At 56.1% G+C, this 62735-nt stretch overlaps 1 protein-coding gene across 3 annotated transcripts; it reads right to left on the bottom strand.

Annotated features, from left to right (window-relative positions):
- Nucleotides 1-14597: 14597 nt before the first annotated feature.
- On the bottom strand, nt 14598-44288 carry FAM167A (family with sequence similarity 167 member A). Of its 3 annotated transcripts, none has more exons than XM_008248925.4 (3): nt 43888-44288; nt 29074-29839; nt 14598-17112 (listed from the first exon to the last, which is right to left on the bottom strand). In XM_008248925.4, the coding sequence occupies exons 2-3, from the start codon at nt 29458-29460 to the stop codon at nt 16849-16851; spliced, it is 651 nt and encodes a 216-aa protein (XP_008247147.2). In that variant the 5' UTR covers nt 29461-29839; nt 43888-44288; the 3' UTR covers nt 14598-16848. The 3 variants fall into 3 exon arrangements, with proteins under 3 accessions (XP_008247147.2, XP_069925752.1, XP_069925751.1); XM_070069651.1 differs by lacking the exon at nt 43888-44288 and adding an exon at nt 40053-42541; XM_070069650.1 differs by lacking the exon at nt 43888-44288 and adding an exon at nt 33666-33970.
- Between the last annotated feature and the right edge of the window lie 18447 nt (nt 44289-62735).

The raw sequence follows: 62735 nt of genomic DNA, 5'->3' as shown, positions 1-62735 counted from the left end.
TCTCCCTCTCTGCTTCTCCATATATTGCATGTGAACAAATGGCTATGCGGTTTATTAATTTTATACAACCCACAAAAAAGTTCATTGGAGCTTAATTTGTCAGTTGAATGTGTGATGTGGTGTTAGAGGATTCACTACGAATAAGTCAAAAATCTCAAGAGCATTGAGATGCGCAAAAGCAAGGGTGTCCTTTCTGCCCTCGACATGTCTGAGTTTCTCATCCTGGAAAATGAGACCCACAGACTGCTGCTCCCCCACTCCCCAACAGCCTGGGGGTAAATCAAGGGAATGGTGCTTGTGGCTAACAAGCCTCCCTACGCTGCCTCCTTTCCCACAGAATGACGTGCCACCTGAGCTGACCTCTGCAAAAGAGGGTTTAAAATCTGCAGGAGGAGACCAAGGGAGCCCTGCCAATGGCGCTTAAGTGAAGCAGACCTGGCTTTGCTAAAAACCAACAATCCCACCAACTCTAGAGTAACGGAACTAATTCTCAGGTGGTTTAAGGCTGTCAGACTCCCCAGCTTACAACCCTTCCCAGCCCTGTGTCTTGGATTCTTTGAGCTAGGAATTTAAACTTGGTGTTTTTGACTGTGGCTCCTGCTGCCTTGGTAGGTAACAGATCCTGGGTCTCGGAATGACTGTTGTACTTCGGTTTGCAAAACAGAAAATCTGAATGTGATCCATTTCTCCCATTCTGATTCCCACCCCATGAGTGGCTGGGACGGGTCTGATAGACTTTTGGTAAGAAGCACCCTTGGTGTCAGAACCATGCACAGGAGAGAGCAGTCCTGAGCAGAAACAAAGTACTTCGTACCAACTTCTGAACTCCCAATAGGCGAGGCTCGTGCCTGTTTCCTCTGTATGCCCAGCTCCCAACACAGGGCGCTGCACAGGGACTAGTTGTTGAACTGAAACACCGGTAAGGAAAGAGTGAATACAACGGGCAGTTCTAGTCACCGCATTCATTCAGAATCACGTGTGACTGCACTGGGCAGGACAGTCAATGTCGCATCGCAGTTCATGCAGCTAAGGTGCACTTAGCTCTGTCACTGTTCTCACGGCCGTTCTAGGTAGTTACGTAAACCTCAGGGCACCTGTCCCAGGAGGGGAAAACAGGGCAGATAAGAGAATCAGGACAGCAAAGTGTTTTGGCCTGTGGAGTTGAGTGCAGGTGTTGTGTTGTGTTTCGTGTGTGATCTTGGAAAAGCCCCCATTCTCTAAGCCTCGTCTCCTGTGCCATCATGGAGATGACAATAGTACCCCAGGCAAGAGTGGATGTGAAGACGAACCGTGGACACTGGGGAGGATCTCAGCTCCAGTGCGGGTGGGAAAGGCCCCCTGAGACGGACTGTGTGCACACATGGCCAGCAATCGAGACAGAAAGGCAACTCAGCCCACGGATAAGGATAGACAGGACTCTGCCCACGGTGGGCCTGGCACCTTAACCCCACCCCACAACAGCGATACGGATTCTAAGCAGAGACATCTATAGGTGCACAAAGTGAGAACAGGATTGATTGAAAGGCAAGAGAATGAACACACATTCACGTGGGAGTGTGGGCTGCCCCATGTGGAGACACACCTGCCCCGAGTGGGCCAGAGGGTTGTCCAGAGAGAGAGAGAGAGAAAGGCAGAGAGCAGGTACCCCAACAGTGGTCTGGAGGAGAGTCGGGTGCATCCTGACTGACAGGGAAAGAGAGAACGGTACCTTTCAGGGTTGCAGGAATCCCAGCCCACGCAGGCCTCCCTTAGCCTCCTGCCTGTTCACTCCACGAAACAGCTGAGGCTGAGAGAGACAAAGGCATTTTTCAGGGTTCACTTGCCCACTCTCATGTTTCTGCCTCCTAAGACTTGATAACAGCTCTTATCTAGTGTTTTCTAAGCCTTATTTTTTGTTCACAGAAAGCCTAGTTTAAAAAACAATTTTATTGAGATCTAATTATATATAATACAATGTGCTCAAAACCCATTTTGATGAGTTTAGACAAACTGACACACTCGTGCAACCACATTTCTACCTCCCCCAAACTTCCCCATGATTTATCTCCAGTCAACCCATACCACTGCCCCCCAAAACCACTGACAAGTCGTCTATCACTATAAACCCAACCTGCCTTTTGTACAGCTTTATCCAGGCTATTGTTTGTAACCCATTCCTTTTTAGTGCTGACTAGCACTCCATCGTAGGACTAGACCACGGCGGGCCCACTCATTCACCAACTGAGGGCCATGCAGGTGAAGTTTTTGAGTATTTCGAGTAAAGCTTCTAGAAACATTCACCTGTGAATCTTTCTGTGGATATTTCTCTCACTTCTTCGGAGTGGATTTGCTGTATCACACGGTAACTGCGTGCACGACTATGGGAGAAACTCCGGAAGTGCTTTGGACAGCAATGGCACCGACTACAACTGCACCACCCACGTGTGAGAGTTCCAGCTGTTCACACAGTCAGCACTCGGTGCCGTAGGCTGTCGTGGTAGTGGTCCTCCTGTTTGCGAGTGGGCTACCACTGTGCTTTTAACCATACAGATGACAAATGTTGAACACCTTTTCATGGGCTACTTGGCCATCTGTATGTCTTCCCCTGTGAAGTGCATATTCAATGTGTTTGCACCTCATAAAAATTAGTCTTTTTATTATTGACTTGTAAAGTCCCTGTATTTAATGACTAGAAGTTATTTATCATATATATCATGTACATATATATAAATGTATCAATATCTATATATACATTTGGGGATTTAAAAATATTTTCTTCTAATACAAATTAAGTGATAACATTTTTCATCGTATTCCATAATTTCTCTGTATCTCTTTTCATGATCAGTCTAGCTAGAGACCTATCAATTTCATTGGAGTTTTCAATTAATTAACTTGTGGTATCATTGAATTTGTTTTTCTATTTCTACTTAGTGGATTTTTGGACTAATGTTTATTGTTTTCTTCCCTCTACTTATGTCAGGTTTAATTTTCTATTCTTTAAATTCTCTTTTTTTTTTTTTTTTTTGACAGGCAGAGTTAAACAGTGAGAGAGAGACAGAGACAGAGAGAAAGGTCTTCCTTCCATTGGTTCACCCCCCCAAATGGCCGTTATGGCCGACGTGCTGCGCCAGTCCGAAGCCAGGAGCCAGGTGCTTCCTCCTGGTCTCCCATGCAGGTGCAGGACCCAAGCACTTGGGCCATCCTCCACTGCCTTCCTGGGCCACAGCAGAGAGCTGGACTGGAAGAGGAGCAACTGGGACTAGAACCCGGGGTACTGGCGCCACAGGCAGAGGATTAGCCAAGTGAGCCGTGGTGCCAGCCTCTCTAAATTCTTATGGTAGAAATTTTATTTTAGACATTTCTTCCTAATGTAAATATTCACAAAATGTCCTCTTAATCATTATTTTATCTGTAATATCATACATTTTGATGTATCATGCACCCACTGGAAATATTTTCTAATTTCCCCTTTGGTTCTTCTTTGACTCAGGGTTCTTTAATCATAGGAGGTTTAGTTTCCAATCACTGGAGGACTTTTCAGAGACCTGGAGAAGGGACGCTTTCCACAGGGCTCACTGTTCGCTGCTCATGCTTTGGTCTCTCCGCAGGACCCAGGAAGGTCATCTGCTATCTCTAATGTTTCCTAAGATCCAAACGTGGTGTCCTCCTGCTAACGACACGCTGAGGTCACCCATACCTTAAGGGACCCAGCTGGTGACTTTTCTCACTTAAGGACAACTGCAAAGAGCACCAGCAGAGGGCGCCAGCGACTCAGGCCACAGGGAGTCGCTGTCCAGCTCGGGAATGTCCACTCGGGACTGAGCTCGTGCATAACCATCAGAGAGTACTATTCTCCCCCAAGGAGCCACAGAGCCACTTGTGGACACTGAGGGACATGAGGCTCGAAACAATTCTGAGACTACTCGCCTTCGTTTACCGAGGCTCGGCCGGTGCCAGGCACTGGGCTGTGTGTCTGCGGTTTAGAAAGGAAACTCACCATCTAACTGTGGAGGAAACTTACCATCTAACTGTGGAGGCGGACTACACGGGGGAAAAGAGAGCCAGTTGTTATTTAAAGGGGATTGGAGGGAGAAGGAGAGGGGGGGGGGGGAGAACTGAACCCACTGCCCAGGGCTTCTCACTGGCTTGTTCTCACTGCGGCTCTGGCGAGGATACAGAAGCTCCCATGGATTCTAATGTGCAGCTGGGATTCTCAGCCTGGACCTGCACGATCGGTCATGGAGATTCTGCTGGTCTGGGTTAGTGTACAATTTACGCACGAAGTCTAAACTAGGGCTTTTGGACTGTTTGTTTATTCAATCATTTATCCACAAAGGTTTTGAGAAAAATGATGGATCTAAGTTGTATTATTTCTTGAACTTAAATTAATACTAAGCTCAAGAAATCCTTTTAAATTTATGTGTACAAATGGCAGACACAGGGATGGATAGAGAGAAAAATCTCCCATCTGCTGGCTCATTCCCCAAACATCTACACCTGCTGGGCTGCGGCTGAGGCTGAAACCAGAAGCCAGGATCCAGGAGCCAGGAGCCAGGAGCCAGGAGCCAGGAGCCAGGAACCCAGATCCCCCTGTGAGTGGCAAAGACTCGACCACTGAGCCACCACGGCTGCCTCTCAGCCGCCTCATTAGCAAGAAGCTCAAGTCAGGAGCCTTAACCAGCAGCTTAATGGCCAGGCCGCACACTCCCCCAGAAACCTTTGTAAGTGCTTTGTGTTGAAGGGGTGTAGACTGTAACAGGGATCCCCCACGCGGACTTTGCTTGCTGGAGCCCTTCGTAGCTGGCTTGTAGCCAGGGAGAAGCCGGTGCAGATGCACTTGTCCTTTGCAGGGAAGGTGGCCCCCTGGAGGCAGGGGAGCAAGTCAGGGAGGCTGCTTGTACCGGGTGAAGAAAGCAGACAAGACCATGAATGCACCCTGAACTGAGCCCCTCCCACGGAATCTTGGTGTAAGGAACAGGGAGGCTTGGGTTGCGGTAATCTTGTTTCTGATCCAAGGGAAACAAGGCAGAGACGGGTGCCTGAAACACTGGAGTTACAACCTGAGAAGAGGAAGCCAGCCTCTTAGCTGCAGGCTGATAAAGACCAGATTAGAGCTTGGGAACTGGATGAAGCGCACACGGGCAACCTGGAGAAGCCTTGGGGATTTCACATGGGAGGAAGTGAAGAGAGCCGTGAGGGTTTCTGGCTTTTCAGTGGGAAAGTGGAAAATGGCTGTCTCAACTGGGCACTGTAGTTTGGGAAATTTAGAAGGAAAGCACCAAATTAAACCATAGATTTTGAAATCCATCACACCATTTTCAGGCTAATAATGGCCATTTTATTTTCTTTATAAAGGATTGGGTTCCAGAGCAGAGACGAAATACAAATTGCAGATGAACATGGCATAAATGGAACCCAGTGTTCTGGTATTTTCTGCTTCTAATCACCTTGTTTTCTGGAGTTGGCATGGTGATTGGCATGTACTAGACATTAAAAAGTGATGTCGCTGTTAAGACAGCACTTGGCCTGGACTTGAGTCCCAGCTCCGCTCTTAATTTCAGCTTCCTGCTAATGTACATCCTGGGAGGCAGCAGGTGAGGGTTCAAGTCCTTGGGCCCCTGCCACTCGTGTAGGAGACCTAGATGAGTTCCCGGCCCCTGGCTTCAACCTGGCACAGCCTTGGATATTGTAGGCATTTGGGGAGTGAACCAGGAGAGATCTCTGTCCGTCCCCCTCCTCTCTCTATTTACACATATATCTTTGCCTTTAAAATAAAACAAATATGGACCAGTGCTGTGGCATGGCAGGTTAAGCTGCAGTCTGTGGCACCAGCATCCCATATGGGCACCAGTTCAAGTCCTAGCTGCTCCACTTCTGATCCCAGCTCCCCACTAAAACGCCTGGGAAAGCAGTGGAGGATGGCCCAGGTCCTTGGGCCCCTGCACTCAACAAGGGAGACCTGGAAGAAGCTCTTGGTTCCTGGCTTCAGGCTGCCACAGCCCTGGCCATTGCAGCCATTTGGAGAGTGAACCAGCAGATGGAGGGCTTCTCTCTCTCTACCTCTCCCTCTCTGTAACTCTTTCAAATAAATCTTTTCAAAAGAATAAAAACAAATACATAAAAATAAGAAAAAATAAAAAGTGTGAGGATACTTTTAAAAAGTTCATGAAAAGGGAATGGAAGTATGGGGTGCGGTAGGTTAATCCACTGCCTGCAATATTCACCCCATATCTGGGTGCCTAGGCTTGAGTCTCACCCCAGTTCCCATCCAGCTCCCTGCTAAGGCACACCCTGGAGGCAGCAGATGATGGCCCAAGGACGTGGGTCCCTGCCCCCAACATGGGAGACTCGGATTTCGTCCTGGTCTCCTGGATGTAGCCTGGCTCAGTTCTGGCTGTTGTAGGTATTTGGAGAGTGAACCAATGGATGAAAGATCTGTGTCTCTCCATCTCTGTCACTCTGCTTTTCAAATAAGTAAAAATAACTTTAAATTTACTTTTGTTGCAAAAACATTTGAAATCCATACGAGTTTTTCATCACTTGCATTTTCCATGAACTTTTAGAAGATCCTTCTATTTGTAGAAGTTAATGGTGACAGTGTACTTCGGTTGGAGGTTTTAGTTTGGAGCAATGAAAAACTGCATGAGAACTTTGAACATCCCAGCAAAGGCAAAGAACACAAACAAGGATCGCCTTTGCTACAGGGACGTCGGTGTAAACAGAATCCTCAGTTCGCCCAGCAGGGGGCGCATGGGGCTACCCTCACCTACACCCCCCCCCCCCCCCTCAACACAACGCGGCGGCAAAAAGGTGTAGGCGTCCCTGGGGAAGACCAGCACAGATTTGTTTCCCCAGGGCTCTGCCGCGTGGTGCTGGCAAGGAGACAGTGGGGGTGAGGGCCGCAGAGCAGGCGGGCTGAGAAGTTAGGAGGCCCCCAGCGCGTTCCGGCTGAGCCCCTCGGAGCCTGTGGCCTCGGCCAGCAGTTGAGGGCCGGGACTCGCTTCTGGGTTTGTGCCCTCTGGGTGCGGCTGGAACCTGTGCATCCCACCCTGCCCGGGGCCAGGGTCAACAGACCTGGCCTCTTAGGGCCACGTGCCACCACAGCAAGCCTGTCTCCCCTATTCTGTAATCACTGGGAATCATTCATCCCCTGACTGCTCTCTGTGGCTCTGCCTCACCCCTGCACTGGCTGGCCTTTGGGTGACTGGTCCCAGGCATAGCTCATTTGCGTCCTGGGGTAGTGTGTGTTCATCCCGAGGGAGCCTGCCCTGGGCAGTGGGAGATGCTCCTAAGAGGCCTGGAGAACCTGCCGGGAGCTCAGGTCTCCTCCTGTCCCCTGCAATTCGTGGGCAAGGGCGGTCTCTCTCGCCCTGCCCTGAGGGCGCCCTGCCTGGCCTCCCAGCCACTTCCCTGGAGGCCACTGCCTGGAGGGTTTCTCAGGGACACTCTCTGTGGCGCCTGCTGGCGACCAAACCCGCCGGGATCTTTTAAACAGAGGCGTCCCTGAGACATTTTTATGATGGTTCCTTTCACTAGGTCTCTGCAGAGCAGCACAGGGGGTAGGAGGAAGGGGGCAGGCCACAGGAAGCTCCTCCCTCCCCACTTTGGGCCCCATGCTGAGCTGTGGGGGGAGGGGGCCTGCCAAAGACTGCAGAAGAGAGGAGAGAGGGGGACTGTAGGTGGCCGGGATGCCAGACCTGGGGTGTGGACGCAAGGGGGCTGGGCGGTCACTTGGCTGGGCTGCTCAGACTGGCGGAACGGGTCAGGGCTGTGGGACTCGCGCTGGGCTGCTGAGTCTGGGATCCGCTCCTGCCCCCAGCCTCAGACTCAGAAGCTGTCATTCCTGGGCCCTGTTCTTAGAATGGACCTGAACATTCTAGAAGGGAGGGAGGAGAGGCTGCTTTGTGGTCTCAGATTTGGTGCCATTTCCCCTTTTGCTTTCGCAGGTGCCGTCTCCTTTTCTGCCCACCCTCCCCGCCCCGTTTCCTGTCCCCACTCCCCACACTGGGTCAGGGCAGGAGGGCTGTGCCCTTCACCCGGAGACTGCCGTGTGGGTGCCTGCGGGGTGTGGGGGTGTCCCCTGCAGGGGGTGGGGGTGTCCTGAGGAAGAAGCCTCTTCCTCCTGCCCCGCTGGGCACAGCCACAGGCCGGCAGCAGGTGCAATCAGGGGCCTGGCTGTGCTCTGCCTCCCTGTGAGAGCCTGTGTCTCCCCGTACACGAAGACATCGCTGTATTACTGTGCATTTAGAGCATGGTCAAGGTAGTAAGGGCCAGCACTATGGCACAGTGGTTAAAGCCGCTGTCTGCAGTGCCAGCATCCCATACAGGCACTGGTTCAAGTCCCAGCTGCTCCACTTCTGATCCAGATCCCTGCTAACGCGCCTGGGAAAGCAGTAGAGATGGCCTGAGTGCTTGGGCCCCTGCCCCCATGTGGGAGACCGAGATGAAGCTCCAGGTTTGGCCTGGCCCAGCCCTTGCTGTTGTGGTCATTTGGGGGCGTGAACCAGTGCATGGAAGATCCCTCTCCTTCTCTCTCTAACTCTACCTTTCAAATAAATAAATAATCTTTAAAACAAATAAAGGTAGAAAGGAAGAAGTTGAAAATGTTAACAGCAGTTGTCATCTCTTTAAAATACTTATTTATAGATTTACTTATTTATTTGTGTGTGTGTGTGTGTGTGTGTGTGAGAGAGAGAGAGAGAGAGAGAGAAGAGATCTTCCATCTACTTGTTCACTCCCCAAATGCCCACAATAGCCAGGCAGAAGCCAGGAACCAGGAATTCCATCCTGGTCTCCCACGAGGGTGGCAGGGGGCCAAGTTCCTGTGCACATTAGCAGGAAACTGAATGGGAAACAGAGTAGCAGGGACTTGGGAGGGGACCCCAAGGGGCAGCTTAACTCACTGTGCCCAGTGCCAGCCCCTTTTCTTCTCACGCTCAATCGCGTCACTGTGTGTGTGCTGCCAGTTGCCAATAACGCAAGTAGCCCCTCCCAGCCCAAGTGTCCTTGGCTGTGTGGGCCCCTGGGGGGAGGGGGTGACTGATAACCTCACCAGTGATTACTGCCGCCCGCTGCTACCCCAGCCCAGGCTAAGCTGGCACCCCCACCCCCACCCCAGAGGCCTGGGGGAGTGGGGCGGGGAGGGGGCCACTTGTTTCAGCCAAAGGAACGTGAGCAGAAGAGGCTCCCGTCACTTCCGGGGAGACACCTGCAGAGCCAGGGAGGGAGAGGAAGGGACTGAGAGGAAAGGCAAGGCTACCTGTTGGCTCAGACTCCGCGTGACAAAGCAGCCGGGTGCACGGTTCTGAAGGCTGGGTGTCCTCCCTCGCAGGTGCAGCTGGGAGGTTTCTCCTTGCCCGCTGGGCCCCGTGTGGCCTTCCCTCTGTGTGTTTATGTCCCAATCTCCTGTAAGGATGCCAGTCACGTTGGTTTAGTGCCCACCCATTGTACTGTACTCACCTCGTCCAAATGCAGCCGGTTCTAAGGTCCCGGGGCCAGAGCTCTAACAGAGGAGCGGGCGGAGGGCGCGGTCCATCCCGCAGCAGCCAGGGGAGCCTTTATTTCCCAGGGGCCAGCAGCAGGCACAGGCAATGCACAGGAGGCTCTTTCCAGAGAACCTCCTGGGCTCCACAGACGCCTCCTGCGGAGCCGGCTGCCATCCCGCTGCCCCCGCAAGGAGCTGTGGGAGCCCCCCCTCGAGCAGCCCTCCCCGCACCCTCACTGCCTGCCCCTGCCTGTGCATCTCCGGCCATCAGCTCCTTCCCTTCATTGGAAGTGTCGCTCCCCCTCTTCATGGAGGAGCAACACAGGACCCTGCGCTGTTCTTTCGTCTGCTCGGCCCTCCCCGGGTTTGCTGCTGGTTCTTCCCGGGTTGGCTACTATCCCTTCCACCTCCGTGGAAGGGCAGTTCCCCCTGGCCGCATTCCCCACTTCCGCAGGGGAGCGGCACACCGCCGGCCGGCTTTCTCGGGGGCTGCACGGGTGTTCCTTCAGCTAGATGTTCCCCATAGATGTTCCTGGTGCATGCCGTCTCTCTCCTCCTTTATAGTCCTCCTCCGCCAATCCTAACTCGGCTGCCCACACGCCGAGCACGCTGCTCTCCTCCAATCAGGAGCAAGTCCTACAGTTTATTAGTTGAACTGGAGGCAGCTGTGCGGAAGCTATTTACTTCTCTCCCAGCGCCATATTGTGGGAGAGCAGATGCATAGAATAAGTCTTAATTCGAGTAACTTAGTCTAGTCCGGATTGCTCCCCACAGGAAGACTGACAGTGGCTCTGCTTTCCTACCCACACCCTGGCAGAGGGGGCAGGTGCTACCCCCAACCCTGTACCCCTTCCTGGCCAGGCTCCCAGCACAGTGGGTTAAGGGGCACAGAGGCCAGCTCCCCGAGGGCTGTCTTCAAGGTCTGCGCGGGCTCACCTGGGCAGGTGAGTCTACTGGAGGGAGGCACGTTGGTCCTTTCCCACTAAGATTTCCCGCGGCGCCTGAAGTGCCTTTAGCAAGTGTCCCTTCCTGCGTGGCCCTGCGAGGAGGAGGGGGTAAGAAGAGCAGCACCCTGGGCTGTCTGTGTAACAGAGTCTCAGAGACACTCCCAGCGGCGTGCTAAGCCGCACGGAACCTGCTGGACTCTCTCCCGCCGCCAGGCCCTGGCGCTGCGAGGTGTGCACACCACAGGCTTCTCTGCCCGCCCTGAGTGTGGGTGACCGTTTTCAGAGCTCTCACTTTTTTTTTTTTTTATTTGAAAGACAGAGTTACAGAGAGAGGTAGAGACAGAGAGGGAGAGGTCTTCCATTCCTCTGGTTCACTCCCCAAATGACCGCAATGGCCAGAGCTGAGCTGATTCTAAAGCCAGGAGCCAGGAGCCTCCTCCAGGTCTCCCATGTGGGTACAGGGGCCCAAGGACTTGGGCCATCTTCCACTGCTTTCCCAGGCCATAGCAGAGAGCTGGATCAGAAGTGGAGCAGCCGGGATTCAAACTGGTGCCCATATGGGATGCCGGCGCTGCAGGCTGGGGCTTTAACCCACTGCGCCATAGCACCAGTTCAGAGCTCTCACTTTTCAGATTCCTCCCGAGACCGCCTCGCTGCCTCCCCAGCTGCTTGCTTTCAAATACGCAAAGAGCGTATTTAAAAATAGCCACGTCGGCAACGCTGGCCTTCGGCAGTTCCCATCAGATAGGGCCTCGGCTGGGCAGCCTGTGTGCGTGGCCAGGGCCCGCTTGGCTACAAGCCCCTTGTCGCCCCAGCAGCCCACGGCAGCCGCCTCTCCAAGCCGCGAGACCACAGGCTCCAGGGCTCGCCTCTGACGTGGAGAACGAGCAAAGGGGACTGCTTCTGCCCTCCCGGGGAGCCACAGGGGACGTGCACGGGAATAGCTCAAATCCCCTGCTCCCAGTAAGACAGATAAGGTCTTCAGGAAGTTCTGGGAGCTGCAGGTTTAAAAAATGTATTTATTTGTATTTGAAAGGCAACCAGACAGAGTTGAAAGGCAAAGAGACAGAGACACACAGAGAGAGAGAGAGAGCGAGATTGTCCATCTGCTGGTTCATTCCCAAAGGCTGGCAACGTGGCACCAGCCACACCAAAACCAGGAGACTGGAACTCGACCTGGCTCTCCCATGTGTGTGACAGGGACCCACATACTTGAGCCATCCCTCGTGGCCTCCTGGGGTGTGCATTAGCAGGAAGCCGGAACTGGGGGTGGACCTAGGACTGGAACCCAGGCACTCTGCTGTGCATGTGGGGACCCCAAGCAGTATCTTAACAGCTGTGCCAACGCCTACCCCAAGCCAGTTTTGTCTACTGTCCCGACTAACAAAGCTGCAGGCTGGGGCTGTGTGTCACTTCCACTCCCCACCACCTGCTGTTCCTTCTGGAATTCTCTAGCAACTTCCAGATGGCCTTGAGGCCTCCCTCAACCCTGCCCGTCCAGCGCTACGCCCCTGTGCCCTGCGCTCCGTCGTCCCCGCCCCACTCAGCCCTATACGACAGGCACCTTGGAAAACACTTGCATCTTCCCCGGCCAATCCTCTCTCCCACGGTGTGCCTGGTCTGGGTACTGGAACGGCTGTGGCTCTTTGGGAAAGCAAACCTCCCAGTGAGGCCGTGGGGGTGCCCCTCACAGTCAGGGCCATGTGTGTCAGATGGGAGCCAACGCCCAGATGACCCAGTGACCCCTCCCTCACACATTAACTTACCCACTCTGATAGTTATTCTGAAAACTTCTTTCTCCTCAAACCTCCACTCCGCTCTCTTCATAGAGAAAACAGGAGCTCCCCGCCCAGGGTTCCCTCCTCGTTCTGGCCCTGGTTTCCCTCACCTGCACCCCTGCCTCCCTTCTCTACAATGGAGGGAGTGTCCCTGTTCCTCCCCCTATACCTGGTCCCAGGCCCCCACCTCCTGAGACGCCCTCTTCCCACTCAGGCACCACCCGTCGTTCCCCTCCTGCTGCTGTGGGCACGTCACAGTTTGTCGTGAGAAGACCCCAAGCCATTCCTTTCCCTAGCTGTGCTCACCCACCTCCCAATTGTCTGCTCCCTTTACAGCAAAGCCGCTTGACACAGCAGAGCCTGCACTCGGCCCCCTCCCGGCTCACACAGCGGCCGTCTGTCCTCCCCTCTGCCCAGGTCTGTCTGTTGCCAGCCTCATCAATGGGCAACCTGTGAAGCCAGCCTCCGTCTCTCTCCGTCCTCTTCCCACTCAAGTCCTTAGCAGCATTTCACAAACGGCTCTCCCCCTCCAATGGGTCCTTCCGGAAGGCGCTTGGTCAGGCAGCCCGTGGCTGCTCAAGGCCGCCATCAGCCCGCGACTTTGGCGCTCCATGCGTGTGCTGGTTTTCTGTTGCCTGTGCCCCTGGTCCTCCTTCAACCTTCCTGGCTCCTCCTTCCAGGTCTCCTCTCCTATGCCTCTCTCTCCAGCAGGCCTCTCAGTGTTGGAGTCCCCAGAATGCATGTTCCCACTTATTTCAAAGATCTGAAATCCCAGAAGCAGAGAGCAGAAAGGTGGCTGCTGGGAGTGGGGGGAGGTGTCGGGGGAGGGAGGGGAGTGGGGAGATGGAAGTCAAAGGTACAGTGTGTGCGTGAGACAGAAGGACATGTGGCAGATATCTGAGGAGATCTTAATTAGCTTGATTCAAGCATCTCACAAGGTCTACATAAGCCTAGCACTGCTTTGTACCCCACAAATACATGCAATCTGCCAACACTAATAAAATCAATCACTCAGTAGGTGTTGGGGTCCCTAGGATGCTGTTTGTAACCCCTTTTTCCACTACATGCACACACCCCCTTCCTGGATGGGTTTACCCAGGTCTAGTGTTTTAGATGGTGTCCAAGCATTGGAATCCATACTCCTAAATATATGGCTCCAATGTTGGCCTTTTCTCTGAGGTCCAGGCCCCGTGACCAGCCCACTCCCTACGTGAATGTATAATTGGCATTTATATATAATGCGAAACAGAACCGTTGGGGTCACCCCGCCCGCTGTCCATCCATCCGCTGACTGCACAGCAGCCTGAATCTGTTTTCTGCACTCCACATCCAAGTTATCAGCGCTCCCCAATGGCTTCACTTCAAAAGTGCAACTCCAAGTAAATGCCCAGGGACGCAGTTCATTCTCCTCCCCCTCCACGGCTGCTCCTGGCCAAGTCACGCCCGTGTTGGCCTCCACCACCTGCTCCTGCCCTGCTGGGCTCCGCCTCGGCTCCATGCTACCCCCCACCCTCCCATCCCACTCCACACAGCGGCAGGCCTTTCTACGTGGATCTTGCTGGAGCTTCAAACAGATCATATATCCCTGGAGAACCTCCAGTGACTTCCTGGGAAGCCAGACACAACCCCCAACCCCTCACTCCGACCTGGCGGCTCTGCGGCCCACCCCTGCCCCCCAGGCCATGCTCCAGCCTGGGCCTGCAACCAAGCTTGTCTGTGTGTCCATCTGAAACAGCACCTTCTGGGACAAGCCCTCCCTGGTCACCTGGAAAAGCAGCCCCTCCGTACGAGGCTGCAGCCTCCCGTCTCACCTTCTCAGTGCAGCTTACAATTACCCTCCATGCTTGGAGGCCACCAGTCTCCCTTATGTGTGGCCCTGCAGCTTCACAAAGATCCTTTGAACCACGTGCCGCTGTGGACGGTGGATTTCTACGTCCCAAGAGCCAAGTGGCCACTTTCTCCTGTGAGCTCCTGGTGGATGGACAGAGACCGTGCTCACTCCTCCGCCTGGCAGTGCGAGGGCTGCTCCCACCGGCGTGGAAGCGCTCACACCATCTCTGAGAACACGCAGACGGGACCCATTCAGAGCAATGCCGTTCCTGGCCTGCTTTGTCAAGTGTGCTGGGCCGCCTGCGTCTGTTAGCTGGCAAGTTTGTGCAGAGCAGAGACCCAGGCTGCACTCCTGAGCCACAGCTTGGTGCCAACCCCCAGGAAGCCTCCGAGGGGAGGCTCACCAAAGGAAGGAGGAGGATTTTGGCGAATCTTCCCTTCCTCCCATACCTTCCTCTGATTGCTAAAGTCATTCACCCCTCCATCCATCCGTCCGTCCATCCATCCATCCATCCTTTCTTTCGCAGTGCTTAGCCCTGTGTGTGCTGTAACAGAGACAAGCCAAAAGGAGATCAATTTCTCTTCTTTGTATGCGTGTCTTGTCAAATATTTTTATTTCACTTTCTCTAACAGCAATGTAGAAACAAATAATCATAAAAATAACACTATAAATTGTCAGTTGATTATGTAATAGCACTTGGTATTGCTACAGGGGGTAGGTCGTGGCCCAGGCCAGGCTCCCCAGGTCTCTGTGATTGCTACGGAGAATGCGGAGGCAGGAGACCACACACGGCAGGGTTAGGGGAGACTCCGAGTTCTATACTCGGGGATCCTTGGGCAGCAGAGAGATGATGAGTAACAAGGACAATGGCAAACAGGACTGTATACACCGGGAGGCCAGACCGCTGGCCATGGAGGAGACGTCTCTCGGCCCACACAAAGCTGGCTAATGGGTGAGCTGTGTCACTGCGGAAAGGAGACTACTGACGGGCCCTGCACCAAGTACAGGAAAGCAGTTACCATCTTTCCCTGCCATTTCTCTTCTCTGAGCCCTCCTCCTCTTCCAAAGACAAACGTTCTCCTGGGAGGGACTGAGTGCATAGCTGAGACCGCCAGCCCACCTGGAGAAGTGCGGTCTCAGTTCCCTGTGGCAGGGCAGGTACACAGGCAGGCGGCCAGCCCCGGGTGAGCCGGGTGCCCACCCTGCTGGGCCGCCTCCACATCAGTCAGACTGAGCCCATTCACGGCCAGTGCTCAACTTCAGGTGAATCCAATTTTTTTTGTTACCGTAATGACTGATTTTTAACAAGAAAAAAAAAAAAAAACACATGGCATTTGTTCAAAATATGGGCTGGCTTTTCCTGCACGGATGCGGGAATGTTTCTGTGCGTTCGCTGTACTGTGAGTGGATGAGTGTGTGTCGCCCAGAGGGTGGCTAAGACTGGCAGCACGTGGTTATGGCACAGACTCAGACACGGCAGGATGGGCGCCATGGGGCTGCCGGATCCGAGCGACACTGCGTTACCCCCTTCAAGGAAAACCTCAGCTCTCGGGCTCTTTGTCATCCCGAGGGGGAGACCAAGTTCTTTTCTGTCTACTACAGAGCCACTCACTGGGCTCCCTGCACTCCAAGTCCTCGCAGGAGAGGCAGCCTCTCCCTTAGGCGGGTCACGGACTGGACCCTGCTGTGGTGATGCAGGGATGAGAAACACAGGCTGTGGTGCATTTTAGCCCAAGGCACGTGACCAGCCACGTGCCCTGGGGCCCAGCGCCCAGGCACTGTGCTCCTGGTACCCTGATATTCCCAAGTGCACACAGTGGGAGGTGTGGGTGGGAGTGGGTGCCGAGGAGAGGGATTGGCAGTCTGTGGGTTTGGCAAAACACCAGGTCCATCTCCAGGGTTCAACCTAACACAAAGGATTCCACACACCGATACTCTACAACCACTACATGGCCATGCGCACGAGGGAGCGGTTCCCTCCCCAGGCTTCACTCTGCTCCTTTGTTAACAAGAGGGCTCGGCCAGGAAACAGCCAGCTGTCCCGTGTTGCTGCACTGGGCCGGCCTCTCTAGTGGGTTGTGCTCTTAGCTTGCTGATCCTCTAGACACTCCTGAAATGGGACCCCGACCCCTGCACGCAAGCCACCCAACAAGCTCCCATTTGTACCAACAGTCAACAGCAGGTTAGCAACACATTCCTAACAGTCTTGTTCAATTAAAAGGAGTAGTTTAGGTCAGGCACAGGATCTCAGGGAAGGCTCAGGACCGGCTTCTGGGGTGGGAAATAAGTAGGTGGTGTAGCGACACCCTGGGAATCCACCTAGGTCCCTGCCGCAGGCCCTCCACAGCAGGAGAATTCAGGTACCGGAACTCTGTTCACTGTCTGCCTGGTTCCGTTACCAGCAATTTCCCAGGCGCTCCCACCAGGGTTGTGGGAGGCAGCCACGGATCTCTGTGGATGGTGCGATCAGCGCACGGGGCCAGGGGAGGCTACGGAGGGCACCCATGCTGGCCCCACCCACGTGCCCCCACTTCAGCGCTCTATGCGTGTGCATCTAACACAGCTGATTTCTCCAGTGCGGCAGGGGGCCTTGGGGACCCCAGTTTAGAGCACCAGTGATTCCTGGGGACAGGAATGGGCTGGAGAGAGGGACCCCAGCTCTCAGGGAACATTAGAAGGGAGCAGCCCTTCTGCGGGGCTCTTTGGGTGTCAAACCAATGCTGGTCATGGAGACTCAGGGATCCACAGCCGGGTCCCTGAGGGAGCACCTGCCTGCAGGCCTTGGGGAGACCCAGGGGGTCACTCGGCCCCGGCCCCCTCACCCACTCAGCAGAGAGAGAACCTCCGTGAGTTGATGTTCATCTTGGTGACCCCGATGAGCTTGAGCGGCGTGGAGAGGCTGAAGGCGGAGGCCAGCGGGGAGTCGCAGAAGAGGTCAGCCAGCTCGTCCCGCTCCTCCAGCTCGCAGGTGGCGTCATTCAGCATCCTCCTGTGCAGCCGGCAGGTCTGCTCGATCTTCAGCTTGTTGATGTCCCCGCGCAGGCGCATGAGCTGCCTAGCCAGCTGCTGGTCCTGCAGCCGCATCTCCGTCTGGAAGGGGAGGGGGGCACGTGGTCAGGAAAGAACTACATAGGGGGCCACAGCTATGTGGTCCCCACCAAGCTCAGGCCCATTCATAGGCATCCTCACTGAGGCCTGGGGCCATCAGTTGGTTCACCTGGAGACACACGAGAACTTTCTCAGCTCAACGAGGAGACAGCAGTGTGACCTGCAAACAACACTGAGCTAGGTTAGCCACAATGTCCAAATCCTTCTGAGAGGGGTGGATGTCTGGGCTGCCTTAAAGATATTTCCAGTTCTGGTGCTGGCGTTGTGGTGCAACAGGTCAGCACCCCCTGGGAGCACAGGTTCAAGTCCCGACCAGTCTGCTTCCAATCCGTCTTCCTGCTAATGCGCCTGGGAAGGCAGAAGATGGCCCAAGTACTTGGGCTCCTGCCACCCACATGGGAGACCCTGGATGGAGTTCTGGCTCCTGGTTTCAGGCCGTTGCAGCCATCTGGGAAGTGAAGTGGTGAATGGAAGCTCTCTCTCCTGCCACCCCTGTAACTCTGCCTTTCAGACAAGTAAATCTTTTAAAAAGAGCGTTCTCCTTGTTCAGAAGGAGTAAGAGTATGAAGCAGTGGTGGAATGGGCAACACCAAGGTCAGGAGCATGGTTTCCTCTGGGTGGGAAGGAGGGAATGTGACCGGGATGACAGCGTTGCGGCCATTTGAAGAGTGAGCCAGCAGATGGAAGACCTGTCTCTCTGTCTCTCCCTCCAACTGTACCTCTCAAATAAATAAATAATAATTAAAAAAAAAAAAAGAAAACTGAGCCATGACATTCCAGAGGACCCTCCCTGTGGTTATGCAAATGAATGAGAGTTCTCACATTCCCCATTTAGGCTGGGATGAGAACACATTGCAAAGTAGAAGAATCAGGGTCTTCCTCAGTGAGCTTGTCAATGTGTCTTTTCTTTCTTTACACTTCTGTCGACCTGATTTCATAGATGAGAAAAACAGCAGGAATTGCTTGGAGAACTTTTTTTTTTTTCGGCCAGGCAGAGTTAGACAGTGAGAGAGAGAGAGAGAGAGAGATCTTCCTTCTGTTGGTTCACTCCCCTAGTGGCTACTACAGCCAGCGCTGCGCTAATCTGAAGCCAGGAGCTGGGTACTTCCTCTCGGTCTCCCATGTGGGTGCAGGAACCCAAGCACTTGGGCCATCCTCCGCTGCCCTCCCAGGCCACAGCAGAGAGCTGGACTGAAAGAGGAGCAACCGGGACTAGAACCTGGGGTGCCGGCGCCACAGGAGGAGGATTAGCCAAGTGAGCCACGGCGCTGGCTGAGCAAGGTTTTTAATGGCAAAATTAGGATCTACATTCATAGCCCCAATTCTCTAGCTTACATTTCAATCCTTGGGCATCAGAACTCAAAGTTACTGCCAATCAGCTCTATTGCCCCAGCGTAGCACTGAACTATCGATGGTGGTCTGCCATGGGTGACTGGTCATTCACTAATTTTTTATGGAGCCCCTAACTGTGTCCGGAATTGAGCCCCATGCTACTCAGACCCTGCTGAAGGCTATGGGGTCAGATCTGTCAGAAAGGTGGCGCCAGCTCCAAGGCACAGCCTTGCTGGACCCAGTCTGGGAGCGCTGCCTGGACCACTGCTCTTTGCAGTACTGTGGAATCTGAAGCCAGATCTCCTCGAAAAGCTGAGAACCCTGTGGTTTAGGTTTGAACTTTGGCCTCAGGAATTGGAACTCTGGTCTGCAAAGATCCTTAAAAGTTGAAGGATTTCAGGTCTGACCGGGTGTCTGAGTATCTGTGAGGTGCAGTCTGCAGTGGGCACAGAAGGAAGGAGGAAAGGGGCTGGCTTTCTGCAGTGATAGATTCCGTCGAAGGCCAGGGAACAATTCAGGCTTTAAAACTCAACAGGGGAAGATATCCGGCCCAGCAGTTGAGATGCTGGTTAAGATACCCACATCAGAGTGCAGGGGTTTAGTCCCTGGCTCCAGCTCCTGACTCCAGCTTCCTGCTGATACAGACCCTGGGAGGCCACAGTGATGATTCAAGTGATTGGGCCCTTGCCATCCATGTGGGAGTCCTGGATTGAATTCCTGGCTCCTGACTTCAGCCTGGTCCAGTCCCAGCCACTGTAGGGATCTGGGGACTGGACCAGCAGGTGGCTGAGTTTCTTCCCCCACGCCTGATACAACAAACAAAACCAGGAAACAGCAACGCATAGGTGTTCTCTAGAACGAGGGGTGATCACAGCCCATATGTGCAACTTCTGTGGACCTGACACCTCCGCTCCCATGTGCAGTCGCCGCACATCCAACAGCTTCAATGCGTTCAGCTGTGCTTAAGGGAAAGAAGCGCAGTAAAATGCCTGCTTCCTTGGGGCTGTGGGCTCTGCCCCGGGGCGAACAGAAGGTGGGGCTGGACTGGGCAGACTCCTCGGCAGGTGCTGGTTCTGAGAACACAAGCACCCCACTAGGACTCACCACAGGTTTTGACCTTCGGAAGCGGAGAACAGATACCGCGTCGTGTGACTACCCCCAAATACAAATGGATGTCCGACTTCACCTCCCATGCAAGGCAGCATTGCCCAGACCTACCAGGACCGCAGGCAGTGCTGGACTGGACCCACTCTCGTTTGCTCTGCAGGCGGCACAGGGATCCTGCAAAGTGACCTCACACCTTACACACTAACTTGAGCCCTGGGTTAAGAGTTTATTGCAATCAAGACAACTCCATGTAGAAACAGGTTCCCGCTGCTTCTGAAGAAACCCAAGCAAGACATGCAGGGCTAAGAGGCTTCATTTTTTCCCCAGAATTCAAAAGAAAAATCCTGGTACAATACAAAGCTTCCATCTTGATTATTTTTCAGTGTCCAGTCAGCTGCCTTGACTGTCTGCTGTTGGGTGATCCTCCCCAGCATCCATCCCAGAACTTTCTCATATCCGCAAACTGAAACCCTGCACCCAAGAAACACAGGCACTCCTCCCCCCGCCCTGGCAACCCCCATTCTATGTGGGACTCCGCCTGCTCCAGGAGCCTTAACAAGTGGGAGCCTACGGCATCGTCCTTTTGTGAATGGCCAAGCAGCAGGTTCTCCAGGTTCAATTGGCTGAGAGGTGTTTGAGAAATGCTTAGGCATTTCTAGAAATGCTTAATGGACATAAGTCTTTGCTGGCTGGAGACAGTCAAGATGGCGCTTGGCACCAGATTGGCCCAGCGTGAAGCGTGCAGAGGCTGTGAGTGGTTCAGAGCACAGGTCTAGGGCTGCCGTCCCTCCTGTTTTCCCTCCAAGCTCCACCAAGGGGCGCTGGGTGGCAGCAATGGCAGCACGGGCTCGGCTTCTGCCACACACCCCTCCATGCGGCTCCCACCCCGGGTGGTCCCTACTACTGATGCAGAGACCCTCTTGGAGAAGGCGAGGGGCTGCCCAGCCTGTGAGTGGTGGCGCTGGGCCTGCCGGAGCCCAGGGCAGTGGCCGCTAGCTCCTGTCCTGTCCCGGGGGTGAGCTGGGCCTCAGAGACAGCAGAGTTAGAAAGCTTGCGGCTCTGAATGAGGGTGTGGGTTCCAGTCGAGCCCTTCTCCTCCAGGGTTGGGCGGCTTTGGGCAAGTCACAAATGCTCCTTGAACTTCTGTCTCCTCACTGACAGAAAAGGGGAAGACACCCCTTGCAGGGATTGTGAAGAGCAAGGCAGACAATAAGAACCCGAGAGAGGGCCATGCTAGCTAGGGGCACGCAACACAGGACCTCCCGGTTTGCAGCCTCAGTAGAGGACCCGAGACCGGCCCTGCTGACTCAGCTCGCAGTGTGGGCTGGCAGCTGTCCATGGCAAAGACTCAACTGCAGGAAATGCCAACTCCCAGTCGCCCCCACCGCCAGCCCAGGGCGGCCTGGGGCTCCTCTGGGTTTACAAAGGCACTTGCTGGTGCTCAGAGGTTCAGCCTGTTATTCCAGCAAATTTCATACTGAGGGCGTAGAACTTGAGGAAAGGGGGCAGGTGGCACGGCCAGGGCTGACAGCACCCCGGCAGGGGAGGGGAGGGAAGCAACGGTGGCCCCTAGGATACAGCCGTGCTGTGGGCCTCGCCTGGCTCTTGCCAGCTGAGGTTGTTTCTTTGGGGCACACAGAAGGCTTCTTCCCGGACCTGGTCCTGGGCTGCTTCTCAGGTAGAGGGCACAGTCCCAAGGGCAGGATGAAGGCACCAGAGGCAGTAATTATAGGGCTGTGCAAAAGGATGAAAGGGATTTCCTGGGCTTTGTCAGTGAGGTGTGCAGAGGGGCTGCAGGAGAGGGGGTGTTGAGCACTGGGGGAAGGGGCGAGAGGGTGCTGTGGCGCAGGGGGTTAAGCCACCACCTGCAGTGCCAGCATCCCATACAAGTGCCGGTTCGAGTCTCGGCTGCTCCACTTCCATTCCAGCTCCCTGTTAATGGCCAGGGAAGGCAATGGAAAATAGTCCAAGTGCTTGGGCCCCTGCACTCCTGTGGGAGACCTGGAAGAAGCTCCTGGCTCCTGGCTCTGGCCTGGCCCAGTCCCAGCCACTGGGACCCTTTGGGGAATGAACCAGCAGATGAAGATTCTCTTTGTCTCTCCCTGTCATTTTCCCTTTTGAATAAATGTATTTTTTTTTTAAATGGAAAAAGCGAGGAGGATGGTCCAAGAGAGCAGAGAGGGCTCGTGGGAGTGTCAGTGGTTGGCTGGGCTTTTTCTACCTGGCACTTTTCTCAGGGGTGAGCAGAGAACTGAGCTGCCACAGAGCTGGGTGGAGTTAACCAAAGGCTACAGAGCAACACTGGGTCCTCAATGACACCGAGTTACCCCGCCACTCCGCTGGCCGGCAGATGGCGGAAGACCAGGACCCAGACACCTGCACGCTCACCTTCATGGCAGCTTCACTCACCACAGCCAGAGGGCGGGAGCAACCCAGTGTCCATCAGCAGGCAAATGGAGGCCCATCATGTGGGCTGTCCACAAGTGAGAACTGGTCAGCTTTCCCGGAGGAAATCCCGGCACTTGGATGAACCTGGAGGACGCTGTGCTACGTGACAGAAGCCAGTCACAAAAGGACAAACACTGGGGCCGGCGCTGTGGTGTAGTGGGTAAAGCTGCTGCCTGCAGTGCCAGTAGCCCATATGGGCACCGGTTCGAGTCCCAGCTGCTCCACTTCCTGTCCAGCTCTCTGCTATGGCCTGAGAAAGCAGTGGAAGATGGTCTATGTCCTTGGGCCCTGCACCTACATAGGAGACCTGGAGGAAGCTCCTGGCTTCTGATCGGCCTAGCTCTGGCTGTCGCGGTCATCTGGGAAGTGAACCAGCAGATGGAGGAACTCTGTCTCTCTCTGCCACTGTCTCTGTGATTCTGCCTTTCAAATAACATAAATAAAAATCTTTAAAAAAAAAAAAAAAGGACAAACACTTTACAATTCTACTTAAATGTAGTACCTAGAGCAGCCAGACTAAGAAAGCAGCACAAGGTGGCTAGGGGCTAGAAGAGGGGAACGGGGCAGTGTGTGTGTGTGTGTGTGTGTGTGTGTGTTTAATGAGCAGTTGCAGCTGGGGAAGTTGAATGGTACTGGTTTCGGGTGCTAGAGGAGGCCAGAACGCACTGCTGGGAGTCCCGTCCCTGTCTCCAGGGTGTGCATCTGCACTATCCCAGCCTAAAAGTGCCGAGCCGTCTCTGATACAGCAGTGACCGGTACCAAATGCAGGGCGCATGCGTCCCGTTCTCACACAGCCGGGTAACGCCGCTGGATTCTCGAATTCCGCAGTCTCTGGAACCCGTCTCGGCGCCGATTTAACTCCGTTACAGCGCTGAGCTTGGCTGGGCTCCGGGAAAGCACCAGATTCACACGGGCAGGGGAGAGGGCAGCTGGACGGCGGCGGTAGCTCCTGGGGAAGCTGCCTCAAAGCTGCCCAGGAAACCAGGGCGAGTCTGAGAAGCCAAGTCCAGAGAAGCCAGGTTCACCGAGGTCTGCTCCTCGGCTGCGGGCCTGGCGCGGGGCGGGGCGGGGAGGGGACGTGCCGGCTCCGGCCCCTGAGCTGGCACACGGGGAAGGAAGGCGCAGGGAGAGGACTGCTCCGTGGGCCCTGCCCTCCGAGGGCTCTTGGGCTCCCCTTGGGGCTGTCTGCTGGTGGCGGGGTAGGGGAGGACTGACCAGAGCCCCGGAGCTGGGCCAGAGCAGGAGGAACCGCCAGGAACTCCAGCCTCTGCAGCGAATGTAGGCTGAGGTGATAGGTGTTTGAGTTTGCAGCCTTGAAGGGCTCTGGGCCAAACGGCCAGCTTCATGGAGACAGGCTGACCCTCAGGGGCACGTGGTGGCCCACCGTGAAAAGCCCTGAAGACCTCCCACGGGGCCCTGGCTTCCAGGCCTGGCCCAGCCCCCGGGGAGATGAGCTCTGTGGGCAGGGCTGGGGCCTCTCCCCTACCGCACTGGATGGACGGTGCACTTGAGCGAAGAGCAGGAGCAATGGGGCTGCCGTCAGCTGGCTGGGCAAGGCCCGGGCTAGCACAGCCCATCACCCCACACCCTGCACCCGGCCCTCAGCCAGGCTCCTCCCACTCCCTGGCTCCACCACCACTGAGAGGCAAGTCTCCCCTTCTAAAAAGCTCGACCGACCCTCCCGCTCTGCTCTGCTTTCTCCGGCTTCCCCTCCCCGATCCTGGCCCTGTCAAGCCCTGCAGTGCAGTCACACTGGGGCTTTGTCTGGTCCCCACAACTTCTCCTTCCTCCCTTGGCATCCTTCATGCCAGTCCCATCCCACGGGTTGGATGACCCCCGCCCTCCCCTGAGCCGTGGGTGCCTCCTGCCACAGCTCTGACACGACACTCACCGTGGCATGGGTCCTGTTCATCATCCGTCTCCCCACTAGGCTGTGAAACACCCAAGAAGATATAAGACTGCGTGGGCAACACGCCAGTACCTGGTGCACAGCTCTGGGGCTTAGAAACCATACACCGGATAAATAAGCGAGTCAGTGAACCCACCAAGCAGTCCAGGCTGGGAGCATCCTGGAGAAGTCGGACCTGACCCCAGCCCAGGCTGACCTCCGCGCCCTCAGAGCCCTGCAGAGGCAGTGAGTAGAGAACAGAGCAGCAGCTCACGGGCTCAAAGTCCTTCTGCAAAACCTGTGGCTGACGTGACCCTGAAAGTCACCCGGCCTCTGAACATCAACCTCTTTATCTCGTAAGTGGGCATAACACCCTCTTATCGATAATACTTCCTTCAATTATTAGATAAATATTGATAATAATTAACTCATCCAATGGGCATGCAGTCGTGCCACTTCTGGTGAAAATTAAACACACACATACATAAAGCCTGGGTCCAGGACATGACGTTCCATAAATATTAGCTCAACTTTATCCCTCCACATAATCAGAACCACTGAGCAACGCACTCTGTTTCCTTTGTTCCTTCCCACCCCACGCTCCGATGCCTCCTGCTAGGTGGCGGCTCTTGAATGCGGCGGCCCTGCCTGCTCCTTCTCTGTCCCCTAGCAGCTCTGGAGACAGAGCTAGTCACCAACCTCAGCTTCCACCACTGTCCCGCTGACCCCTTATCTCTGACATCGTATTGTTCCTCACCAGCAGGACTGATGGATCCTGTTACTATCCTCATTGCCAAGCAGCTGGCCCGGAGGTGCAGAGCTGGTAATGCCAGATCTGACATGGAGGCGCGGCCCTTCTGGTGAGGGCTGGCGAAGCAGAGGACGGGGCTCATCAGCATGGGGCTGGTGGCTCCCTCGCCTTCCCCGCCGCTGCCCTGGAGAGCAGGTGGGGAGAGGGGCTTTATGGGGGCTAAACAACCAGTGCCAGGGCTGGGCTGCTCTTGCTGGGCCCCTGGCACAGCTGTTCCTGCTGGGGCACCTCTGGGCACGTGTGTGTGTCAAAGCCCCAGGCTCCGCTGGGAAGACGGAACCTCGGGCAAACATGCCTGGAGGGGCACTGTCTTGTGAGTGAAACCCCAGCACGGCGAGGGCCTGCCCGGGAGGTGCTGAGATGAGCCAGCTGCCCGGGCCTGGGGAAGGGTCAGCAAGGGCGCCGCTGGCAGCCTCTGCAGCCTCGCACGAGGATCTGCTCTGTAATCAGAGTTGCTGAAACTCATGCAGACTGCCCGGGACCCCACTGACTTGCACGTTTGATGTGTCTAGCACAAAGGAGAGGGATTTGGATCCACAGCCAGGTGGTGCGGGACTGTGTCTTGGTTTAACCATATCCTAGCATGGACCTTGGCCGTCCTCTCTCTGAGCGTCAATCTTCTCATCTGTAGAATGGGAGCAGCAAACACTTCCAAGTCTTCTCACCAGATGCAGGATGTGAAAGTGCTTTGGGAAACATCCAGTGCTCCTGGCTGGGAGGAACTGCCGTGGCTCTATCCCTTCCATCTCCATCAGAAGACACTGGCTGTGCCCTGTCCCTTGGCCGTACTAGGTAACAGATACAGGAAATGTGGCCCAGACGACTGAGCCTGGACATCCCAGAGTCATACGCAGCACGGGCAAGGGAGGGTTAACTGGGCAAGGGCTCCTGGCTGGCAAGCAGGCTGAGTCCCGTCTGCAGGCCTCCTGCCACGGCAGGCCCTGGAAGACGAGAACTTGCCAGGTTTCTCCCCCCTTTCTCCAACATCATAAACACCTTCCCGGGGGCTCTGTCTGCGGGGATCAAACACCCGCGTGAAACTAAAAGGCAAAGATCTGCCGGCTCCGGGCTTCCCATACAGATGATCCATCAGGAAGCCAGAATGTTGTTTTGGTTTTGGCACCGCACAGACCAAGCGCCTCCTCCAGGGTGGCAGGGGACCTTCCGTGCATGACTGAAGTCACAACTCACAAAGAGGGTCCCTTTCCTCTAGTGATGGATGCTCAAGGCCCCAGGCCACGGAGCCAGCTCCAGCACTAAAGCCCAGCAGAGGTGCAGGCGGGATGTTCTAGAGACAGGCCTGCAGCATGGGGTCTTGCCCTTCCCAGCTCATCCCTGCCGGAGACATCATCCCCACCCCCGTCTCCTGGCCACCTGCAGAGGCAGAGCTGGTGACTGCGAGCCTCCGGACCAGAGCGCCCTGGAACCAGCAGGCTGCACAATGGCCACTACACTGGACCCCGAGACTGCATCCAGGGACAGCAAGACCAGACCCTGACTTAGAGACGTCAGGGGGCTTGAAGCCACCTAGTGCACAGCCCAGAGCCCTGCCTGCCACAGCCAGGTGGCGACAGTCTCCATGTTCACCTGGGCGCCGGAGGTGGCAGGGTGGCTCAGCTGGAGGAGCACCAGTCACCGGCTTTAGGGGTGTCCCCTCCTTCCTTGTGTCCCCAGTGCATGGAGAGAAATGTGATCCCCTGGCAGGTCCCTGGGGGCATCAGCAGCTACCATCAACTTCTTGGCAATGGAAACCAGGAGGGAAAGCCTGAGGGAGCTTTCAGATGCTTCCTTGCCTTGGAAATAGGTCAAGTTCAGGCAGTCACTCTGTCTTTTAGCTGGCCTAGTGGAGACACAGGCAGACAGGGAGGTTTCCACAGATGCACTTCTGAACTGAGCCACACTGCTAACCGCCTCCCTGGTTGCATCATGGCTCCTGGGAGACCCAGAAATGGCCTGCTGGGCACAAAACCATAACTGAGGGGCTGGCGCTATGGCGTAGTAGGCTAAGCCTCTGCCTGTGGTGCTGGTATGCCGTATGGGAGCTGGTTGGAGTCCTGGCTGCTCCACTTCCGATCCAGCTCCCTGCTATGACCTGGGAAAGCAGTAGAAGATGGACCAAGTCCTTGGGCCCCTGCACCTGTGTGGGAGACCCAGAAGAAGCTCCTGGCTCCTGACTTTGGATTGGCCCAGCTCCAGCTGTTGTGGCCGTTTGGGGAGTGAACCAGAGGATAAAGACTTCTCTCTCTTTCTCTCTCTCTCTCTCTCTGCCTCTGGGAATTTACATTTTCAGGACTCAAGTAGCATCCTCCGTGGGCCATCTGTTTTGCTACGTAGCAATGCAAAGGCAACCCCGTGGGCCAGGGTTCCAATGTCACCATTCTCACTCATTTTTGTTGCATTCCTCTCTCCGCCTTCTCTTCTGGAAAACAGGGGCCCCAGGAAGGCAATGTGACCATCGAAAGGGGCGACTGATGCACTGAAGTAGCTGGCGCACCCAAAACACTCAAGGACAAGCCTATCATCACTAATATCACCCACCCCTGGGAGCTCGGACAAGTGGCTGGCAGAGTGGAAACTCCTATGCACATGTAATGCATGCTGATACCCCCTCCCTATTGAAGAAGCTTTGGCAGCTAAGTTAGTCCCTGTTGCCCTGCTGGAGGGCCACTCTCCACACTCCCCTGGGGGAAGGGGCGCAGCCTGCCTGCCCGCCTGCCTATTCCCGGCCAGCAAACTTCGTGCTGCTCGGCCGACAGGAGTGCTGAGCACACTCCTGAGGTCCCAGCCTTGCCCATACCCCACAAGCGCATGAAAGCTGGGAATCACCCCAACCCCAGCCCCTCATTTGATTGATCTTGGGCATGGCGGGTAGTTCTAAGGCACAAGCAGGGTGAAGAGGAGGCTCCCTGGTCCTCAGGCTGACAGGGAGGAGCTCTGGGAAGTCCCTACTGGTTTACTCTCCTCTAATCACTGCTCCAAAGGGACACCCACAGGGAACACTAACTTAGACAGCAAACACCTCTGCTTCCAGAAACAGTAAAATCTCAAAGGAGCCCCAAATCCACACATGTCCTTGCTAATTAACAGAAATGCTTTTTGTTCCTCTTTATGAAAAGAGATCAAAGCGGATTAGCCTCAGGAATCCAAGGACCAGCTTCCGCGGTCCACCCTAGGGTGCAGCATGTCCATCTCCCACGAGCACCCAGTGGCGCAAGAAGCCACGGTGCGGTCTTGTAGGCAAGCCAGCAGCACGCACACGCTTTGGCTACTGAAGACGGACACGACAGAATGGCATGTTCAGAGAAGCATTCTCAGCCTCAGGGATTCAACCAAAAAAGTTCCCAATTCACCAGACACCCGAGTCCCTAAGCCTCTTCCTGCCCCGAACCCCATTATTTCCGCTCATGAAGGATTCCAAGCCCCACGGGAATCGGATTTTTCAGGATTCTGCAGAACAAATCAAGCAGACCTCTTCCTACCCTGTTGCCTCAAGAGTTAATGCTGGCTCTGGAAGGCAGTTAGCCTCAGATTGGCCTGACCTGGCAGGTGTTACCTGGGCCCCAGGTGCTAGGTCAGGGCAGGAATGAGAGTGTGGGGAGGGTGAGCTTCAAGCCTGGCTGTGCCACGAAGCCAGGGACCAGAGGTTCTCCCCTGGGGAGGGGCAGGGCACGAAGCTCCCGCCCCCACTGCCATGCTCAGGCTCGGTCTCTTAGTGGTGAGAGATCCTTGATGGGAATCTGCTTTGCCTGTGGCCAGAGAAACTGTCCATGCTGCTCCTCCCAGCCCAAATGCGTCCTTCCCTCTGCCTACCCTCAGCCCAGCCCTGACCTCCGGGGGACTCCTCCCCACCCCCAGACTCCACCCCAGGCGTGATAAGTCACACCAGCCCCACCTGCTCCTTGCCCACCACTCACTGCTTAGAGTCTCAGCATGTACAGCTACACCTGGGACCCACGCGAGCCCCCACCCCAAGGTCACCCCAAGGCGCCCCAGTGAGTGCCCACAGAGCCTGCAGGCAGCCGGGCAGATGGCAGGAGGAGCGGCCTTCAGGAAGAAAGGAGGGGCAGCTACACTGCAGGAGGTCCTTAGAAGCCCCGGGGTGAGAGTGTGAGGGGCCGGGCGTGGCGCTGAGAAGGGAAGATGGAGCCACCTGAACACCTGCTGCCTCCATCCCTGCCGGCCATCAGGGGCTGACAGCTGAGTCCCCTGAAACCACATGGGAGAGGGCCACCCTTTGACCAACAGGTCACAGGAGCACAGTTGGGAGGGTCAGAGATGGGGGAGAAGCACCCAGTGGGAGCGAGCCAGAGAGAGGCACCTTTTCTTTTCTGGGGGCTCAGTGGGGGCGGCCACTCACCAGTTCCTTCCTGAGCCAGGCCAGGGCTTCATCAATGCTCTGAAAGCCCTCCAGCTTGCCCGGGGCCAGGGGCCCTTCTTCGGCCTGGCCAGCACTGCCGGTTGGGGTGGGAAGCTGCTGGGGCGCTCTCTGTGGGGGCAGGGGCTCCTCCCCTGCACGCTCCCCCTGCTCCACGCTGGCCTCCGGCTCCGCAGCCGGCCTCGGGAAGGGCCACGTGTGCTCTTCCAGCCTGGCCTGCCATTCCTGGTAGGACGGCCTGCGGGTCTCCAGCCTCAGTTTCTCGGTGAGGGCCTTCAGGCTCCGGAGGTGGTCGTCGGCCGGTGCGGCTGCCCCCACCAGCCCCTCTTCCCCACCTACTTCTTCTACTTGGATCTGGGGCATGGACATCCTACAGTCTGCCCAGGCAGCCAGGCCTAGGAGGTGGCGGGGGCTGCTGGGGGAGGCTGGCTGGGTGGCAGGGGTGGGTCCTGCTCCTGATGGGCCTCATCCAGCTGGGGCCACGGAGTCCAAGGGCGTTGCCAGGACAGGAGTCGGTCTCTGAGGCTGGGCTGCACCTGCAGCCTTGGGGGTATGTGGAGCGAGCCCCAGAGGGTCCCCTCAGGGCCCGTGACTTGTCCTGGAAGCCCGTGGGTGTCACCCTTCACTGAAGGCAGGAATGGCCGGCCATGAGTAGGAGTCTTCGGAAGCAGCCTTCGCAGAGGGGATCTGTCCGTCCTGGAGGTGCTCGGAGACGGGCGGGGAAGCAGGCCAGCTCCAGCCTCTGGCCCTGCAGGGAGGAGGAGAACCGAGTCAGTTCCCATCTCCTCCAGGCCCCAAGTCAGGCGATTTCCACCCGGTGATTCGATACAGAGAAGCCAACGATAAGCTGGTACACTGGGCAGGGTTTTGTCCCTTCCAAGGCAATTCTGCCTCCAATACCTAACGCCGGCGCCAAGTCTGTAGTGATGGTTTTATGCCCATTTTACACATGAGGCACTCAAGTCTCCAAGAGGCTGAATGACCCACCAAGATTGCCCAGCAAAACCCCGGGGGAACAAGCCCAGGGTGGTCCCCTGGCCGAGCGTCCCAGATCCCTCCCAGACCCAGGTCTGTCTGTGCCACACAGGAGCCACCCCCCATCCAGCCCCACAGCCCTGATGCTCAGGTGGGCCTCACTCTGACAGCCTCACCTCACCTTTTCAGATGAGGAAGCCAGCCGAGTGCGGCAGCAGAGGGAAGGAGGCTCAGGACTCCCTGTTCTAGAAGGATACGGCTCACCTTCCCCAGCGTGCCCACACAGCAGCACCTGCCTGGCGAGGACTCGAGCCGGGGTTCCGACGTGGCCTCCTTGTCTCCCACAAGGAGGAAGAAGCCAAGGCCTGTCATTTCTTCCTCTTAAGACTGATTGATTTGAAAGGCCAAGTGACAGACAGACATAGATCTTCCATGCCTTGGTTCACTTCCCAAATGAACCACAATGGCTGGGGCTGGTCCAAGCCAAAGCCTGGAGCCAGGAACTCCATCTTGCCCCTGCCCCTCACGTGGGTGGTAGGGGTTGCCGCTTTCCCAGGCACATCAGTAGGGAGCTGGATTGGAAGCAGAGCTTAATCCACTTTGCCACAATGCCTGCTGCCTTGACTTAGAGCTAGCCCTGAACTGCCCAGCCCTGCACCACCCAGCCCTGCATCCCTGCCTCCACAAGGGACCAGGCAGGTGGAGACGTTTGACGTGGGCCAAGCAGATGAGCCCTTGGCTTTCAGGGTGAGATCTGCAAATGTGTGCTGGAGGAGTGCAGCTGGAGGAGTGAGTGAGTGGACACAGACCAAGGGCCAAGATGAAACTTAAAGGACGCTCACAAGAGGCCCAGCAGCCACAGTGTGTGCTGAGAAAAGGAAGAAAGATTTTTACCAACTTACAAATGCTCAAAAAAATCTTTGCAAAAAAAAAAAAAAAAAAAAAGATTCCTACTCGCTGCAGTTGGCTTGGTTGGGGTGATGGGAATGGACAGATGGGAGACGAGGCTGGGCCACCCCGGGAGGTGTGGGATTCCTCCCCACCCAACCCCGGAGATACTCAACACAAAGAGCAGGGCTCCCTGTTCCAGCCACTTCCAGAACCACAGACTGCAACAGAGGTCTGACCAGGCGACGTCTTGCCACTCTCCCCATGCAACCTGGCAATGAGGAGGAAGATTCCACACTGACTGGCAAGGCAACCAGTCCTGCCTGGAGAAGAAACCCCTGAGCAACCTTCACAAGCATCTTGATCCCCTGGCTCCACCGGTCCGGGCTGGGACTCGGATAGCAGCACCCCGGGGCTGCTTTGACCCAAGTGTGCAGCTGGGGATGATAACTACTGGTCCCCAGATAGAGACACTGGACTTGGCACCCAACGGCCTAGCCTGAGGTCCTGGCAGGCCCGCCAAGCCTGTTTCCTTACCTGTAAAATGGGATCTCGGGGACTGGCTCTCTGAAGACTTAGCATGGGGGTCATCCTGTACATTCGCAGTCGGAATCTCCCCAAACGGAAGAAGCGTCAGCCACTTTATGGGGCCCTCTCAGGTGCCAGCTGCCTCCTGGCTGTGGTGCCAGAATCCATGCTGTGTGTGCCTAGGGTGGCTGCACCCTAGGGGCTCCCTTTCCATGCACAAGGACACTCTGATCTCATCCAGCACAGCTTTCTGGAGAGGGTCCCATGGGGAACAGAGTGATGAGCAGGCATGCAGCACGCAAAGGGCGTCCCCCGCTGCGAGGCAAGGGTCTCCTCTTGGGGGGAGGTACTGAAGTGTGTGGCATCACATAGCCAGGTTGGGGCACTACCAGGAGTGCCAGGGAGCTGTCAGTCAGCTCATTATGACCCTGGATCTGCTGAGCTTGATGGAAACCCTGTGTGTACAACAATATGCTATGCTTGAACCTATGTACAACACGCTATGCTTGAACCTATGGTAGCCCCAAGGGGCAGGCAAAATCAGCCCATCTCACAGAGGAGGACATTGAGGCGAGGTGTGGGCAGGTGCAAGGAGTGGCGCCCTGGCACACAGTCGCCTGATCCTGACCCAGCCCCTCCTCCTCAGAGTTTGAGGGCTGCCCTAAAAAAATTCCCAAAGGCAGCAGGCGTTTGGGCTAGTGGTTAAGATGTCTGCGTCTCACATCTGCACGCCTGGCTTCAACTCCCGGCCCCAGTCTCCTGCTAATGTAGACCCTGGAAGGCAGTGGTGAGGCCTCCAGCAACTGGGTCCCTGCCATCCACATGGGAAACCTGGGTTGAGCTCCTGGCTTTTGACCAGCTGTTGTGGGCATTTTGGGAGTGAAACAACAGATAGGATCGATCTCTCAAAAGAAAATCCTAAGAATTTCAAGGTGGTGACAGCACAACATTAAGCCAAGCAAGGGGTCCTGTGCTGCTACCTGGCTCCCATGCCAAAGAAGCTGGCCCTGGGGATGATACTATCAGCTTCAAAGGTGACACCAAGGGTTACACAAGGTAACAAGTCCAGAGTTCTTAACACAGAGCGCTCCGCAATACTGTGAAAATGACGTGACTTATCAGCATCCCGTCATGGTGCTGAGCCATCCCTGCTGCCTCCCCGGTCTGCACTAGAAGAAAGCTGGAGCCAGGAGCCAGGAGCCAGAACCAGGTATGGAACCCAGGAACTTGAGATATGAGACACAGGTGTCTTCACCACTGAGTGGCACCCCAGCCCTGGAATTCACCATCTCAGAGGGTGTGGTGGGGGAAGTTGGCTGGGATGGAGCCTTCAACCCTGGAGCAACCCCTGCCGGCCCGGCACACCCACAGCAGGGTTTGCGTCGACAGGATCTGTTCTCCCAGTTGCCAGCCCTGATGCCCAAAGAGGCTCAGAACGGCTTCGCCCTCTCCTCCAGCTGGACCTGGGAGTGGAGCTGGATTGTCACCCCCGCAAGCCCAGGGACATGCCGGCAGGTGCTGGGGAACAGACACCAACCTGGACAGCTCCCTGGGAGGAGCCCCTCCCGTGGGACAAACCAGGCCCCAGGGGCAGAGCCCTTCAGCACCGCAAACAAACAGGCCTTCTCTGCCTCTAACCTGGCGAGCAGGGGAGGCAGCCCTGGGCCCCGGGCAGCTGGAGCGGCGAGGTGGGGTCCTTTGAGTCGCACCTGGCCCAGGCTGGCCCCCAGAGGGAGACAAGCTTGGGAGTGCATCGGCCCTTCTATAGCAGCCGTGGGCCGGCGCCCACATGCCACGCTGCACCACGGGACTGCTGTTCAAACACGCTCCCCAGCTCCCTGGCAGGAGGCGTCTCAGCCCGGAGCTAATTCCTGTGGCTGCTGGAGGAGCCAGGTGGCGCGGCTCTGTCTTGGCCAACACCTGGTCTCATCATGACCTCATCAGCTCACCTGGAAGGCCTCCACACGTCCTTGCCGAGCTCCCAGCACAGGGGAGGCTGCGGGAGCTGCTAACCAGCTCTCCCCGTCTCACTCACTCTCTCCCCAGGCCTGCTTCTTCCAGCCATGGGGTCTGTACCAGAACACTTTCATTTCTTCTCCGCGCTGCGCAATCCTCCCAGCTCCTCGCTCAACACCCGCGCCCCTGAACTCCACACTCTTGCTTACTCCCGATATTCCCTGTACCTTGCTCCTTCCCTTCTCTTCTCAGTTCTCAAGGATTTTTCTCCTCCAGGAAGCCTTCCTGTATTTGCCCAGGCTGGACTGTGTGTGTGCAGCGATGAGAGCACACGGCACGGTGAATTGCCGATTGTCGACTGGTTTGGTCACAGAGCTGGTAGGTGGTGAAGCCGGATTGGGACCCCTGCAGTCCAGCTCCAGGCTGGTGCACAACCTCTGGGCTCACTGTCACTCTTGAGTTCTCACTGCTCTTCTCTACCAGACCCTGAGTGCTGAGAACGGCCTCTCGCTGTTGCTTGCAACTGAGAGCCCTGGGCGAGATGAGGGGAACACACAACATTTGGGGAGGCACAAAGCAGGACTGAGAGGAATGCAACTTCCAAAGGCGGCTCCGACCCTCCTGTTCTTGGGTATCCCAGGGAGGGGGTGGCGCCACCTCCAGCTGAGGGGCACAGGTCAGGTGATCACCGGCCTCTTGATGAGATCTAGGGAACCTGCCCACAGTCACGGCTGATACGTTTGCTAACGCACAGTCCACGGCAGATAACGCTTGAGGAGGGTGAGAATCACCATCCTCCGAATGTGCAATGACCCTGGTCCTGCTCCTGGCTCAAACGCCGCCCCCGGAGCCTGGGCAGAAGTGGCTGTGCCTTGGGTCTTGTGGCCTTCCCACCGGGGCTCCTGCTGAACGTCCAGGAATCGGGGCGAGCAACCGAAGGGCTGCTTGGCCTGGTCTGCTGCCCTCCTTTGGGGGGTGAACCCTGGGCTGTCTCAGGAGTGTGGTGGCCCCATCAAAAAGGGCTAACCCTTAGCAGATGCAGAGTGAGTGCACACAGCACAGAGCAGCCGCCACTGTGGGCTGCCTCCCAGGGGCCGCCCTGCTCTCCGCTTACCTCCCAGGTTCACAAAACTCACTCCAGCCCCAGGTCACCTCGTGTCTGTGTCTGCAGGCTGGAAGCAGCAGCACTGATGCTACCAGAACCCCCATTTTACAGGGGAGCAAACCGAGGCCCCAGATCCCGTGAGCAGCAGTGCTGCAGCTGGGCTCCTCCCCCAGGAAAAGGGAGCCTTATTTAGTACGGGCCAGCACTGGGAGAAAACCACAGTAATGGCGCCTTGCAGTTCACTGCCACTTTCACACACCTCCTCCCCTCGCCTGCCCATCCTGACTTCATACAGCAGGATCCGGCGCCCTGGAACACGGCGCTGCTGTGGGAGAGCTGGGGCCATCTCCATTCCGTCCCCATCTCCCACAGCTGCCCCCGCCCCGACTTCTGCACTCCCAGCCCTCGGCCTGGGCCTGAAGACATGACACCGTCCCTGAACGTGTCACTGGGATCCATCCAGTGTCACCTCTGTCCTGACGCCAAGCCACCCCCCGAAAATGCAACTCGGGTCCACCCTGCTTCCTGACCATGATCCTACTAAATAATGGGTTTGCAGAGACTGATCAGGCACTTAATGTGAAGGTACTTCAAAACGCTCATTAAAATGGAATTAAAAGCTAGGTTTATCTTGGTGCCAAAAATAAGAAATCCATGCTCATCTGTGCCAGGCACTGTAAGAAAACAGGATCTCCTTTACTTTGCATGATGCCCCTGTGAAGCACAAACCGTGATCAACCCATTGTACAGATGAAGAAACTAAGGCACAGAGACAAGAAGGAACTGGCCCAAGGTCTCAGTTTGTACCTGGCAGAACAAAGCCTGGAGGCAGCTGCACGGCTCCTCGTGGGGTGGAGGGGAAGACCGGGACCAGGGAAGCTGAGTCTGCATCCCTCTCTCCTCTCTATCTGAACAGTCAAAGGCATCCTCTGGGAACCATGTGGGGCCTTGGAGACAGCCAGCACTGCCCCGTGACTCTGGCCACCCGTCACTGAGAACCACCTGAGCCGTGTTTGTGGGCCACACTCATGCTGCAAGCAAGACCAGGCCACTGTTCCCATCCCATTGTGTGGCTGGGCAAACTGAGGCAGGGAGTCCGGGTGATGGCTTAAGGCCCCAGTGCTCCACGGCCTGAGCCTCTTGTCCACACTCCGTATGGCTACTGCATCTGCCTTCTTCCAGAACATATCATTGGAACGGGGCTGGTGACCTCAGGCCTCAGTCCTACCCATGTGGGGAACACTCTGTCTCAGGCCTCACCCGGTCCTCTGGGATGGAGAATGGCCACACCTTGTCTTGGGCCCCTGCAGAATCTGTATTTGCTCAGAAAGCAGTCTTGGGGGCTATGGGATGTCTTCCCCTGACACTGTCTGTGCTGTCCAGGCCTGGACAGTGGGCAGAGGTTCACACGAATGTGCATAGGAGTCTATGTTCTTGGGTCAAGTGCACTGCGTGTATCACCAAGTCTAAGCCCTTCAGCTGATCGGGCTGCTACCTAGCTCAGGACGATGTCCCCTAACTCCTCACTGGCACTTGAGGGAGTGGAGAGGGCAGGAGAGGGAGTGAGGCACCCATGCTGCCTCCCTGTTGTCCTGGTGCCAGCCAGGCCCTGTGGGGGTTTCCAGGTTGCAGAGGGCCTGGGCACCAAGTGGGAAGTGGGACCCCATCCCCAGGCCAAGGGCAGGGAGAGTCTGACCCTGCGGGGCTGTCACAGCCTCTGCCACGCAGTCAGGGAAGGGATGAAATGAAAGCGTGGGAAAGGGCCTGGCAGACTCGGTGGGTTTTACCTACGGAAAACCATCCTGGCTGGCCCACCCACAGCTCCCACCTGCACGCTCTCCTTTCATTTTCTGGGAGGCGAATCCCTTTTCTCCAGGTGGGAGAGAGGGCCATGGCTGGGCCTCGGGTTCCCGGTTGGCCCGGGGGCTCCCCGGGTTTCTCTGCCTGGGCTGCATCCCAAACCCACTGCTCATCTCACATGGAGCACCCCCAGGCTGTACCAAACTCAGTGGTGCAGGCTGGGATCCAACCGCCTGCCCTTGTCGGACGTGCGGCATCTGACCAGCTCAGAGGAGGGGGCTGCAGCCCTGCACCCCGCAGCGCAGCTGACAGCAGCCTGAGCTGCCCAGAGCGCCTTCCCCCTCCTCAGAGGTTGCCATGGTGACTGAAGCAGGAGGGACCCCGCTAGTCTGGCCTATGCCAGTCATCTGTTCCCTTCCCAGGCCTGTGATTATTCCCAGTCTTGGGCAAAACCTGAGATGGGGGAATGGCATCCTGCAGAGGCAGACCCCTGGCCCCAGCATGTGTGCATGCATGTGTGGGCATGGCACGGGTGGTGTCTTGCTCTCGCGTGTCCTCTAGCAGGGTAGGGCTGGTGGTCAGGCACAGGGGTGACATCAGGTTGAGTCAGGACATGATTCCTTGGGGTCTTCCTCAACTGCACGCAGGGTCTATGTGGCAGCAGGTGCAGTCCCGTCTGGGATGCACACTGCCTGCCCAGGGCAACCCTCAACTTCCCTCTCCCTGAAGGGCCTCCCTCTGTTGCCCAATCTCTCCTCCCATAGCAAGCCCTCATGCATCCATTTCTCTGCAGGAGGCGTGGCTGTGCGCCCTGCTCTCACACACCTGCTGCCCTCTCTTGCATCTGCTCGCAGACACCGGCTCTGCCTCCTCCTACCCACTCTGTGCTGCCACCTTGCTCTTGGAGTAACTCGCCCTCTAGAACAGGAGCTCCAGGAGGGCAGGGCTCTCAGAGCAGTGCCTGGCCCATAGTAGGTGCTCAACCAACGTACCCAATGCATGAATGAGAATGCAAGTGAATGAAAGAATAAATGAACAAAAGAATGAGGCCTTCCCAGTCAGTCTGCTTTGTGCCTTTGTCTGTGCCATCCACAGTCTGGGAACCCCTGCCACCCCCAGCTAGCCACGTCCTGCTCTGCTCTATGCCCAGAGGAGGGTTCACTTTCTCTCTGAAGCCTTCTAGGGTACCAGTCCTGCAGGCCACTCTTTCTCTGAGTCCTCCCAGCACTTGCGTCCTCATGCTCCCTGCACACCTGCCTGGATGACCTTGAACTGTGGGAGGGTCCCATCCTGCCCAGGCACCCAGCTCCTCACAGGGACGGGCACTGCTGATCTTTTGAGCCATGAGACACAACCTGGACTCTCACTGCGCTGAGATTGCTTTAGTGGTCCGACTCTCTCTGGTTCTTGCCACACTTCTCATAGGCACTGGCTGTTAGAACCAGTTCAGCTTCAATGCATATTTGCTCCATAAATAAATAAAAGAAATACAAGAGTGACCAGCTTTCTATCTGAATACAGAAAGATTAAAATTCTTAGAAGCAAGGGGAACGGGAAAGAAAGCCATTCCCTAGTGCTACTGGGCAGCAGGTGCCACGCCAATGTCGTTTGGCCCTTGAAATGATACCCCAAGGGTATCACCTCTACCACTGCTCAAGGCCAGGAGCAGCTCAGTGAAGGCACTTTCATTACAGCCTGGGACTCCCCAGAACCCATGCCCCAGACCAAGTTCCCCAGTGGCCTCTTACGTAGAAAAGTAACAGGAACAAGTGCTTTCTACTGTTTCCATGTGGGTCCAGCGTTCTGAGACACCCTGGGGACAAGCAACAGTTCGATACTCCCAAGGCAATGCCTTGCTCCTCTGGGACACGGGCAGGAGAGGAGGGTGGGATGCAGGTGCCTGCCACGTGTTGCTCCAAGAGCGAGGGCCTGTCTCCCGGGCTGGGGTCATCGCCTGCAGGCAGGACCTCACTCACAGGGAGGAGACCCAGCCCAGCCACACTTCTGCCGCAACACCCTGGACAAGCCATGGAGTCTCCAGGACCCCAGCAGGATGGAACTCATTTCACTTGTCCATTGTGATTCTGGCTCCTGGGCCAGTGCCAGGGGGTAGCCTTGACAGCGGGACCCACAACTGGTGGCCTGCAGGACAGGAGGATGGGTAGGGCCCCATACAAGACCCTGGGGAAGGCCAGGGAGCCCCAGGGGGCTACCTCCCTCAGTTGCCACTTTCCTGCTTGAGCAGCACCCCAGGTGCCTGCCTCTGGGGTTCCAGCAGCACTGCTGGGAGATGGGAGTGAGAGCCATTTTGAACGCACCCAGCCTAGGCGTCAGCCCAGGGGCCCCATCCCACCCTGCGTGACCGTCGCAGCTCACTTCTGCTCCAAGAGCTTCTGCTGTTCCCTCTGTGGGCGTGTCGTTGGGGAGTGAGGATCCCTACTTCCTCCCAGCCTCACATGCACCAGGTCTCGGATCACAGCAGCCGGTGAGGTTACCACGGCATCCCAGCCTGAGCCACGCTTCCCGCGCAGGGAGCAGAGGGACCCAATAATTCTCCACGTTCCCCAGGGGCGAGGGGCAGTTCCAGTGAAGCTTATGGTTGGCAGGGCCCCGGGCTAATCACTGGTTATACCTCAACTCAGAGGGCAAAGCTTCCAGAACAACAAGTGCAATCACAAACATTTGTAAATCACGCTGCAAGTTACAAGTTACAAATCTCCCCCTCCACAGCTTGGGCCCAAGGGGCCTTCCTCCAGAGGGATACTGCAGAAAACCTGCAAACCTGAGAGTCACACCACTTGCCCAGGGTCACAAGGCTCTGGGCACCAGGCTGGCTGGGCATGGACCCAAGTCTTCAGACTCCAACTCAAGCCTTGCTTTATTGTCTAGAAAATGGGGAAAGGTTGCTGCTTCTTGCTGGGGAAAAAAAAAAAATGTTTGTTCAGACCTTTGCAAATTCAAAACCCAACGTCCACGCTGAATAACTGATGGCCCTGGCTGCCTGCGTGGAAATCTTTCATTGTGCCCAGTGAAAGAAGTTGCCAAGAAAACCGCCAAGAAAGAGTTGTGCTTCCCCGTTGGCCACGGAGAGGCTGTGGCTCCCGGGAGATGTAGATCTAATTTATGACTGTCCGAAAGGACAGCAGATAGCACCAGGCTGCTGCAGGGGGACGGGGCTGCCAGGACCCTGGCGCCTCCATCGCATCTCTCCCAAGGCTGCGGGGCCCTGGGTTAGGGCTGCTCTGACAGGCAGGGAGAGGTTCCTGGGCACCTGAGCACCCGCTTATGGGGCCCGTGGGAAATGTGCTGGACAGGGCCCGGCTGCCCAGGACGGGGTGCTAAGGCAGCCTGTGGTCACCCCGGCCAAGAGCCGCACATGACTGTGACTGCAGGACTCTTCTGGCCAAAGGCCACGTTAGCAGTGGGGATGAGGGAGCAGATGGCAGACGTAACGTACCGCGATTTGCAGAGAGGGAAGCAGAGGGCAGCTGGGACCAGCATTCCGGCTCCATGAAAAAGAAAGGGTGCAGGTCAGGCACCGCGTCACAGCTAAGGCCTCTGACACTCTGCCCCGTGGGCTGTGGCCCGCCAGGGGCTCTCCTACCTGTCCTTGTCTCAGCCCCTACAGGAAGCAGACTTAGGACGCGGCAGAGCCACAGGCTAATTGGCTTCAACTTCAAACAAGCAGAGTCAACAAACTCCAACTCACGTAGGAACTTGCGCTGACGATCTGCTTCCTGTTTCACTCCACAGGTGCCAGAGCCCGGCGGTTCTGCAAGGACTTCCCGAGAGGTTTCACAGCACCCCAGATCGATCAGAAGGGCTGTCCCTGGGGGGTTGGAGGGTCCTCAGAGTTTTCCTGGTGTCCCAGCAGAGCCCGCCCTAGGGATGTGACCCGGTTCCAGCCTGGCCTAGGCAGGAGCAGTGCTGGGCCCACACTGTGGCTTGGAGGGCACGTTTGGCCTGAGGCAGGACGACAAGTGGGGTTGTGACCTTGCCCCCTTCCTTGTGTGTTCATAACCCATGGAGGCAAGGAGTCAGGAGCAGGAGAACGAGATGGAGCAGGTCACAGAGGCAGAGCTGGGTGCTGGGGCCCCACCACCGACTGGTTCTGCAACCTCAGTCACTCCACGCCCCTAGGCCTCAGGTTCTTCATCTATAAAATGGGATCATAATGCAAATGACCTTACAGTCTTGGAAGACTGAATGAGATCAAGTATATGTGAGCTATTGGTTACACCTCTACTAGGGCTGTGACCCCCTGCCTGCGACTCCGCAGAGCCGGCCCTCTCCTTGGCCTCTCGCTCAGAGACAGCTGGGCAGTGTCTGTGTGCTCCAGGACGTGGTGCAGAGCGCCCCCTCGCCTCCAGCTCTGTAACCTGGGCTGCACAAAGTGCAGTCACTCCTCAGCCACGCTTGAGGGCGGGGCCTTGGCTGGATGTTAGTGACCCTAAACGCCTTCACAGACCTGGGTTTCCTTAGGCTAGCTGCAACCCAGCTGCATTCACTCCGGGTGCATTTAAATTGGGGCACCCTCCTCCTCCTCACCCCCCACCCTCATACACCCAGAGTTGCCGCTGCAGAGGCAGCTCCAGCAGGAACACTCAGCTATTTTCACCTGAGGTCAGCACCAGGCATTTAATAATTAGCAAAGTAAAGGCTAGAAATGCACCCGCACTGGCAAGGGCACAGGTATTCAAGCTATGTGGGTTGCCCACATGAATTCTGAGACACTTGACTTTGGAAAGAGCAGGTGGAAGAATCTGGGGAGATCCCCAGGGAGGTGTGTGCAGGGCCCCGGAGAGCCAGAATGCCACAGGACAGGCTGTCTGGATGGAGTCGGACTTGTTTACAAATATTTGGTTAAAAATGTCTACACGTGTGGCAGAATTTGGTCTGAGGCTTGCTTTCATGCAAATCTGATAAGACTTGCCAGCTTTTCAGTGCGGCTGTCAGGCAAACAATACAACACAACTGCACCTGAGAGACATCTGTCTGCTGAATGCGCCCAGGTCGGGTCTCACCTAGCCCGGTGTCCACGCACAGAGTGTGTAAATGCTCATAGGACCGGGCAAGCAGTGTCACCTGTGACTTCATGGCTGACAGTGGGGACTGGGTCCCTAAGTGACCACCTACCAAGCATCCTCATCTGGAAGCTTCCTGGGGTCATCACCCCTGAGGGTTCCCTCCCCCTGATGTTCCTGTTCCCAGCTCCACTGATTTCTTGGAATGAGGAAGTGCAAGTCCAACCTTCAAGAAGCCCTGACGCTGTGGCCACCACAGAGGCCAGCGCCTGGCTCATTACACGCCTGCCCTTCAACATGGACAACAGGCTCTGACCTGGCCCACCCCTCCAGGTCCCAAGGGACAAGCCTATGAGGGAGGGTCACCAGGTCCCACAAGTGGACCAGGATAGCCCTGAAAGGAATTTCCAGCCACACTGGAGAAACCATCCTGAAGTAATGGGGTGCATAGCACCCTGCTAATGAACCTGGGAAAGCAGCAGCAGAGAACCCGAGTGCTTGGGCCGCTGCCACCCACATGGGAAACCAGGTGGGGTTCCACAGTGCATTTGCATATTAAGAACCAGCCCAGTTGATCCCAAGGGATTTCCATTTGGTGGCAGGTGAGGACTCCCTGACCCTGGGCTGTAAATCGAGGCGCAAACAGCTCAAAATATCACTGATCTTCCACCCATCCAAGCAACCCAACATCCCACAGAGCCGTTGTGGAGGATGGCACAGCTCCCAGAGGCCTCTGGGAATTCCAGACACTCCTGTCGGGCCACGGCGGTTTTCTGCCAGCAAGTTTTACCTAGAGGCACAGCCAGCAGTGTGTGTGTGCGGAGCCTAACAAGTAGGTTCTTGCTCACCGGCCTGGGGTGCTGTGGCTCTCTCACAGCAAACAGGCACTGCCTTAATGCATTTCAGTCCCTCCTGGAGGGAGGCCAAGCCGGTGGACATGGAAGCAGGCGCGGGCAATTTAGAGGAAACCATGCAGGTAATTGGGAGGACAGGAGCAAGTGCACAGGAGGAGGGGGTCTCTGGGTCTGCAAGGAGAAGGGGGTGTGGCTCCTCTGTCTGCTGGAAGAGAAGGCTTGAGCCTGGCTAGGCCCCACGGCAAAGCTGTTGAGGCTCCTGGTGCGAGGAATGGCGTCTCTGGGTGCACAGGGCCCTGGGGATGGCCGGGCAGCTACGAGGAGCCCACCCCCTGGCTCGCTGCCACCTGGGGACTGCTGTCTTCCCCCTCCCTGGACCTCACTCCGCTTGCGTTCCCTGGAGCAGCCTTCCCCTGTTCTACTCCTGAGAGCACTGTCTTAGGAGTCTCAGGAGTCGAGCACTTGACCCTGAATCTGCTCTTTCGCCAGCAGTGTGAGTACCACCAAGTTACTTAGCCCCTGGGAATCCCATTGGCAACAGGCAGATAATTCAGTCCCCGCCTCGCAGGGCGGTGTGAGGACAGAGCACCCTGTAGATGCCAAGGCGCTCAGCAGGGCACGGTGGGGACAGGGGAGCTGTCATCTGTGTCCACTGTAAGGACGGCAGGCGCCGCTCGGCCAAGCCCCCCCCCGCCCCCCAAACGCGCTGGCAGAAGCCCCTTGTCCTACAGACAGGGCTGTCAGGGCACTGGCGCCACGGCCGCCTCCGCTTTCCCAGTTCCTGGCCAACATGCTCCACTCTCCCTCCTGTGTGGCAAAGGGAAGCTGTTCTGCAATTTCACCGCCGTGGGCACTCTGGTCCCTGCGCCCGAGGACCTGGCCTCATCGTCTGGGACTCTCCAGGAACCGCCCAGACTTTGGGGAAACTTGACTGAGGAGAAACTGCCTGTGGGGACGGGATAGCGACCATAGCTCACCCACCTTCCAGGTCTTCTCCTAGCCGCCGCGCCCAGAGCTGCCTCCAAGTACCATGGGGAATAAAAACCAGCTGCGAGCAGGGGTTCCCACACATCCACCACCATCCTACACCGCTGCGTGATTCGGTGCCCCTCGCCCTGGTTCAAGGGTTGTTCTCAGTTTCAGGATGGATCCTCTCACTCCCAGAGGCCCCTCTGGCTGTAAGCACCCTGAGACCACCCCGGCTTCATGCCTACAGCACCCTTGGGCCCATGTGCCCCGGGTCACTTCTCCCGAGTTCAGCGGCCGCCTCCCTGGGGCCGGCAAGTAGACAGGGCAGACGGGGTGGGCTGCGGTCACGCGTGGTCTGGGGGTAGGTAGATTTTCAGGGATTCAGAGTTGGGAGTCCCTCTCTCTCAGACCACAGACCCTCCCTCCACCCCCCGCCCGCGCGCCAAGTCTCCACCCGGAATCCTGGCCCTGGGAGAGGCCGGCGAGGAGACGGAAGATGGAGCCCGGCCGTGGCTGCCCCGCGATTTGGGCAGGGGGCGAGGCGGGACCCCAGCCCCGCCGCGGGCAGCGTCCCCTTGGGGACGGCGACAGGATCGGGCGGCTCCCGCCGCCGCCAGCCCCGCGGGGAGCCGCCCAGCCCGCGCCATCCCCGCCCCGGCCCCCGCGAGGTCTCCGCGCCTGACCGGTGCGCACCCACCTCCTGGTGCGGCCGCCGTCCCCGCCGCGCCCGGCTCCCGCGCGCCTCTCAATTCTCCGCACTATTCTTTTGCTAGGGGACCTTTTTTCCGCGTTGCGTCAGGGCGGTTGCCTGGCGACGGCAGAGCTATTCCGCCGCCGGCCTTTCAGCGGCGACGTCGCCGGCCTCCCATTCAAGCCTCGGCCCGCGCGGGCCTCTCCCGGGACGGCCGCCGGGGTCCGAGCGCTCAGCGCCGGGTCCTAAAGCCCCCCGACTTCGCCTGCGCCGCCGCCGGGGGCCCAACCCGCGATGGGAGGCGGGCCGGGTGCATCCGCCAAATCCCAGACGAAACCAAACCCAAACATCCCATTTTCCTCATTAAACCCGAAGCTCAGGCAGTTTCCCCGCAAGTCTGGCACGTGGCTTTGCCCTTGTCAGCAATTTGCCTGCGTGGCGGGGCCGGGAACCCCACGCCTGGAGCCTGCCCTCCACCACCGGGGCTTGCTGGCCCGTGGCCCTGCCCAGGCGCCTGCCGGCTGCCGCCCTCGCAGCCCCACAGACGGGAAAGCAGCTGCCGGGCGCGTCAAGGAGAAGCCGGGCGCGGGGCTGGCCGTCGCCCCGGGAGGGCTCGCCTCTCGCGCTGCGCCCGCGGCCACAGGAGACCCAGACCCTACTGCGTCCGAAACTCGCACAGCAGCCAGGGCTGCCCGTGCCGGCCGGTCTCGGGAACCGAGTCCGGCTGCAGACAGGGGCGCTGGCCCACGCACACGCTCCGCCACCTCCCTGCCCGAGGGCTCTGTATGGGAAGCCGGCTTCCGTCACCAGCCAAGCACCTGTGATAGGCGGCTGGGGTTGGAAGGCTCTTTCAGTTATTCCACCTGCTGTTCTCAGCCACACGGGGGGCGAAGGCCGGGCCTTACCCGCGCACACACATCTAGAACCCGAGTGCTGGCCTTGCTTCTGTGGGGCCTTAGCCCCTCCCATTTAGAAGTCCTGTAGGGGACTTTGTGTAAGGAGACTCCCTGCCCAAGCAGCAGCCCCTGCAAGCGCACAAGTTAATCATTGTAAGCCAGCAGGTGCATTTTAACGGGGGTCGCCTGGAGACTCAGCATTGACCTGGATCTCGTGATTCTGGCTCCTAAACATGGCTCTAATGCTTTCCACTTCTTCCCGTCTCCCTACCACCACCCCAGCCAGAGGAGGCAACAGCCTGTGGACATCCACGCTGGGTGCCCTCCAAACCAATCATCATCCCTCCACGCCCAGAGCAGTCTATAACATGGAGCTCCCATTCCGGCTTCTCCCTGCTGAAAGGTTCTCAGAGTTCTACGATGATCAAACTTAGCCTGGCCTCGGTCTGCCTCTGGGACCTTGCCTCACACACATGCTCTGCTTCTCAGGTACTCTGCCAATCTCTGTACACAGGCTGCCCCCAGCTCCTGCCTCCTCAGGGAGCCCCAGGGTACCAGGTGCCCGTGGCCTTACCAACTCCTCTTCAAGGCCCAGTTGTAGTCCTGTCCTCCTCTGGGAAGCCAGGCTCTGGGAGGGCAGGAGGCTGGACACAGCCTTGGGGACTCCACATCCTCCCTAGTGCTGGCTGCCCCTGACCACAGTGCTGGGCTCGGCATGTGCATTCCTAGCCCTGACACCTGGCCTCTTGGTGGAGCTGTCCAGCCCACCATCCCCCACGTGCACCCAACTTGTTTCCTGGCTTCTGTTTCTGAAAGTGTAGATGCTTTCATATGGGGTAACTTGGTCCACTTTGTGCAGAACAGAATCCCTGAGACCAGGTAACTTAGAAAGCACAGAGAGTCAATCCTAGAGGCTGGCAAGTCCACGGTTGAGGAGCTTGCATTTGGTGAGGGCTTTTGCACGGCATCAGCCCATGGCAGAAAGCGGAAAGGCAAGAGAGCACACATGTGTGAAGAGGGACAGGGGGCTGAGCTGATATTTGAATCAGGAACCCACACCTGCGTTGACTGATACGCTTCTGAGAGGGCCACACCCTCACCTCAGAAGCTCCCACTTCACACTGGAGATGGAGTTTCCAAGACACAGACCTTGTGGGACACAACCCTTGGCATAGGGGAATTGTCATCTGTCTCCAATGGACAAGTAGCTTTCCAGGCCAGGGACAGTGTCCTCACATTGCAATTCCCATTCTGCCTGGCATGTACCTGGGGGCAGGAGGGCAATCAGTGATGGGGACCAGAAAGATAGAAGGCGAGAGGGAAGAGGAAAAGGTGAGAAGGAGCAAAGTCTTTGGTGGAACAGTGCAGCTCCAATGTCAAGTCATGGAGCAGTTAAATAGATGAGATATATGAGTTGTAGTTACATCTCCAGCATAAAGCAGTGTGCACTCACGCAAATTTCAAAACCATTTGAGGATATAAGAAAACACTAATGATTTAGTGGTAAGTAAATAAGATGGGTACCCAAATCCTGGATACGTAATGAAACCTTTCTTTCAAACATTTATTTAATTTCATTCAAATATCTATCGTATTTATGGGTAGATCCAAAATGGGAAGGAAGTCTGCAAATATTGTTGTGATTATTTCTGGTATCAGGATAATGGAGGATGTCATTTTAAAAGTTTTTTTTTTAATTTGAGAGAGAGAGAGAGAGAATCTTCCATCTGCTGGTTCACTCTCCCAGTGTCTACAACATTCAGGGCTGGGCCAGACCAAAGTCAGGAACCTAGAACTCCTGGGCCTCCCATGTGGGTAGCAGGAATCCAGGTACTTGGGCCGTGTTCCACTGCTTTCCCCAGGTGCATTAGCAGGAAGCTGGACCAGGAGTGGAGCAGCTGGGACTAATGTTTCCAGTTGGGCACGGGACATCCTTTTATGTGAGATGCCCTGAGGCTGGATCGGATCCCAGTTATGGGAGACAGGATCTGGGTGGACAGGGGAGGCAGGGGCACCTTGGTGTTCTTTTTTCCCCTCCAGTAGCTACAGTGCCATGAGACATGGTTTCTGGCGATCCTACAGAATCCGTGTGAAATACAGGAATCAGGAACTATTTCCTGGAGCAGGGTTTGGTGCTTTGGTTAAAGACACCACTTGGGATGCACATAGCCCATATTGGAGTGCCTGGCTTTGCTTTTGTTTCCAGCTTCCTGCTAATGCACACCCTGGGAGGTGGCATGTGCAGGCTCAAGCACTTGGATTCCTGCCACCCACATGAAAGACCTGGATTGGGTTCTGGGCTCCTGGCTTTGGCCTGGCCCAGCCATGGCTACTGTGGACAACTGGGGAATGAACCAGTAGATTTTTGAAGATCCCTCTCTCTGCTTTTCAAATAAAGAGAGTCATTTCCCTATGTGGCCTAGGCAGACACTAAATTGGAGAGGGAAGGGGATTTCCTCAAAGTCACACAGTTCATGGTGGACTCTTTGGACCATGGGACTCAGTCCCAGGTGCCTCGATCCCTCACCCCGGAGTGCCGCAGCCACACCAGACCACGGCAGAGCAACCCCAGTGATCACACCGTGTTTATCATCGGGCACTGCAAAGAGGGCCCTGCTCGCTGCCCGCCCTGCCCACCTCCTCCCGGGCTCCCTGCCTCACTTCTACTTCCTGCATCCCAGCCCGTCTGGGGGGAGTGGGGGCTCCGTGATGCTCTGCAGGTGAGACAACAGATGAAGAGGGTCAGCAGAGGTGAAGTCCTGACAGCAGCCAAACCTCCTAAGTGCCCTAAACATCAGCGACCCACACTGGCTGCCTTTTGGAGGTGCTGTCTGCCCAGCAGTATGGCTTCGCACGGTACCCAACAACTCTCTTAGGTCTTTGCTTTCCTTCTATAGATCCGTATTTTAAAGTCTTCTCTTTCTTTTCTTTTTATTTGAAAGGCAGACACAGAAAAGGGCAGGCAAACAGATGGAGAGGGATCTTCCCACAACAGTCAGGGCGAGGCCAGGCTGAAGCCAGGAAGTGGGAACTCCGTCTGGGTTTCCCACATGTGCGGCAGGGACCCAAGTACTCCAGCCACCACCTGCTGCCTCCCAGGGTGCGTAGTACCAGGAAGCTGGGGTGACTGGAACTGGATTAGCCGAGACTCAAACCAGATACTCTGATGTGGGAGGCAGGGGCCCAACTGCTATGCCAATGGCCCGCCCCATCCATAAATATTAAGATAATTTCCCCAAGGCACAGACCTAATCATGGCACCTGCTCAGCTCAGAATCCTCCTATAACTCTCCAGGCCCTTTGAAGTGAAATTCAAAGTCCTCATTGCTGCGTTCGAATCTCCAAGTGACCCCTGGGCTGACTTCCTCCTGCTGCCCCCACCTCCCACATATCCCTGCGGCTTCAGGGAGCGCCCCTTTCCCTCTCCCACTGGCACTTACGGGGGACCCGCAGCCTGCCGCCCACCCACTCCGGTCGGGCTCTGGGTCGGCTGGCTCCGCACGGCGGTTTATGAGCAGGGACAACTGTGTGTGCAAATCATAAAGCAGGAGGCTATTCACATCCGGTCACATCAGCCTCCTTAGCTCCCTCCCCAGGTCGCTAGCGCGATGGTGGAGATGACAGTCACTCAGAATGTGAAGTCGAGTGTGGGCTGAGACACCCCTCAGAGGAAGTGGCTCGGTAACATCGTGTCCCCCATTCAGAGAGATCGTGTGCACCATGGCAGGCGGTCAGAGGACAGAGCAGGCACAGGGGTGCTGCTTGAAGAAGCAGGAGTCTGGAATGCCCCTGGGACCATCTCCAAGGCCCTGGCCTGGTCACGATAAGTACCATAAGCCATTCCTTTTGGCACATCACCGGGAGCCCATCTGCCTACCTGTCAAAGGCCAGAAAGCCTCCGTAGCCTGTACCATCTCCCCTGGGGTGGGGGCCGGGTGCTCCTTCCACACAAACCCAAGCAAGCCAAGGAGCATCGAAAGGCGCGTCTTTGCTTCCCACCCATGGCCTGTCTCACTGCCACCCTGCTGGGCTTTAATTTCCAAACTGAGGTGAAGCAAAGAAGAAACTCTGCCTTTTCTAAGGTTTTGAAGTTTGAACTCAAGATACCTACCCGTCTTCAGCTCTTCCCCTGAACCTTCCACTCCCCCAGTCGGCAAAGGTACATCAGCTCCGGCTGGGTATCAGACTGCTGCTAGGCTCTTTGGAAACGGCAGTGAGCAACTTAGATGGGGGCCCTGGCCCTTCAGGGCTGGTGTTCTCGCTGGGGGAGGGGGCCAGGCAGGGAACCCCAAATGTTCCAAATAAAACAATATTGTGAAGTATAGGAAAATGGAAATGAAACCAGGGCGGGGGAGTAGTGGCAGAAAAGCGGGATGATAGCAGAAAAGGGGGAAGATTTTGTTTCGAAGAATGGACAGGGATGGCCTCATAATCCATTCCATTTTGAGCGAAGATTTGAGGGAGCTGAGGGAGTTGGGCTTGGGGTGTCTGGGGAAGGGTGTGGCAGGCAGAGGGAACAGCCAGTGCCCTGTGAGAGCGATCATATCTACTGCACTCGTGGAACACCAAGGGTGCCTCCCTGCTGGAGCGCGCAGAGTTGTGGGAGATGATGTTAAAGCCAGAACAGGATCTTGCCAGCAGATCCTAAGGGCCCGGCAGACCACAGCGGGGGGCCCTGTGCCCTCCTGGGAAGGCACAGAAGGCACAATTGGAAGTGGGCTCTGTGTTCTTGGCACCCCCTAGTTACAAAGCATTCCTGACACAGGTGCCCTGTTCCCATTCAAGCTGGGCTACTGAAGGCAGGCTGCAGGTCTGAGGCCCCTGTGTGCCCTCATCAGACTGGCAGTTTGGTCTGTATTCCTTTCAGGAGAACAGGCAAGACAGAATCTCCGTCTCTTTACACAGAGTGTGCCGAGGTTGGTGACGGCCCTTTCCGCTCCAGAGAGCAATGAGGCCTTGTGGTCCTGGGTCGGAGTCCACCAGCGGCTGCCATCTGCCACTGAAGGGACTCTGCCATCAGTAAGCCCAGGGTTTCAACAAGAGCCAGGAAGTGGCTGTCCTCATGCCTGTTTCACAGCAATGACTCTTCCTGCCCTTATCTCTGAGAGGAGGCTGCCCTGGGTTCAGGAGTGGAAGGGCACAGCAGGTTGGCTTTCTGGCCTGCAGGGCGCTCTGTGCCACCCGGCACTCAGCACGGTGCACACAGCTCAGCAGTAGGAAGGTGACTGAGAAGCAGTCGTCCTGCAGAGCATCCCCCTTAATGCTATAGTTGGGGAGGTGCCAGCTGCCATCTGAGCCCAGGAGGGCTGGCCTTTGGCTAGGAGAGGCAGCAGGGGAGGCGTGCGTGCGTGTGTGTGTGTGTGTGTGTGCACACGTGCGCACCACACATGCAGGGCCCGAGACAGCGGGGCGGCTGAGGTCAAGAGCCCAGGGCACAAGGGGTGCCGTGAGTAGGAAAGGCGCATGTCTCCTCTCCCCACATCTTAGAGGCCAGGAAGCCCCTGCACATGTAGCTTGCGCTTTGCCATTTTACTGGTGGCTGGAGGTGATGAATGTGCAGACCCACAGGAAGGGCAGGGTCCTGGAAAGGAGCCTGGCTGCATTTCCCTGGGAAGATGATGGGGACAGCAGGGCACCTGGGGTCAATTGGGGGCTCTTCCTGCGATTCATATGTGCCTCTGAGCAAGTGCTGGAGTTTTCTGAGCTGCAATTAATTCACCAGCAAAATGCAAATAATGCATGGGCCAGAGGGCCTGCCCTGGACCCGCCCTGTTGAAGGCTCTGCTCTGTGCCCCCTCCAGGTGAGGTGCTGAGGGACCCACTGCAAGCCCACAGCTCTGCTTGTGCTCTATGATAAAGGTGCCAGCATCCAGGCTGGACTCGCAGGGTGGGGTGCCCCCATACCCAAGTACATGCCCCCTGGGGTGGGAGAAGACAGATGGGGGCTACAGGAGGGAGCTGAAGCCTTGCTCGCCCTGCCCCTCCATGCTCCAGGGCTCCAGTGGTGTGAACTTGAGCCTGGCCTTCAAGCTTGTTATAAAGGTATATTTGTCAAGGCGAGAGGGAAGAACAAACCTGACTTTGCAGTTTTGTTAGCCTGATTTATAACTGCCAAATATTTAGACACGCGGCATGTGGGCCTTCGTGTGTGCGTTTGCTTCGGAGCTCTCCAGTGTCAGCAGTGGGTGTGATTGTGGCCGTCTTGCTGGTTTGTTTATGCAGCCAACGACAGGGCACGTTGCACACGAACATGAGCTGTCGCTTCCCTCTCCCTCTTTGCCTGTGGTGGCGTCTTGGAGTGCGCAGTGAGCTCTCTGGTCTCGTGCACGCTTGGCAACATCGTCATTGAGAAGATTTGCAGACCAGGCACCAGCAAACCTGGAGCAACTGGAAGGAGGCTCCCAGCACCTGCAGTACTTGAAGGGAACCAGAGGTGTCGCCACTAACAGTGGTGGTGGGGGTGGCAACCCCCCTGGGCAAGGGACAGCCTTTGAGTTATTGCTCCGAGCATCACCTCTCCCAAGGAGCCTGGCTCCCTTGGATAGGGACCAGGAGACCCACATTCTAGCCCCTGCTCTTTTACTCATGGAACACCTGTCAAATCACTTTCCCCCCTTGGATGGTACAAACTCTGCCACCTCTGACCCAGACTCCGTGATACCCTGCACCTAACAGACAGATGAGCAGCGGAAGGAGGGAGCCAGAAAGCGCACAGGAGGGTCTGGTGGATACTGCAAATCTGGCCTGGCCCAGCAGGGCGTCCAGGCCAGTGCCATGGGCACAGACTTGCGCCCAGGGCCCTGGTGAGAGCTGCATTCTTGGGGACAGCCTGCTTGTCCTCTGCCTGCTCCCACAGGCAGGACGAGGAAGTGCAGGGCCCCTGCTAGAGCCTTGCCTTTCAGCCCAGCCCAAAAGCCTCTGGCGGCTGAGCCAAAGGCAGCACCAGTGCTGCAGGGGAGGGACAACGGGGGTCTTTTTTTCTGCCAGCCAATCCCTGATGACAACGGAGCCCCGAGGTGGGCATTAAGGGGAGAGTTGCCCCACATTGGGATGAAATCACACAGGGTGAAATTTTCTTTCACCAAGAAAACCTACACATAAGCATGGTTTAGAGGTGGGTCCAAGGCCAGGTGACAAAAGATACCCAGTATCTGTCATTCATCAGGCAGTGTGCCGGGGGGGTTCAGAGACAGCCCGTCTAGGAGCTGCCCCTTCAGTCCTCTTCCAGGAATCCTGTCCTGGGGACACAAGTCGGGGATGGAGTCTCTCCCTTATCCACAATGCTCTCTGAAAATCAACCCAAACCTCCTGCCCCTACAGATGTTAACACGAATGGGAAGGGGACAGGCATCGTGGCACAGCATCTCATGCAGGCATCCCACATGAGCACTGGCTCCAGTCCCGGCTGCTCCCTTCAGATCCAGCTCCCTGCTAATGCGCCTGGGAAGGCAGTTGATGATGGCTCAAGTACTCAGGCCCCTGCCATCCACAAGGGAGACCTGGATGGAGTTCCAGGCTCCTGGTTCCGGCCTGGTCCAGCTTAGGCTATTGTGGCCATTTAGGGGAGTGAACCAGTAGATGGAAGATCTCTCTGTTTCTTCCTCTCTCTGTCACTCTGCCTTCCAAATAAATAAGTATTTAAGATTAAAAAAAAAAATGGGATACACACCCGCCTTCTTCTGCAGCCCCACCCTGAGCAGGGATGCAGGAGGGGGGATGTGGGAGCACAGTGTGCTGCCAGCCTGGCTCTGCCGCACGTTAATGGGCTGCTTGAGGCAAAGCTCTCAGCCTTCTGGGCCCCAACTTCCTCATCTACACGTCAGGGGTAACAACTTTCTACCGTGAAGGCTGTTGGAGGATCAGCTGGATGCCCGTGAAGTGCTTGCAGGTCATCTGGCAGGGAGCAGGCACACAGCAAACCACACCTCCTATCCTGTCTGTGAGCCCTGAGCCCTGGACCACCCGCTGAGCGCCACCTGAGAAGGTGCTTGCCTTCGCTCTCCTTCTCCCTTCCTGCCCGCGCGAGAGGATCCTCACCCGGCACACCCTGGCAGAGCTCCTGAAGCCCTCAGCTGCCTTGCCTGTCTTCTCTGAGCACAGCACAGGGTAGCCCTGTTTGGAATCTGACACCAGCAAGTCAGGAAGGCACGCAGGAGACAAGCATGCCCCCCAGTGCAGCCCGAGTATCTGGGCACTTCTCACCGGGAGGGTGGGAAGCCACTCCAACGCGGACAGCTGTCCTACCGACTCAGAGCTCACTGTCAAGATTGCTTCTGGCTCACAGAGCTGGAGGCAGCCAGGGAGAGAGGGAGCACACGGGGAGAGGAAGATAGAGAGCCAGGTGCAGATGACACGCACACACAGAGAAATCACTTCCGAAGCGACCCACCATCCTCGCTGAGGTTCCAGGTTCCGATCAAAACGTTTGATGGACACAATTGGCACCCCTTGAGTGGCTGCTTGGGTGATGCCATAGGCTTATGAGGAGGTAGGGAGGGGAGCGTGGGAAGGGAGGAAGGGGAGAGGAGGGAGGGAGGGTGGTCAGAGCGGGGTGCATGCTTTCCTGCCTGCTGTCCTGGTGTGCTGGAGGCAGGAGTTTGTGGAAGTCAGCAGTCACTGTCAGGATGAGCAAGCGCCCCGACTCTCCCTTTCTGCCTCCCTCATCAAGGTCTTGATCTAAGCCGGCCCTGGGTAGTGCAGCTGCTACAGGAAGAGCCGGGTCTTCTACAGCCCCAGCCAGGGGGCACCCCTGCCTCTGGACAGCCTCACCATGGCTGGCCCTCTGCAGACACTGCTCACGGCTGCCCTGAGGGACCCTCTCCCCACTCTCCTCCGTCCGGACTTCAGTTTCCCCAGCCTGCCTTCCCTGAGGGTGTCCTGCACCCTTAGGTGTGAGCGTGGTTGGGAAGGCACTGGGTCGTCTCCTAGGTTTTCCAAGTAGGAAAACTGACCTGCTGGCAGGCGGAAGGGAACAGCACCTTAGCTGGACTCCCTAAAATCCTCCCAACACTCCCACCCCCAGGGGGCCCATCTAACTCTGAACTCCAGCCAGGCAAACAACTGAGGCCTATGGGATCTCTGTGTGGGGACAAAAAGAAATGAGGCAGAGGCCAAGATTAAAATGCAGCTAAGAGTCAAACTTCTAAGCATCATACTCCTCCTGACCCTCCCTTTACAAAGACTGCTTGTTAGAAGATCCGGCACACCTGCAGAGCCCACTCACGCATAAACATACCCACACGATATATCCAGTGCTGGGGCTGGTGTTGTGGTACAGCAGGTTAAGCCACCACCTGTGACAACGCCAGCATTCCATAGGAGCGCCAGTTTGAGTCCTGGCTGCTCTACTTCCTGTCCAGCAAGCAGCCACTCTAACCCCCACCCCTGAGCTTGCTCATCTCCCTCCACCCTCCAGGGGGGTTCCAAGTCCTGCAGGGTCAGGGCTGAGGTCCGACTCATTCCGACACCCGGATATGTTCCTGGTCCCTAGCACAGGCCTGGAATGCTGTGGGTGCTCATCAGTCACGCGTGTGTAGGTGCAAGCGGATGAGTGGACGAATGTGCATTCTTATCCACCCTTCTGCCTAGTTTCCTTTGTTAAAGAAGGGAGGAGCGGAGACAAGCTAACCTGTCAGGAAGGTTCTGAATGGGCAGCTGGTAACCAGGTGGGCGGTGTGAGCTGGGCCTTTTGTCCCCTCCCACCTGAAGAGTGAAGTCCATATCTGACTTTTTTTTTTTTTAAAAATTTATTTATTTATTTGAAAGGCAGAGTTCCAGAGAGGGAGAAGGAGAGGGAGAGGGAAATCTTCCATTCACTGGTTCACTCCCCAGATGGCCACAATAGCAGGCGCTGGACCAAGATGAAGGCAGGAGCCAGGAGCTTCTTCTAGATCTCCCACATAGGTGCAAGGGCCCAAGCACTTGGGTCATCTTCTGCTGCTTCCCCAGGCTCATTAGCAGGGAGCCGGATCACAAGTGAGCAGCAGAAGAGTTGAACCAGCACCCATATGGGATGCGGATGCTGCAGGTGGCGGCTTTACTGGCTTTGCCACAGGGCCGGCCCCAGTAGCATACTGTTTTAACAATCACAGCTCCACAACATATTGGGACATATATAGCCTTACTTATCCTTGTAGCAATTCACGGAGAGAGGGGACATTACCTTCTTTTAAAGATGAAACTGAAGCCCAGAGAATTAGTGTGATCTGTGCACAGCCTGTCTCACCAAGTACCTGTGGCCCAAAAGGTCTTCACTGGGCCCAATGACCCCTGCCTGCTCTCCCCACCAGGCTTTCCCGCTCCTTGGCACGTGGTGCAGGCCCTGTGGGGAGCGGCCACTGAGCTTTGTCCCTGAGGTTTGGGCAGGAACCCTGGGGAGGCTGTGTTCCAGGTCAGCCCCTCTCTGGGACTCGCCAGACCCTCCAGATGGCAGGTAGACTGCTCTGTGCCCTCAGCCTCAGGAGACCGGGGCTTCTCTGTGCAGCAGGCATTCCTTCCTTTTGGACCCTGTGATCGTGAGCTGTGGGCTGTGCACCTTGCTCCGAGTTCCGGAAGACTCGGTCACCTGTGCGGCCCACTCTGCAGGGGGAGAGCTCCCCAAGGCCGGCTTCGCGTCTGTGTTCTCACTCCTCACTCTTACTTTTCTACTCTTATTTTTCCCGTTTGACTCATTTCCTGCTGATCCCTCAGCTTCTTTAAAAATGTTTTATTCTGGGGCCAGTGCTGTGACATAATGAGTAAAGCCCCCGCCTGCAGCGCCAGCATCCCACATGGGGCCCAGTTCGAGTCCCAGCTGCCCCACTTCTGATCCAGCTCTCTGCTGTGGCCTGGGAAAGCAGAAGATGGCCCAAGTCCTTGGGCCCCCGCACCCACATAGGAGACCCGGAAGAAGCTCCTGGCTCCTGGCTTCAGCCTGGCCCAGCCCCGCCTGTTGTGGCCATTTAGGGAGTGAACTAGTGAAAAGAAGATCTCTGTCTCTTCTTCTCTCTGTGTAACTCTTCCAAATAAATAAAGAAATACTCTGTTAAAAAATGTTTTATTTTGATGTGTTGTAGATATGAATGTTTTTTGGATCAAGGTAGCCGGCAATTTGTGAGTAAAAGTTACAGTGAAATGTTTCAGGCAATGTGGCAGCTATTTGGGGTCTGATTCTGAGTTAGGAGGTTCTCAAGGTCTTTTGGGGACCCCCTTTTCTTTGCTCTAACCACTGCCTTCTCCACCTTCCAGGAGAGAACTGGTCAGATACCAGCTCTTGCAGCCACGGCCTCCCCTATCCAACCCCCACCTACCCTGCCCAACCCAGCTCTGGCTACCCCTTCAACCTCCAGGCTTGGTTCCATCAAGCGACCCTGGCTTGGTCCAGCTCCTACTGCTGCCCTGGGCAGGACCAGGAGCCTCCCTGGCACTCAGGCCTGAAAGAGCTTCCATTGCTTGGGCCATGACTCACCAAGGGTGGGCCCCACAGGGCTGGGGTGGCCCCTCTGGGATCTCGGGAGGGCCTGGAACGACTGAGCACTAGATGTTCCTGATTTGCTTTAAATTACAGAGAAAGTTAGATTCGTGGCAGCTCAACCTTCAGGATTCCAAGTTCCCAGAACATCTGCTCTCAACTCAAACCTATCATTAGTGGGATTGTGGAAGGGGAGTCTGGCTGGAAAGAAAAGAGGACTGGACTTCGGATCAGGAGGTCTGGGAACTGGTCCAGCGCCACTGCTTGCTGGCTTGCGGCCTTGAGAAAATCTCTTTCCTTCCTTAACCCTGCACAACAAGGATGATGAGACCCAGGTAAGAGGACTCCTTCAGTCACTCAATGGCTATGATCGAACGCCCTCTGTGTGCATAGGAGCTTGCTGGGGGTACAACAGGTAAGAAAGGCACAGCCCCTTCTTGTGGGTCTTACCTGTATCCCAGTGAGCAAAGACAGATAACAACAATTGAATCAAGCAAAGGACAAGTTGCCATTGGGTATTGATAAGTACGAACAGGAAAGCAAAACAGGTGTCTGAAAGGGAGAGGCATGGGGAGCAGGGGCTTAAAAGTGATCCAAGGTGGCAACTGTGGGGCAGCCAAGGCCTGGCCCGGGAGACAGGGAGGTGGGGGAGGGGCAGGCTCCAGATACCTTGGAAGCAGAGCCCATGGGACCTGCTGCCTGAGAAACGGAGAGAACATCATGCCCTCTCAGCTTCTGGGCCTGACAACAGCGCAACGGTGGAGTGGAGTCATTCAGACAGGCAAAGCGGGTCTGGAGGGGAAGAAGAGACCATGGTCTGGACCATGTGGCATCAGAGCCACTACGCTGACACCCAGTGGAGAGCGACAAAGGCATCAGGCGTGGAGGGTGGTGCAGAGCTGTGTGGGGACAGGAGGGGCTCCCACATGGTGAAAGGCCACCAGGGCAGGCGTGCAGGTTTCTAAGGCTCTTTATGCATCTGCCACCTGCCCCGTGCCCCTCTAAAGACACACTCCTCTCTGGCCCTGGTGCCTCGAGCCTACGCCTATGCTGGCCCTGAGCTGCCTCTGCAGGTGGCCATGTGAGGCCACTCCCACTTATCGATACCGAGTTCACACCTGTTAAATCCAGAGCATTCTGCCAGTTCCCAGGGAGCTGAAAAGAGGGGAAGCGGCCAGCAGGCTACCGTGCACGGCTGATTTCCCTGCAGGGTCAGCCACGCTGGGCATCTCACTGTCTGAGAGAAGGCTTTTTTTTTTTTTTTTTTTTTTTTTTTTTTTTTTTTTTTTGCGAGGAGGTTTATAGGATCAAAGGAACAGTGCTTCCATCCACAGGCGTTGCTGCCCGGGGCCGTGGGGTTTCTGCAGATCGGGGCTTCCCTTCGAATTGTTCAGAAGCCTTTGGGTCATTTGGTCTGGGAAGCTCTCTCTAGAACGGGGGGTTCTTTCCTGAGCGAGCTTTAGGAGACAGAAGAGGATGCCAGCTCCTGAGACAATGGTGCCCTATGGATCCCAGGAGGGCAGAGTGGCAGAGTGAGGCTTGCTGGGGTTGCAAAACCGCTCCACGCGCCATGCCTGTTGTCAGAGGGGTGGGATGTTACTATCAGTCAGGCCAGGTCTCTGCCCGCCCCTGTGACCCAGAGCATCGGCTGCTTCCAGAAGGAAGAGGGTGGGAAACTTGGAGAGGTAATAAAAGTACCAACCAAAAACAAGCACAAAAGCAAAGCTAGAGACAACAGGTGCCAGTCTTCTGCAGACAACATGGCCCTCTGTGTCAGAGGGTGGTGGTCAGCATACATGGGCACCTGTGCCTGTCCACGGGCCAGTGTGGCGAGACTGAACATTACCACGTCCTCTGCCATAGCAAAACATCACAGACTGGGAGGCAAATGACAGAAATCTCTTTTCCAGTCCAGATTCCAGCTTTCTGCTAGCATGGATCCTGGGAACAAGCAGTGCTTGTTCAAGGGACAGGGTTCCTGCCACTCACATCAGAGACCAGACTGAGTTCCCAGCTCACGGCCTGGGCCCTGACCAGCCCCACCTGTGGCAGGAATTTGGGGGAGTGAACCAGTGGATAAGAACTCTGTTTCTCAAGTAAATAAATAAATGCCACGTACAAGAACAGACCCGAGAAGCCCGCCTGGGTGTCCCCTTCGGTGTAGGAAGGCTTGGCGGTGGGGCAACGGGCCGTGATGATGGGCACTCCAGGCTTTCACTATGCTGCTTACTCAGCATGAGGACAGAGAACGGGCCTTCTCCTGAGTGTGCTCCAGGCTTTTGCACAAGCATGCACAGCTTTTCTTAATAACATTCCCATAAGAGACTAGAAATGCCCATCCTGTTGTGCAGAGGAGAAGGCAACGACTTAAGTCACTTGATCAAGGTCATGTGTAGCAGGTGGTTGAGCCAACAAGGGGTTTTCTGATCTCACAGCCCTCTCTCTACTTTCCACAGGGATGGAGGCCAGCAGCTGGAAGGAGGATTTTAAAGCAAAAGTAGATCTGTGAGAAAGCAACGCATCCTCAGAGTCCCCGCTGAGAAGGATGCACCTGCCCGGCAGACAGAGCTTGCCTGGGGCTCCCTTTCTGTGTGTGAGACAGTGGAGATGATGGAAACACGGCCAGGTCAGGGTCAAGTTGCGTGACCTTGTGTAGACTCCCTTCCCTCTTTGGACCTCAGAGTTCCCAGCTACAAGAGGAGGAGGAGGAGATTGAAGTCGGGGAGAGGTGGAAAATGTACAGGCCCCGGCCTCCCAGAAGGTGAAGCAGAGCCAGGTGAAGAGGCCGCCTCTCCACCTGATAGAACAAAAGGGACAAAATCAACTTCGCTTCCCTCAGTCCAGCTGCAGTGACCCAAGCAGTGACCCCACGCAGGGGGAAAGGGCATTTCAAAGTCTGTGGGGGACGGTGGCACAGGCTCCAGTGGAGAGGTGGCCTTGGCTCAGCTGCCCTGCTTGTGGCCATGCGGGCGTGCAGTCCTGAGGACTTTTCCAAATAGGACAAGGAAGCTCCTGCTTTAAGATTGCTGCCAACACATACACAGTCAAAAACGATTATGCTAACGAGTGAGTGGGTCAAAGGAGAAAGCGCATGGATGGGTCTGACTGTACCCTGGGGGCTCCTCCCTGTGTTCTGCTCTCTCCTCAGTAGCTGGGAGGCACAGTTTGGGGGTGCCACGTGGCCACTCTGAGAAGATGAGGTTGAACGACGATGCTATTCTCTTTTTTTTTATGACTATTTTTTTTTTGACAGGCAGAGTGGACAGTGAGACAGAGAGACAGAGAGAAAGGTCTTCCTTTTCCGTTGGTTCACCCCTCAATGGCCACTGCGGCTGGCGCACTGTGCTGAACCGAAGCCAGGAGCCAGGTGCTTCTCCTGGTCTCCCATGCGGGTGCAGGGCCCAAGCACTTGGGCCATCCTCCACTGCACTCCCGGGTCACAGCAGAGAGCTGGACAGGAAGAGGAGCGACCGGAACAGAATCTGGTGCCCCGACCGGGATTAGAACCTGGGGTGCCAGCGCCACAGGCGGAGGATTAGCCTATTGAGCCGCGGCGCTGGCTGATGATGCTATTCTAAGGACATTGATAAGTCAGTACCGCCTCTTGCTGCAGACCACCAGTTCAGATGTGCCAAGGTGGATAGTGCCGCCTGCCCTCCCTGGGAAGCTGGGATCCACCACCACCACCACCACCACCACCCCCGCTGCCACTCATTTCATGTGTCCAACCATCAAGAACACAGTGATAACGGTTAATGTCAGCATCCGTCCTCAGCGCGCTGTGGGTATCAGCTCAGGGACTGCTCACAAAACCCTGGGATACTGGTACTACGATCATCCCCCCTGGAAGGCAAGGAAACTGACCCCAGCTAGGACCCTCCAAGCTGTCAGCCCCCATGCTGTCTCAGGGATGTGGGAGGATTCACACGTGAGGACTCACACTACTAGAACATTGTGCCTTTGACTTAATAGAAAACCTAACAAGTATGTTCTGAGTGCTTTTTGAGGGCCAGGTGCGCTACAGAGCTGATGCCACCACCCCTCTAGGAGCTGTGTTTTGTGGTCTTCGTTCTAGAGATGAGAGCACGGAGGCTCGGGTGGTTAGGTGACACAGCTAGAGTCACATAGCTGGCGAGTTCACAAAACTGGGGTTACCGCTTGACACATGACACAGAGATGGAATATCATCAACAGGGTGGCAGACTAGAAGATCCCACCCCCCGTTTACCCACAATCACAGCCATGTGACAAAGACTCACTGATGAAGTAGCTCCAGCCAGCTCCAGACAGCAAAGCTGGCGCTGCAGGTCCTTGATGGAGCACACAGCTGAGGATGGAGGCACAGAAGAGTGGGCGGGGCACGCCACATGCCTCACGCCAACCTCGGCCAGCACAGCTCAGTGCTGCGAGGCGTCACCTTGGCCGTGACTCCTGCCACAGGTGAGACGGAGATCAGGAGGAACCTGCTAGCCTCGGCCCCCAGGGGCCCTAGCACCTCTTGACTCTGCTCCAGGCACCTACAGTCTTTGCCACTGAGCACCGCGCCGTCTTCACCAACTCTGACCCCAGCTGAAGGAGCTGCCCAGAATACATACCACCAGGTACCCCCCACCCCACCAGCAGCCAAAACCACCATGGTGCTCCCCCAGAGCCAGAGAGCCACTGGATGCCCCTGCGGCCAGACTTGCCTCTGTGTCCTCCTGGGGCTGAAACGGCCATCATGCATGCATACATGGCACGTTCTGGCCACTATGCTGCTGCCAACCACACATCCACACCAGACTCATCACTACTGCCACCCATGTACCAGACCTGGTGTCACGGTGTGTTTCCCCAGATCAGGTACTGACTAGACCCAACAGCCCTCATATCCCACCCAGTCACCACCCACGTGCCTACTCATAGGCTAAAGTCTTTCTTCACCAATGCCAGTCAATGCAGTCTAAAAACAGTGATGTTCCTTCAAATGAAGCATCATGGAAACATGACACAATAAATTTCCAGGAAGCAACCCCAAATAATGGAGATCTATGAATTGCTTGACAAAATATTAAAAATAATTGTTTTAAAGAAGCTTGGTAAGCTATGAGAGAATACAACTCAATTATATCAGGAAAATAACACTCGTACAAAGTTAGAAGTCTAGTAAGAAAATTAAAAAAAAAAAAAAACAAAAACCAGGAACCATACAGTGCCTGGCATGTGGCATAGTGGGTAAAGCTGCTGCCTGCAATGCCAGCATCCCATATGTGCTCCAGTCCAAGTCCCAGCTGCTTCATTTCCAATCCAGCTCCCTGCTAATGCCCAAGTACTTGAGCCCCTGTTACCCATGTGGGAGACCTGGAAGAAGCTCCTGGCTCCTGGCTTCAGACTGGCCCAGTGTTGGCTGCTCTGGCACTCCATCTGGGGAGTGAAGCAGAAGATGGAAGTGTCACTCTCTCTCTCTCTCTCTCTCTCTCTCGCTTTCAAATAAAATAAATTAATCTTTAAAAAATAAATTCTGGGGTTGAAGGATACAATGAATGAAATGAAAAACTGAATAGAGTGCAATCAAGAAGAAGAATCACTGAAGACAAGCCATTTCAAACTATCCAGTCAGAGAGAAAAGAATGAAAAACTGCAAACACTTGTGAGATCTATGGGACACCATCAAGTGAACCAATACACACATGATCAGAAAGAGAGGAGAGACAGAGGGATTATTTTAAGGAGTGATGGCTGAGGGGCAGGTATTTAACTTAGCAGCTGAGATGCTGGCTCTGCCTCCAATGCCAGCTTCCTGCTAACATGCACCCTGGCAGGCAGCAGTGATGGCTCAAGTACTTGGGTCTCTGCCACCCACATGGGAGCCTCGGGTTGAGTTCTGGGCTCCTGCAGACATCTGGGGAGTGAACCAGTAATTAGAACATCTGTCTTTCTGCCTTTTAATTAATTAATTTAAAAACATCTTTAAAAGGAAATAATGGCCGAAAACTTCCTCAGACTTAGGGAAGAAATGGACATTTAGATTCATGAACATCAAAGAACCTATGACAGGATCAATTTGAAGACTACACAAAAACAAATTATAGTCCAACTGTCAAAAGCCAAGACAAAAAAGAGAATTTTGAAAACAGCAAGAGAAAAGCAACTTGGTCACAGCTAAAGGAACCTCCATACCATCGGAAGCACATTCCTCAGCAGGAGCCTTGCAGGTCGGGAGAGTGGAATCATACACCTATATCCAAAGTGCTGAGACACTGCCAACCAGCACCATGCCAGGGAAATTATTCTCTAGTGGCCAAGGGAGACGAAGTCCTCTCCAGACAGGTAAAAATTGACAGAGTTCATCCCCCTGAGACCTGCTCTACGAGAAATACTTAAATGAACTCCTCAAACTGAAAGAAAAACACACTCCACAGCAGTGAAATAGCATATGTAAGCACAAGGCCTCCTTGGAAAAGAAAAAAATCAGAATGATGTAACACTGTAATGATGATGTGTAAATTACTTTTAACCACAATATAAAA

Source organism: Oryctolagus cuniculus, chromosome 2 (assembly GCF_964237555.1).
Source record: "Oryctolagus cuniculus chromosome 2, mOryCun1.1, whole genome shotgun sequence".
NCBI classification, from domain to species: domain Eukaryota; kingdom Metazoa; phylum Chordata; class Mammalia; order Lagomorpha; family Leporidae; genus Oryctolagus; species Oryctolagus cuniculus.
This window is presented reverse-complemented; position numbering and strand designations above follow the sequence as displayed.

Excerpts from the sequence above, each read along its gene's own strand:
- FAM167A (XM_008248925.4), bottom strand. The coding sequence starts at position 29,460 with ATGTCCATGCCCCAGATCCAAGTAGAAGAAGTAGGTGGGGAAGAGGGG. Across the intron at positions 17,113-29,073 it reads CCTGGCTCAGGAAGGAACTG|ACGGAGATGCGGCTGCAGGA; the intron begins GTGAGTGGCCGC and ends CTCCCCTTCCAG.